This window comes from Gobio gobio (assembly GCF_949357685.1).
Source record: "Gobio gobio genome assembly, chromosome: 13".
In the NCBI taxonomy this organism is placed as follows: Eukaryota; Metazoa; Chordata; class Actinopteri; order Cypriniformes; family Gobionidae; genus Gobio; species Gobio gobio.
Window position 1 is genome coordinate 18,331,451 of NC_137106.1, and position 72,089 is coordinate 18,403,539.

Consider the following 72,089-nt stretch of genomic DNA (forward strand, 5'->3'; position numbering starts at 1 on the left):
TTCGCTTTCCTTCTTTTTGTTGCCTGAAACAAAATAAAAATACACTAGTAACTTAGGGGTTCAAGTCATGTACCAAATGTAAAAACAATTACTCCTCAGTTATAGGCCTGCTTCTTATTCTACATTCATAAGTCCACATCTGTTACATCTGTCCATTTATTTAATACTAACTGCATACTATCCTGACCTTGAAGATCCTAACTGCTGTTTTGACTGTTGGACAGGATCTGGACTCAGAGGCAAGGTGTCCAGACTGTCCTTCCTAGCCTCTGCTTTCTCTTTTCTTTTCTTGTTCTGCTTCCTCCACTTGTTACGCAGCTGACGCTTCCCTCGCTCACTTAGATCACTAATCTTCTTCTTTTTTCCTTGCTCTACATCTCGCCTCCATCTCTGACGCTCACTCTCTACATATTTTTGCCTCCTCTCTGGATCAGCATCCCGACGTGCAAGGCATCGCCGTTGTCTCTCAGCAGCACTTAATGGAGCCATGAAGGAGACAGATCTATCTGCAAATGTAACATTATTCATTAAACACAGGGAGGGAGGGAGGGAGGGAGGGAGGGGGGCATTTATACATAATTTGAAAGCTAAATACATAAGCTTTTCGTTGATGTATGGTTTGTTAGGCTAGGACAATATTTGGCCGAGATACAACTATTTGAAAATCTGGAATCTGCGGTGCAAAAAAATCAAAATATCAAGAAAATCTCCTTTAAATTTGTCTAAATGAAGTCCTTAACAATGCATTTTACTACTAATAATACATTTATGATATATTTATGGTAGAAAATTGACAATATCTTCATGGAACATGATCTTTACTTAATTGCCTAATGACTTTTGGCATAAAAGAAAAATCAATAATTTTGACCCATACATTGTCCTTGACTTGTCCTTGACTATTGTCACAGGACTATTGTCCTGTGCAACTTATGACTGGTTTTGTGGTCAAGGGTCACACATTAGAATTCTTGATTTCACACTCTCACATTCAAACTAGGAGCATAACAACCCCATCACATCCCTTACCACCACGTCACAATAAAACGTGACGGGGTGGTATGTGACGGGGTGGTAAATTTCATCCCAAAATGGCCGCTAATCTCCCATGTGGTCAAATTCCTCAGCCAGCATACATGCATTCAATCTAAATTATAATTTTCTTTGCATTAATTATGTTAAAAAAATTATAAAAACAGTTTTCCCTCTCTGTTTTGCGTAACGGGGTGGTTGATTTAAGCTTGACGGACCCTGCCTAACATGAAAAAGCAAGAAATAAACAATGTAAAAGAATTTCAGTACTTGCCTGCTTTTGTTCTTGGAGGTTATGAGGCTCAAATGATGTCACTTCAGCTTTGTGATGTCATTTAAAGCAACAGTACATTATTTATAGATAAAACAAGTTAGTGTGACGGGGTGGTAAGTCAAACTTAAGGACACACACAAATCATAACATTTACAAAAAAATAAGGTTTATTTTAATAAATATATCTTATGTAAGCAGGAACACACATATTATCCAGAAAATAATTTAAAAAAAAAATATATATATATATATACATCTTATTTGGTGATATTTTAGATGCAAATGTCACCTTGGTCAACACGGACACGTGAAATTTGCTATGTCCTAATGAAAAATTATTAAAAATAGTACATTACTCTTTACAAACAGAATTTGATCATAAACCATGTTAACAAGAACACTTGAATTAATAACTTTGAGCTTTGGAAACACACTTTGGTACATTTTGTGTACCTTATGCATCTCATCAAACACTGCGGACCCAAATGGCACCCGTTTCGTAGAATGACTCCCCCATTGATTACCATAGTAGGAAAAATACATACTGGTAGTCAATGGGGGGGCGAGATCTGATTGGTTAAACATTTTTCCAAATATCTTTTTTTGTGGACAGCAGAACAAAGAAATGTATACAGGTTTGGACTAAATGATGACAGAATTTTCCTTTTTGGATGAACTATCCCTTTAATCAGGTATTGTGTAGTTTTATTTAAAAGGATTTTGTATATTTGAGGTAACCTATTAGTAGCTATAGCAACATCTGTGTTTTTTTTGTCAACAGTGAATACTGTCAATATTTTTTTTATTTCTGTCGTGACAGTTCAGGGGATGGAAAAGAAAATATGATACTGTAGTCTCCATTAATTCATTCAAGATAACCCTAGATGTGTCAATATGTTTAATAAATGTTTTAGGGTATGTTATTTTCGTGTTGAGTGAAAAGGAATCCACCCAACAGGATAAAGGTAAACACGTTCACAAAATGGAAGAGTAGTGTTTTGTCCCGTCAATATTTTAAACAATATTAAACTACCTCACCTATGATATAGCTGAAATTAAATAGCACCATATGACGCGTTTGTTGTATTACCGTCTCGATAAACGCACCTTTCCATGATGAAGAAAAAAGACATTACGCCACTAGCCACACGGTATCGCTGTTGCTCCATTTTTGGACAGTCGATTGAAGGCTTCTGCATGCATGCTTGGGGAAAGTCGGTCAGTAAGGCAGGAGGCGGGGCACCGTTCTGAAAGCTGATTGGTCGCGCCTCCCACACCCACAGTTAGTATTGTAATCTGATTGGTCATCGTTTAAACGAGTGCGCCATTGCATATTTGACAGTGATCTGAGCAATAATTACAGACATCCGGTCTCTGTGGGAACATTAGTATTACTGGAAAGAACGCGATTTATTCCCCGCATGTGGTAAGCAAAAATGAACCAAACATGTTTTGTTTTTTTTGTTGTCATTTCACAATGTCTTTCCAAAACTAATATAAGTTGTTTTTCTACATCAGAACAGCATGTGTTTGGCAAATGAAGAAGGCTTTTCGTCATAAAAGTACATAACGCACAAAAAACAATATTTATACCTTATAAGAGATGGAAATAATAGTAAGGGCATTTATCCAAACATGGCAACAACGTCGTTGTGTCTTTATAATAAACAAATGATTGTTCATTCAGAGGAGTTTATTTTAAATAAAGAGCAACTTTTTACCGACCTAATGGCAACTGACGGAAAACGAAATGACTTGTCAACGTGCTGCTGAGATATTAAAGGTGATGCATGAGACAAAATATCCATTACACAGACCTCACGAATCCAACAGGAAGTGACACATCATGTCAGCAATGTGAGTGGAAAAACTTTTACCACCAAGAGCAGCGAGAAGCAGGAAAAGCCAAAACACTCCTTCCCAAACCACAGAGGAGTTGCTGAATTTTTCTTATGCCTAAAGGTCTTTAGTGTTTAAAAGAAGGAAGAAGAAAAAAAGACAAAACAATGAATCTTCATTGTTTAATAAAAAAAGAGTATTAAATTAAAAGTATTATATGATAATCACAGTGTAGATAATTATCCACATATACATTTTTACATATTTTCCTTTTTCTAATTCTGTGTAGTTTAGCATACATAAATTTCCATTAGATATGTACATATGAATGTATACAAAAAAAAGAAGAAACCGTAAGAAATTTTAAGACAAACATAGTACAAAGACTTTGGCAAAAGAGTGCATAAATCTTTTACGCAATAGTAAACAAAATGTTCCGTTGAAGAGTGCGAAATATGTGCAGCAAAGAAGTAAGGAGTCCAGTGCATAATCACGTTTTTGCCCATGAGAGAATCAGCAGCCTTTCCCTCATGAAATGAGTCCCTGCATAGCATTGGTGAAGGTTTAGAGTTCAGTCTCCATCAAAGTCAGTTTGAGGCTGGCAGCAACATGCCGACCGGTAGTGCTGTGCCAGTGGGCAAGGCCTTGGCTGCGGTGATCTTGTTAAGGTTCCGCACCTCTGTTTGCCAGGATGGGATCTTCTTGGTGGTCATGTGTCGCCGTGCGTGCTTGGTGAGGTGGTCGCTGCGCATAAACCTTCGGTCACACACCGGGCAGACAAACTTCTTTTCACCCGTGTGCGTTCGCCGATGCCGGGAGAGCTCATCAGAGCGAGCAAATTTCTTATCACAGCCTTCCCAGTTGCAGCTGAAAGGTTTCTCTCCTGGAAAACAGAACAAGACATGTTAGATGACCTGCTTGACCTAGACTTTAGAGGTTGAGGCTACATGCTGATCACTATTTACCTGTGTGGGTCCTGAGATGCGCCTTTAGGTGAGAACTTTTAAAATAGGTCTTCTGGCAGCCTGGAAAATTGCAGACGTAGTTGCGCCTGCGGGAAAAGTCGGCCTGCGTGGTGCAGCTCTGCCCCGAGGGCACGTAAACAGGAGCGGGAGCCAGAGGCAGGAGCTTAGTGTTGCCTAGAGTCATAACAGTCTGTTGGCACTGTGGAGCCGAAGACACCGGTGACTGGGGCATCACGAACATCACCGGAGAGCCCATCAGGAGCGGCTGTGGTAAGATAGACTTCACCCCAGGGCTGTGCTTCTGAATAAACGTTGCTGAGAGGACTCCAGGTTGGGCCATTGGGAACATCTGGCATATGATTGGTGGACTAGAGGTTGGGGGCGGTGGCTGAGGAGATGATGTAATGGAGCACTTATCATCCTTAGATGGAAGTCTGCTGCTGTATTGGCATGCCGTCGTGGTGTCAGTCTGGGGTTGGCAGGACAGGGTGGGCGATGATGATGATGATGATGATGATGATGAAGGAACAGTCTTTTGTGGAATGTTCTGATACAGGGAGCTGTCAGCCGTGTGCCGTATTACGCTGGTTGCCATGGCTCTGCAAGGCTGGGGTGTGGTCTTTTCTGTGGGGTCCCCAGAAGAGGGCAACTGAGTGATGGAGGCCATGGTGGGGCATGCAGGTCTCGGGCTGGGGAGGCTGGGACAGGGCCGGGTTAGCGGGGAGGGGGATGCTGGCACTGATGTGGTGTTGGAGGTCTCAGTAAAGCTAGGGCTGTGTGGTGGGGTCATGCACTGCAAGGGGAGAAGAAGACAATAAGAGTTAAGAGGTGCACAGTATATCAGGGCCATATCGGTAATCAGATTTTTTATTTTATCGGTATTGATATTGGATAAATATGAACCGATACTACATATTTAATTGTGCATACTTCTAAGTTAATCTTTACACTACACTAATAATAATTTAAATGAAATAAACTATTGAACATAATCTTGATTTCTCAACTCATAATCTTGGGTGCACCAATATTAAAATGGCCAATAAAGATAACATGAAAATAATTATCGGTGTATGATCAATAAGTGATAAATGGCTGATATTAAAATTGTTGATATAAATGGCTGATATTAAAAATGTATTTAAATAAAAATAAAAGACTAAACAACACTTAACTTAAATGTACATAAATCATCATTAAATAATATACATTTTAAGATTTGTTTATTTTCCTGTGCACTCTTTTCCCTATAATTGAATAATACTGTTAAATGTAAGCTTATCTTAAAATATAACATTTAACATCAATTCAAGTATGAATCGGTTTTAGTGTTTTATATTTAGTTTTCTTAAACTAGTACAGTATCAGTTACCTACCATAACATGAAAATAATTACTGACTTATTATCGTGTCATCCATTATGATATTGGTGCATCCCTAAAAATCAAGCTCTTTTGCAAAGAACTTCATGGGAATTTCCTTATGGATGAATGGCTGCTCTATTCACAATATCGCAGCTGTTCTATTCGTCTCTCAGCATCATTACAGCACAGGTGAGTCATGTAATCACATTAAAGGAGCCTGTGCTGAAGTTCAGTTTGCAGATGTAGCTTATCTGAAGACTGCCACCTGTCCAGGGTGTCATAAAACCCTCCCAAAGTTTTCAGCAAACAAATCAGGTTCTGATAAGGGCTTTGTGCCACGCCGTGCGGCGCCAGAGGTTCCCCGGTGTGAATGTTGACAAATTAAACAGAGCTTGAAGTGTACATATTTAAACTTCTTGCAGATCATTTCAACGAAAAAAAGAGTCGCTTACCAGTGAAGAGAGCGAGACGAAGTCCCTCGGGGTCTCCGGTGGTTCGGGGGGCAGGAGAGAATCGCACGAGTCTGAAGCTGGTGTGAGAGGGCGAGGTTTGAAGGCGTTGGGTTTTGGAGACATCTGACTCCAGAAGCTCATGTAGACCAGAGCTTCAGCAGCCTCAAGATCATTGTATTCTAGAACACTGCATGAGGGGTGCTCACTGTGCTTTTTCCCTTCCAGAAAATCCTCACAGATCTCCATCCGAGCTCCCTGAGAACCACAAGAAAACAACAAAGCTAATGTAACATAATGTGTTAAAGACGAAATAAAACGCACGGGTTGTTTTGACACATACAGCTCAGCTGCTGGGTGGATCTGAATGAGTCTTTCTCTGTCTTTATCTATTCATGGATCCAAAAGCAGTATGACAGTTTAACAGAGGAGCCCTTTTTAACGCAGCCCGTCTGCAGGGACCCTCTATCACTAGGCTGAAGTCACCTCCCACTGCCAAATAAAGCCAAAACAATGACATGCTCACAAGCTGGCCATGTGAAATGGCTGTGAGCAAAACTTGAAACCCCCTGATAGACACGGGAGCAATGCCAGAGGCCAGAAAACTTTGACTGATGGCAAGCCCCTCCCATCCACTGCTCTTCAGAGAAATAACACCATTAGTGAGAAGCATCCATCGGTTTTTTTTTGTGTGCAGTATATGGTCATCTCAACCAGCCTCAATGCTTTACATAATACAATGCAGTGCACTGGTGGGATATTCAGTAGGATCCAAAAGACCAGTTCCCTTTTGCAAAAGAGACTTTTTCCAAAAGTGTGTGTGTGTGTGTGTGTGTGTGTGTGTGTGTGTGTGTGTGTGTGTGTGTGTGTGTGTGTGTGTGTGTGTGTGTGTGTGTGTGTGTTTTTCTATCCTGGTGGGGACTTCAACCTGAATGCACACAGATTCAAGGGGACACTAAATTGAGGTCCCCATGAGGAAACAAGCTTATAAATCATATAGAAAGAGTTTTTATGAAAATGTAAAAATGCAGAAAGTTTTCTGTGACGGGTAGTTTAGGGGTAGGGTTACTGTAAGGGGATAGAATATACAGTTTGTACAATTTTTGTTTTGTTTTAAATAAAGGCAAGAAAATTCAGATACAAAAAAGTGCACACAACGATTACTTGTTTGCCGACAGCTTGAGGGTTAAATGAGGCAGGCAGGAATAACGGTGCCTACTGAAACTAAATGTTTGTATACTACAACATACCCTTATTGTTTATTATAACAGGGACAGTCAACTCTAATGCGTAGGTTGAGACGGCTACATGTTTTCAGAACTTTACAATGTTTCGATACATTTCGTGACGCTAAGCCGAGTACAGTTAAAATGTAACATTAAGTGAGAGTTGACGTCATTCGCCTCAGTTTCATTCCCAGTTGAACACAATCCGCATGACCAGTCAGTGTCAGTAAATCACAACCAAATCTTTAAACAATGTATATTTAATAAATGTAAATGTTATATAATGAAATATTCTAATCTTACCCCACATAATTCTTCCATGTTAGTAAACTGGCGTGTTGACATCTATTCAAACGTATGAAAAAATATTAACGTTAAATGAAAAGTAGAGCAGAACAAAGACATGGAGGTGCTCCGCCCGTTAAGTGACGCTACTCACACCGGAATTCAGTTCGCTTTTACCAGCAGCTGAGTAAAACAAGCCTCCGAAAAAAAGAAAACAAAACTCACTACACTCTGGCGGGTGGCAACACGCCACCAATGAAAAAGAAATGTGTGTGAGACCTTGACCAATGGTGTGAAGGCCGACGCGTGATCAGTGCGTGATAGACGTGCGATTGGAGGAACAGGGGTGCGTGGCTGCCGATGGGCGTGTGGAGGGAGTCAACAGTGTCACTGTAAACTCGCTGAACTGAGAGCACGGAACTGGGCGAAAGGTCGCAGCCTTTAGGAGTCATATAATAGTGAATCATGTTTGTGCATCGAGTCAGCTTAAACAGGTAACGGCTACACACACAGCACGAGGAGCCAAATGATCTTAGCAGGCACTGAGAAGCCAAAAACACGTACAACCAAGATTATAGTAAAGATAACACATTCAGGTTCCATTTGTTATTATTGGTCAACTACATTAGGTGCAAGCTTATTAATCCTAGTTAATGATAATTCCAACATTTACTAATACATTATTAAAATCTAAAGTTGTGTCTGTTGATGATGATGAACAGTTGTATTTTTATTATCTGTTTACAAAGATGAATAAATACTGAAACATATTTACGTATGTATTGCTCATTTTTAGTTAATATTAATGCATTAACAAACGCTGACTAATTGTTATACAACAAACCTTATTGTAACATTAAAAAAAATAGTTTTATTGTAACCATGATTGATGACAAGTGGATTGGTGGTTTAATCATCAAAATAATTCAAATGCTTTCCTTGCACACTGAATACACTTAGTAATAATAATCTATGATAATTAAAAAAAAAAAAATGTTTTCACTGTAATTTTTAATAATAACGTTTCAACCAAAATGTTCCACTGCATTTACTGAACAAATACCAGGAATTTTTGATTTTTGAAATAACTCACTTACTTTTTATACATAGACAAGGGGTTTTCTGTTATGACAGCAAAATAGCTTCCTGCTATTTTAGCTTTTTAATAAGATTGTTTTATTATTATTTCCAATCTCCAGATTGCCTTTTTAAAAAAAATGTTTTAATGAATTAATAGATAATTTCCAAACATGAATGCACATAAATACACATTTTATAGAGAATGTCTTTGCAAAAATATTAATTTAATATTAAAATTTTAAATATTTAACCTAAAATATTTCAACTTAAAATTATGAATACGATTTTATTAATTTCCAGGCCTGGAAATGTACAATTGTTTCCTGTATATATAGGCTACTGTAATAAATTGTGTTCAAGTTACTACACTTAAGGTCCAGGGCAGTTTAAATGTTTACAGTCTTTATAGTTTACTCGATATGAAATGAACCTCCCTCAAACATGAAAGAACAACAATCATGATACTGTGCTAGTACAATAAACAGTCTTACCTCAATCTCTGGTCTGATCTGAACTCATTGCTTTTTGACCTTTAAAAAAGCAATAATTATTGGAGTTGTGAGGTGGATGTAACCGTCTCGTGTTTATGATAATGTGTCTAAAATCCTCTGGTCTTGCCTGAATTCATAAGTGTTTTAGTCACACCCTCTCTGAGAGGATGGGATGACACTAACTCATTTGTCTGCCTTGCGCAGTGACATTTAAGTGAGTCAATGTTAAACGAAGTCGTCCTGGAAAATGTCAGGATGTTCTGATCACAGTTCCTGCAGGTGATGGACGATGCTGTAAAAGTGCTACAGACGAGGCTGTTCTTCGAAAGAAAAATCTGTTCAGGGAATATCTTTTTCAGTTCCTGCTAGAAATACACACTGATACTGAGACTGAGCATGAGTGCTGTCAGGCATCCAAGCATATTATCTCAACCTTAAGCCTTTTATTAGTCATTTTAGTTGTACTTGTATCATTTAAACACTTACATTATGAAGATAATTTCCTTAAAGAGTTAGTTCACCCAAAAAAGAAGAAAATTCTGATGTAATTTACTCACCCTCATGTCGTTCCAAACCCTTCGGACTTTCGTTGATCTTGGAAAAACAAATGAAGATATTTTAATGAAATCTGAAAGATTTCCATTGACAGTCCACAGACTCCACACAACTACCACTTTAACAACTCACAGAGAAGAGATCAGAAAACGAATCCATATAAATCGAGCGGTTTGGTCCAAATTTTCTGAATAGACATGACCGCTATGTATGCATGATAACAGGTTTAAGGCTTTTATTTGCATACGCATTCATCAACGCACACATCAGTTATGGTAAACGGAAGCTCAAGCATGTTCGCTTGACATGCGAGAACCAATGAGGATTGTTCTTGTGTGTTACACAGCATTGTGCTTCCGCAAGAACCAATGCAGTTTGTTCTCGTGTATCAAACAGGTATGTTTACTTGTTCGCTGATCAACGTATGATGTTTTATTAACAAAGTTCGGGAGGAGCATGTTCAGATAATTGACCTAATTAACTCGAGAGGAGCGCATTCAGTTAATCAACTCAATTAACGAGATAAGAAGTATATATACAGCAGACTTACCTCTGTTCATTTATTTTTGACAGTTTACAGCATCCCTCCACCATCCCATCACTTCTCACTTCTAGTTCTAACTGTTCCTATCACAAACCAAAACATTCTCACTCAAGTGCCTTGATCTGCTATATAACACAGTGAATAAATACAGTAGATCCCCTGTGTATAATTTATTTATTTTCTCATTAAAACCAAAGATGTTTATCAGTGATTGTATATCAAGAACAGGGACACATTTGGGTGCATTTCGTTTTGTGATTTCAACAGAGCGAATAGTCTCCGCAAAAGTAATCGATTGAAGCGCTTGTCTGTGCACGAGCCACCGATAGCCTACTGAAAACAGCACCACGAGCACTCGGCGTGATTTCAAAAACGCATTCCAGAGCCAGATCGCCTCTTATTTAACTCTACTAATCAACTAGAGATGCTTAAAGGTGGGGTAGGTAAGAATGATCTAAAACACTTTTGTCCAAATTTGTTTAAACTTTCTTTATATGTCAATACATAATTAAAATTTAAGTACTCTGAAAACGAGAGTATAAAAATCGAGTGACTCTAGACTTTTTAATCTGCAATAAACACCGCTCATTATATTCGTTCGGGCCGAAACAAGTGATTGGCTTGGGCGACTGTCACTCTCTCTTGCTACCATGGCTACCGCCCCTTTTGCTACAGGATCTGCCCACATGCGCGCACCCCAGGGTTGCCGCCGGCTGTTTTTCATGTCCGCGGGTTGAAGCGACCCCAATTATGTGATATTTTGCCCCGGGATTTGTGAATTTTTGCAGGCAGCCCTACCAAAAAGACACATATTTTACCCCCCAAACGCGGAGAATTTTTACCAGAGAAACACGATTGGGCTTGTTTTGGGCTCGTTTTGAGTAGCAATTGGGCGTATTTTGTTGTGAAAACATGGCAACCCTGGCGCAGCCGTTTGATTTGGGTTCATGAGGCTGTATTTCTGCTGGACAGGTAATCTTTAATTTTGATTATACATTTTTTTGGTTTATGTTTTCATGAAGCATGTCTCACTAGCACACGTAGCTGCCTAATATAGCTAACATAACATTACTTAGCATAAAGTTACAATGTTATACACTTAGCGAACCATTAGTAGAGATGATAAATACTCAATATGCCTAGCTCAAGTTGATCGCTGTCGTGTTGAATTTCGCAAAATGTAACTTTAGATAACAAAATGCATGTGTAAAAGCTAGTACACCGCATCCAGGAACTTTTTTTAGAACTAAGTTAGCTTTAGCCACTACCCTCTGTCTAAACTCTTTTACCATGTTCACCGGGAACTTTACCTGCACGTTTATTTCGGCCCTTGGTTTGTTTTTATATACTCTACCAATGTTTATGTTGATGTTTTTATCTTGTATCTGTGTGTGTCGTAGACACTGTGTTGTGTGTGTATTTTAAACTTTACCAGTATCGTTATTCTAGCTTGATAGTGAGTACTAAAATACATCTTATTTGTTTATATTCATAATGATAAAGTTAGATTTTTTATTACATGTGATTCTGACATGATGTCACTACATGCACTTCTTCTCCGCTCGCCTCAGGTAAATAATGCGTCTTTCAGCTGAGCTGATCGTGGTCGGCGTAGCGCGTTCATGTGTTTTGGGGGCGTGGCTTTGGAAAGAGCCCAGAAGGGAGAAGGTGGAGTGAATGGCAATAATGAGCTGTCTTTAAAACAGTCGTGAGTGGTCTACAGACACTCAATTTTTATACTTTCTTTTTCTAAGTACTTACATTTTAATTATGTATTGATATATAAAGAAAGTTTAAACAAATTTGGAAAAAAAGTTTTTTAACCAAATCCTACCTACCCTGCCTTTAATTTGTATTAGATACAACAACTCCAGCTGCAAGAAAAGTTGCTATCGCTATCTGCTGCTACTCCGACAATGTACACAAACAAGCTGCTTCTTCTTCTTCGGCTTTTGCCTTGATACTGTGGGTTACACCATCAACATGCCGGTGGAGACTGCCCACTAGCGGTCTGTATGTGTAATTGCACATTGACGCGGACAACAACGCAGAAGTATAAATGAAAACCAACGCGTAACTTGCGGCGTAGAGTATACGGCGTAGGTCCAACGCCAACGCAGAAGTATAAATCAGCCTTAAAGGTTCCCCTAGGCGTAATTTTTCGATGCGCAGTGTGCTTCATTGATTTCAATGAGAAACTTTCAGCGTCATACACCGACGCGTTGGGAATGTTATCGTCATGATGAAATTATATTGGGTTATGATTTTGCCATTATGACATGTTGGAGTGTGATTCTCAATTTAATCAGCCAGCATCATTTTATTTACATTTAATTTAGTTACACTATTTGATTGTAAAATGTCATTGTGTCATGCTAAAGCATCGTGTATCATTTGAATGAGATATGACTGACTGAGTGCGTGCGTGCGTTCACAGAGTGGCGGGATCATCATTTCAGCGATTAAAACATTAAGATCAACTTCACATAAAGATATCGTATGACTTCAGAGGAATGCAACTTTTATACTGTATATACTTTTACTATACTTTTTATACTTTAATACTTTTATACTGTATACTGTATTTTTATACTGACTACTTTGATTTGACTGTTACTGTTTTATTTTGTTTAGAAGTGGGTATAGGTTTAGGGTAGGAGTTGGGTTAGTTGCTCCAAAATATAAAAGTAGCCTATAAATATTCATAAAATCATGTCTGCTTTTACAAATGCAAAGAATTAAATGCCTCTTGATTTCACGCATTGGGCAAACAACTGAAATCAATGGAGCACCCTGCGCGTCAATATAGCGACGCCTAGGGGTACCTTTAGCGTCTTCATTGTGACGCCAAAGGCACTTGACCATCCACATTTTGATGCTTTGCAAGTGAGAATGGGTTGCACAACCGCGGGGAGTACTCTGTGTTAGGGACAAATTCAGAGTTCGGAGCCCTCCCCCCATTCGGCACGCCAAATACACATAACCTTTACTCTATTTAATTATATGTAGGCTTAAATGTGAACTCGTGAATTACATGTGGGTGAGTTTTTTGTTTTGGTTTTTTTTTTTTCATTTTTGGGTGAACTAACCCTTTAAAATGAGAGATATGAATGGAAAAATATGTCATGATGATTTCTACAGAAAAAAAATTCATGAAGCAATATATTCCAATAGAGCTCTATAGAGTGGTTATGACATCAGAACCCAGAAGACTAATTCGCCGATGGTTCCTTCGAGATATTCCTATGGGGTTTTTCAATTTATGAGTAAAATAAGGTCTGTGGAAAACATAAATTGACGATACTTTGATGTTTTGTTCTACAAAGTAAATTACACACACCCATATCGAAAACGTGAATTTTGCAGCAGTATATATATCTTCTCTTCAGGGTTAGTCTCTGACGCCACGTGGTAAACACTGTGCAGCGCTTCCGGTTTTTACGGCAGAACGCTGGCTCAGTATTGGCCGACTCCTGCTCCAGCTTTGACAAAAAGCATTCTCGTTGCTCCACTGTAGTCACATGGACTATTTTAACGAAGTCTTTACTTCTTACTTTTCTTACTTTTCTTACTTTACTTACTTTACGGTTTTGGAACTACATGAGGGTGAGTAATTAATGGCAGAATTTTTTGTTTTTGGAAGAAAACAACCCTTTAAGGGATGTAGAATATAGTAATGCAGAATAAAGGATTAATATGTGATTATAAGTACTTATAAATAACCAATATCCTAGTAATATGCATGCTAGTAAGCAACTAGTTAATAGTGAAAATTGGGCCTAAACTAGTTACACATTTGATGGGAAAAAAATGTTGTATCATTATTTATTAAGCCTTCTCTATGATTTTAAACTTTTGATTTTTATTTCCAAAAAAAAAACCCCCACTTCATATTTATTTGAGGTTCCTCCGGGTTGGGAATCAATGCTCTAATCAATGAATTTAGTCAAATCACTACATAAGCAATCGGAATAGCAGGAAACATCCTCCTCAACTGGCCATCTAGGACGCGAGGCCACATGTCAGTTTGTCTGCTGGTGGGCACTTAGGAAAGCAGCAGGGTCAGTGGCAGCAGAATGCATCACGTAAGCCCAGACGGTCTGTGCTGTAGTGACCGATTGTGTTCTGCCAACCGTAGTACGTAAGCGGTGTGTGGGAAGTGTAGGAGTTATGTTAGGAGTGGGAGGCATGCTTGTGATATAAGCGAGCCAGACTGAGAGAGAAAGGAAGGGAACTAGAGGAAAGGTTATTCACTTCAACCCATTCCCACCCGTCCCAATCCTCCCAGCACCCGACACCAGTTCTCACATAACGGCTTCAGTCCAGAGAAGAGCGCGGGTCAGTTATTTTTAGAGGTATTAAATATACTACTTTGCTTGAGGTGTTGTTGTATTATGCAGTATAAGCACACAATCTGGTCTCATTTTTGTGCAACTTTCAATATACAGCATGTGTTTAATATATCTTTGACCATCAGCAGCCATTAAAGGGTATTTGGCGCGTGTGTCTGTGTGTGTTTTGGCAGCACTTTGGCAGGCAATTCAGATGCATGTAGAATTCAACAACAGGCTGATCAACAGAAACTCCTCACTTGCTTCACTACAGTGGGTGTGTATCTGGGTGAAAGGGCAACAATTGAGACTGAACGTCAGTTTTGTTTTAGAACAGATCCTGTTCTGTGCTATGTGAGGTGCTGAGTGGCACATTTGTCAAAGTAATCTAGTCTGCCACACGTAGTGGCTTACGTGTATACTTGCAGATGGTTGAGATGATAATACAATTTATGCAAGTTATGCTTTAAGATTAAAGTTACTTGTTTGATAATTGTTGATGTTTGATAACATGGACAACATTACAAATGTAATATGTTTTAAATTATATGTTAATGTTTTCAGTTGTGTAATTAAGAGCTATGTGTCCCATCCAGACGATACCGATCATCTGACGCTTGTGTCGTCACTGTTCTTTCCAGTATTTTCCATTGCTAGATAGATATGTCAGTTTTGAGTAAGTGTTTTTTAAATGATCCTTATCTTCAGAAAGGCCAAATATTTGGTATTATTTGTGAGTTGATTTCTTCATGACGGGGGTGCTTAAGTCTTCAATGCATCACAGACTACTCATTACATGTTTATGATTTGTTTTTTGTGAGATCTAGTCATAAAGATCTGCCCTGAAATTGTGTACAGAAGTTATACAAATCACACTTTATGCTGTCATAAAAAGTCAATAATAATCTATAAAGCCAATGTGAGGACATATGCAACCAAAATAGACGGGCAAAATCAGTGAACTATCTTCTGTAATTTCACATGAAATAGCTTGTGAGACATTTTCAAATGTACCTTTAGTCACACGCTTAGACATATTACAAAGAAACTTGGATATGCCAGAGCATGTCACAAATGTTCCACAGACTTACAGAACTTACCAACATTTGCAAATATGTTTTGCAAACTTTTGAATGGTAGTGTACAGTAAAGCAATAATAATTTATATAAACATCTTTTACACATGTTGTGTGCTAGATATCTACTGTAGTGTTTCGTTATGGGCCTTATATAGTCAGGCCCAGTTGAGACTTGTGCTCCTGGGATCATAGAGCAGGCTGATGGCCAAGACGGCCCAGAGGAGGCCAATTCAGCTGCATGGCCTTTGAACATGACATACCTTAACCCAGCCCCATCCCACTCCAGACCGAGGCGGACGGTCTTGAGACTTTTCCCACTCTAACTGTTGATGCTTCTGATTGCTTTTAGAGGGAAAATCTGCCCATAACTGCTGGTCTAGAATCTGTTTTCTTTGTAATAATAGCATATTGGCGAAACTGAGTTGGCAAACGATCCAGTGCATATCTTTGTTTGCACTCGGCCCAGCTAAGAAATCAAATACATCACCAAGGGGTGTGTACTGCCGACGGGCCTGCCTCAACCGTCATATAGTGAACTATAAATAACCCCACATATATTTACTATGCGTTTTTAAGAATATAGGTCAAGTCAAGCAATGTAGTGTATGTTTTAGCAGTTCTCTCAGACACAAAAGGTTTAGTTCAAGTCTACAGCTATAGGGCTTGAAGGCTGTTGCCCTGTCAATCAATTGTCAGAGCGAGTGAGCGAGAAAAGGGTTTGTCAATGCAGTAAAGTACTGAGGTTATCCATTAAGACTGTGCTGACTCAGAGGGGCAATAGCACAGTCCTCAAGACTTAAGTCACAGCGGCGTATAGGGCCAGGATGGATCTACATTAGCCGCGTTTCCACTGTCTGGCCAAAAGCAAGTGTGCTACTTTGTGCAAGGGCCAGTCGCATTTTCACTGTCACTTCCGGGGCTTGATCGGGCCTCATGGGGGCTTCCTGGGGGTCAACGGCCAGGGGTTTTTGGCTCGCCAAATACTTTGGTCCAAAGGGGGCCAACTGGTCATGAACAAAATGGAAGATTATCTGAATCAGGAAAGAGGCAACAGCGCTGCTCATTTCCCATGTTTTAATATCAGGCTACCAACTAACCTCAACATTTAAGATATTTAAAACAATTTTCAGCTCAAACTCAGACACCAGCGAGTTTTTGAAACAACATCCCATGCGATCCGATAGGGATTCTGATCACTGTTTGTGGCAGAATTACATGCGATGCTAAAGCTACTTATGCTAACCATTGCGATAATAAATACACATATGATTATGGAAAATACCAGAGACCGCTTGAACTTCAATTATACATGATTATAATCGTGTGTTTATTTGGTTTAATGTTTAATCTGTCTCTTCCCTGTGCCTTTGTTGATACCGGACTTACATTTATGCTGAATTTGAGACGGAAAATTAATAGAAATACTCTTGAAGCAGGCGCGACTGAATAAGTATGCATGTTCTCTTTTTATGTAGTTTTTAGTCAGCTAGTTGTGTGACGTGTGTTAAGGGCTGGTTTTAGGGTAGCGCTGGGGGCCACTGGCCCAATTGTGGAAACGGAACTTTATTTTAGCCTCACGGCTCGCACTGGCCTGACAGTGGAAAATAGGCTATTGTTTCTCCATGTTACCTTTGTTTTCTTTGGCCATTTTCAGCCATTAACTCAGAGCAAGGTATTTAGAGCTGAAATCAGGTTTCAAGTAAAGAGTAACCATTGACATGAAGGAGGGAATGAAAAAACCCAGTTATTAGGAAAAGGAACCAGAATCTCTCCACAGATCCTTTGTCACCGCATGGGATTTTTTACAGGCCTTTCAGCATTTTGCCCACTTGAGTTTAAACAAGTACTGTGAATGGGAATGGATTAGGACAAGAATGTTAGCAAACAACATAATGGGGGATTTTTGTGTGCGTGCAGACAGAGGAAGAACAGGCTACTTAATACCCTTCCCGACCTATATTTTAACATTTTAAGTGTCGGACTTCCCACAGGTATAAAACAAACACATTACTTTTTCTCTTTAAAGCTAGTATAGTTTGTCACACATAATATCAACTATTATGACAACAACAAATTTATTCAGCTCTGTCAGCTAAAAAAAAGCACTTACCATTCTTAAATGCATTATTAACTCTTTCCCCGCCAAACACAGAATTTTCCGTTATTTGTGAGAAAACGCTTCCCCGCCAAACACGGAATTTTCCGGGTTTCCACTGTTATACGCTAGGGGGCGCTAGTACGCATCTGAATGAGTACAGAATCTCCTGATCAAAACACAGGCGAAGAAGACGCAAAAAAACAAGTGATCGAATGTAAGCAGATGCATAAAATAATGTGCTCGTCAACAATAGACATAATATACATCAAAACTGCCTAATGTTACTGAATGAAATGTCGACCCAGAACAAGCTATGGGACTGTGCAAGCATAAGAGGTGTTGATGGACTCGATCTACTCCATCTGTGTTTGATCATCGCTCTGAATCTGGTCTGGATGTAGTCTTTGACAATTGATATTCTCAGCTTTTTATTCAAAATGTTGCTTCTTTTTATGAAACATACCCATTTTTAAAGGAACATTCTGACTTTTTGGGAGTTTAGCTTATTTACCGTATCCCCCAGAGTTAAATAAGTCCATACATACCAATCTCATCTCCATGCGTGCCATAACTCTGTCTGACGCACCCACCGCTAGCCTAGCTTAGCACAAAGACTGGAGGTAAATGGCTCCAGCTAGCCTACTGCTCAATCAGTGACAAAATAATGGCAACATTTTCCTATTTACATGTTGTGATGTGTAGTTACATTGTGTACTAAGACCGACGGAAAATGAAAAGTTGCACTTTTCTAGACCGATATGGCTAGGAACTATTCTCTTGCTGCGTAATGATCAAGGTAGTTTGCTGCAATACCATGGGTGCAGCGGCGCAATGATAGGTTACGCAGTGCCTGAAAATAGGCTAACTTCCGTCGACATAACCAACGTGACAACCTACTTGCACAGAGAGTGTGCTGGGGGCTTTTTTCAGGCGCTGCGTAATATGGATGAAAATGTTGGTGTTATTTTGTCACTGATTGAGCAGTAGGGTTGGGCATCGTTTTGATTTGAACGATTGCGATTCTTACTTTCGATTTCGGTTCTTTTTGATTCTCGATTCCGATTCTTTGAGGGATGGAGTCAAAACATGTCACAGGCTCATTTCACAGAGGAAAATTTTATTTTAATTCAATAATGAGTTTTAGTTTTGGGACTTTCTCCGCTGGCATTTTCCCCTGCTTTGCTGCAAAGGTGAATGGAGTTTCACACCGAGTCTCCACCGGTTTAGCAATAGCATTAGCAGCAGTCATATTAGGACTGCTACTAGCGTGGGCAATTCGGCCGTTACTCTGCACACGTTCCTGTGTGTGCACACTCCAAGCCGTCAGTAGCCTCATGCAATGTTGTCATGACAACCGGTACACAACATTCACTTCAGGAGGTTTTATTATTAGTACTATTGTATTATTTCTTATCATATACGTCATATAAAAGACGAGAGTCGCGTTTGTTTCTATTGAGCCTGATTTCTCAAAATGGTGCGTGTGTGTGCTTATCCTGGGTGCCATGACAACAGTGCGAGTTATAGTAGGCATGAGCGCCGGCGCCTGCTGACGGCTCTGAGTGCGCACACACAGGAACGCGCGCGGAGTAATGGCCGAGCTCAGTGTTTTGACTGAATAATACAGTTTCTTTCTCGCAAAACCTTATAGTGTGCCTCTGAACACTTTCCATATACGGCGCGCGTCTCCCTGTATCATTGCGTGATACATTTGTTTATTTTTTGTAATGTTTTAGCCTGGTCGCTATTCATTGCCATAATAGGAAGGAGCGCGTGCAGGACTATTTTTTTTTTTTATTTCAATTTCAATCCGGTTCTCGATGCCCAACCCTATTGAGCAGTAGGCTAGCTGGAGCCATTTACCTCCAGTCTTTGTGCTAAACTAAGCTAGCAGTGGGTGCATCAGACAGGTATTATGCACACACGGAGATGAGAACGGTATGTTTGGATTTATCTAACTCTGGGGGATACGGTGAATAAGCTTAAGTCCCAAAAAGTCGCCATGTAACTTTAAGTGTTGATAAAAAAGGAATACATGAAGCTAGAATAAAACATCTTTTGTTTGTTATTTGTTTTGATATATATTGCATACTATATATAAAATATTAAATATTCTATGGGCCATTACATTTTTGTTAAAATGATCAAAAACCCTGGCGGTGGCTAGCAACTTTTTTTTTTAAACGCTGGCAGGGAAAGAGTTAAGGAATGAAGCTGAATCCATTACGTTAGGTGAAGTTAATATTATAAGGTTAGAGGACAAAATGGGTTCATGGAATACTGTAGAGTGTGGAAGAAAGATGGAGAGGTGAAACACAAAGCCGATTGCTCTCCGCATTGTTGTGACGCTAAATTTCTTCGGGTAAAAACTATCCTGGGGTGCGATTCTTGTACAACGACATAACTCTCTGCTTAATGACCATAGTATGATGCATCGTTGAAGAAATCAACTGGTTGTCACAACAATTTCCCGAAAGCATATTGTCGCAAATTTTTCGTTTGATCAACCACGTTGGTTAATAATTAAACTCAGGTGGTGGAGTAATAATGTTTTAGTAATCCTTTTTGAGATCTTTTCTTATTTCTGAATTTTTGCTTTCCATATTCAATCATAAGCGCCTTCTGACATACTAGATCACATTTACACATCAAAACGGCACTTTTAATCACTTGACAAATTAAAAGATGTAAATAAAAGATACAGATTGCACTGAATGTCAGCTTACTTATTTTGCTCAGGGTAAGGATTTATTAGGTCCAAACAAGAAACTATGCTTCTAACCTGCAGGTTGAGGGTTGTCGTTCCAACCACACAACTTTGTGAAGCTGTTTGCGAAGGTTCATTGGAACTATGGTTTTGGGAAACACAGGCCAAACTTTGCTGATAATGACAGAACTTGAGAGCAACACATGGGCTCTGTATTATCCTGCACTGATTGTCAGCATCAGGAACTGTAAAATGCAGAAAAAATACCATTCATGGAAATAATGTGGATAGAAATACTATAAACTCATGAAGTCTCCCCCCAAAAATGTAAAGATTAAAACAGTATGTTTTGGAAAAAATAAAATAAATAAACAGATATTTTTTATACATATATATATATATATATAGCAACAGATCCTTTAAATCCTGCAAGTTGCGAGGTTGGCCTTCACAGATTTTGCCATGCCAAGGCAACACTTTGAACTCTTTGTCATGTTCCTCAAATAATATTTTTGTATCCCAGAGTGGCAGGGCGCGTTATCCTGCTGATAGATGTCACTGCCATCAGGGAACACCATTGCCATGAAGGGGTGTACATAGTCTCCAACAATGTTTAGGTAGGTGGTACGTGTCAAAGTAACATCCACATGGATGCTAGGCCCCAATGTTTCCTAGCAGAACATTGCCCAAAGCGTCACACTTGTCGCCTTCCCATAGTGCACCCTGTTGCCATCTCTCCCCCAGATAAACGACACACACGCACCAGGCTATCCTGGTGATCTGAAAGAAAACGTGATACATCAGACCAGGCCACCTTCCATTGCTCTGCGGTCCAGTTCTGATGCGCATGTGCCCATTGTAGGTGCTTTCGGTGGTGGACAAGGGTCATCATGGGCACTCTGACCAGTCTGCGGCTAAGCAGCCCCGTACACAGCAAAATGCGATGAACTGTGACCTTTCTATCAAGGGCAGCATTAAGGTTTTCAGCTATTTGAGTTACAGTAGCTCTTCTGTGTGATCGTACCAGATGGGCTAGCCTTCGCTCCCCGTGTGCATTAGTGAGCCTTGAGCACCCATGACCCGGTTGTCCTTTCTTGCACCATTTTTGCTAGGCACTAACCACTGCATAGTGGGAACACCCCACATAACATGCCGTTTTGGAGATGCTCTGACCCAATCTTCTAGCAATCACTATTTGGCCCATGTAACTCAGATCTTTTCACTTGCCCAATTGTGCTTCTTCCAATACATGAAATACTGAGTTCGGAACCGCATACTACTCTTACTATTTCTGCCATAGAAAGATATGCTGAAAATAGTAAGTGCTGTATACTAGTATGCCGCTCCGAATTCAGCAACCGACTGTTCACTTGCTGGCCAATATAACCCACCAATTGATAGGTGCCATTGTAACAATACAATAACATATAATGTTATTCACTTCACCTGTCAATATTGTGGCTGATCAGTGTATTATATGCACTCATGTTTCAGATGTATTGTAGATGTAGAATATTGTTAGTGATATTAAAATATATATATTTTTGTGCATTACAGGTAATCTGGTTCCTCCCCGGAGAAGAGTGAATATGTTCTTCAAGAAGGAACTTAAAGGAGGTAAACTGAGGCTGAGAGGGTATTTGAGGCCACTTCTGATTCAAGACACTCACTCTCTATTTAGCTGGCCACTTCCTGTCCACCAGACAGATGGGCTATTGGAGCACAGCCTGTTTCCATGACAACTGCTTTGGATACAGCTAGCTGAAAACCACAGAATACACAGACCGCCAAATAAAATACACAGTCCCAAGTGGCTTTTATTGGAGCTTAAGATGTGTATTTGATACAAAAAGAAACTAACATGTCTGTCTGACTAACAGTTAAGTAAAGGAAAATAATAGCTTTGCCTATAAGAACACTTAAAATGCACATTAAAACCAAATCAGACATTAATAACAAACTAAAAAAAATTCCCATTTGCATAAATAGATCATTTAGAATGATTTCATTTCTAAATTAAAAAAGATACTTTAGAAAATTGACCTTTTGCTATAGTTATAAAAAAAGTCCCATCCCAGTAATAAATATATACACAATAAATGATACAAAAGAGTGTATCAGTTATTAAGAAAACATTTAGATGCAAAAATGATTTAAAACCTGTACATACAACAAAAGTAACAGCAGTTTATGGGGCATCATATAATGGTTATGGTGTAACCAAATAAACAAAATGCAATACTACTTATTTGATGATTTTTAAAGATATGTGCATCAATGTTTTTTGGGCAAAACTGATATAGGAACTTTATCTGATTGCAAATTTATGTTGTAAATGTGTAGGGTTTCTTGGCATGTTTGTAGAGCATTACAGTTCATTCACCAACAATAAAGAATAATGTTTATGAATCTGTATTGTTGTTTTGTAAAAAAAAATAAAAATAAAAAAAAACAGAATAAGTTTATACTGATTCTCTGTGGATCACATTTTGAAAATACCTCCTGAAGGATTCATCAGAGGGCCTGATGTATGGACCTTATTTGTTCATATAATGCCAGACTTTGGGGAAAGTCTGAGACCATTTGTTGGTTAAAAAAAGGTTGTTGTTGCACTACATTTATAAATCGTAATGCACATGAACAGACAGACACACAGACACACACACAGTGCTTGTGGCACCTCATGGAGTTGCTGAGCAAGGGATGATATACTGTACTCACTAAATACTGCTCAGGGTATTTGTATCAATACAGCGAAGCAAATAGGATTCCCCAAACCCATTTTACTACAGAAGTAACACCCTGTTCATTCGTCCTTTTTAGAGATTAGTGTCTCCAGTGCTATGACGTTAAACAGGAAAGCAAAGAGTAAATCGTTTTTGTGATCTCTTTCAGAGGCACAAAACAAATGAGAAGTAGTAAAAAGCCACAGCTGTTTGCTTATACTGAGGAAAATGAGAAAATATGGCTCAAAACCTTTAAGGTGTTTGGAAGAAACACTTGAAAGAGATACTCTACATCAGGCTATTTCACTCTCAATTCACAAAGTACTTAAGGCTCATATACTTAACCCAAAAACTGTTCATTAGACTATACAAAAAAATGACAGCGAGTTGCTGAGGGATTTCTGGTATCCTTATAGAGTTGGAGGAAGGGTCTGTGGACTTGTGTAAACCAGTCTGTAGGATGACTCAAAAATAACTCTCAAATCTCTGTCAGTGTGAGCTTAATCATTCCTCCCATTTCCTCTATCTGGATCTGGAAGGTGTCCTCGTTGGAGTAGTGTTTGATGATGTTATCATCCATGTTTACCATGATCCTGAAACAAAGTAGAGATGGTGAGATACTATGGTTTAGTTTTACCCTTGACTGACTGTGGTTCAGTGACTAATCAAAGGAAATATGTGAGATACATTCATAAATATAATTAAATTAATACAAATCAATTTTGATTAAATATATGGTCATACTTTAATAATTAATAATAAACAGCCAATATCCTAGTAATATGTATGCTAAAAAGCAACTAGTTAATAGTGAGAATTGGACCCTAAACTAAATTGTTGCCATATATATATATATATATATCATTTATAAATGGATATATTATATATCTGATCAGGCATATATTGTGTTGGTCCCCCTGACCCATCGAGGCATGGACTCCACTAGACCCCTAAAGGTGTGCTGTGGTATCTGGCACCAAGATGTTAGCAGCAGATCTTTTAAGTCCTGTAAGTTGTGAGGTGGGGCCTCCATGAATCGGACTTGTTTGTTCAACACATCCCTCAGATGCTCGATTGGATTGAGATTTGGGGAATTTGGTGGCCAAGTCAACACTTCAAACTTGTTGTGCTCCTCAAACCATTCCTGAACCATTTTAGATTTGTGGCAGGGCGCATTATCCTGCTGAAAGAGCCACAGCCACCAGGGAATACCGTTTCCATTAAAAGGTGTACATGGTCTGCAACAATGCTTAGATAGGTGGTATGTGTCAAAGTAACATCCACATGGATGGACCCAAGGTTTCCCGGCAGAACATTGCCCAAAGCATCACACTGCCTCCGCCGGCTTGCCTTCTTCCCATAGTGCATCCTGGTGCCATGTGTTCCCCAGGTAAGTGATGCACACGCACCCGGCCATCCACGTGATGTAAAAGAAAATGTGATTCATCAGACCAGGCCACCATCTTCCATTGCTCCGTGGTCCAGTTCTGATCCTCACATGCCCACTGTTGGCGCTTTCGGCAGTGGACAGGGGTCAGCTTGGGCACCCTGACTGGTCTGCAATGCACTGTGTATTCTTTCTGACACCTTTCTATCAGAACCAGCATTAACTTCTTTTAGCAATTTGAGCTACAGTAGCGTGTCTGTTTAATTGGACCACACGGGCCAGCCTTCACTCCCCACTTGCATCAATGAGCCTTGGAGTGACCCTGTCGCCGGTTCACCACTGTTCCTTCCTTGGACCACTTTTGACAGATACTGACCACTGCAGACCGGGAACACTCCACAAGAGCTGCAGTTTTGGAGATGCTCTGACCCAGTCGTCTAGCCCAGTGGTTTTCAAACCTGTCATGGAAGCAGCCCAGCCCAGCACATTTAGTGTCTCCCTCATTTATCACACCTGATTCAACACATCAGCTCGTTAGATTGCAAGAACTAAATTAGATGTGATAAATTCAATACAAAATGTGCAGGGCTGGGGTGCCTCCATGACAGGTATGAAAACCACTGGGCTAGCCATCTCAATTTGGCCCTTGTCAGACTCGCTCAAATCCTTACACTTGCCCATTTTTCCTGCTCTTAACACATCAACTTTGGGGACAAAATGTTCACTTGTTGCCTAATATATCCCACCCACTAATAGGTGCCGTGATGAAAAGATAATCAGTGTTATTCACTTCAACTGTCAGTGGTCAGAATGTTATGCCTGATCAGTGTATATATATATATATCACATTAAAATATTATATTAGTAATAAATAATGAATTTAATGCAAATCATGCTCTATACAATGTTATCAATTGACAGCCCTGGTTTAAAGGAATCTGCGTGTCTTACCCTTTCTTGCATTTCTTGAAGACTTTTCCCATCTTCTCAAGAGGAACTTCATATTTCTCTGAAATCTGGTGGAGAGCAAAATCCATTAGCAGGTGCCAGAAGTAGCACTTTATATTACTGTGTCTATCTGACATATAAGTTATTGTTATTTGCAGTACATGGCAATGGATCATTTAAGCAACTCAGCACAATAATTATGAAGTGTTTCTGTATTTCTCTGCAAGTACACTTATATAATGACACTTTTAGAATGGCCAAAAGACTCAAAACAAGCAGGTCACAATAAAAAGTCTTGAAAAGCATGGGCAAATTTCAAAAGATGATATTTTGAAGAATATTAACTAAACAGCTTTGTTTACTATTGCTATTACTTTCATTGCAAATGGGGGGAAAAACACAAAAAATACATTCTCCAAATATCTTTCTTTTGTGTTCCAGGTTTGGAACAATATGAGGGTGAGTAAATGATGACAGAATTTTAATTTTGGGGTGAGCTATCCTTTTAAAGTAGTAATTTTTTAACTCATAAGTAAAGTAATGCAACTCTTTATGCACTTATTAAATTGAACATTTGTAGACTTAAGTACATTTTCAAGCCAACTAGTATCAAAGTGCATCTTATTTCGGGATACGAGTGGTTCAGCTTAATGTTTTCCTAACCCCCCTGACGTTATCCTAACATTCCCTTTCCTCATTCTCATAGCTGGCTGAAGTGTTGCAATGCTTGGAAATCATTCTGTTACGCACACCACACAAAAACACGCACACTTTCTTATGCCTGCCGGAGAACCCTGTATAGCCCATGCCAGCTTTTGTCTTTATTAGCTGTTTAGGTTTTTGAGGCAGTGTGATTCACATCGTGGCCTCCTGTTATGTTTTAATGCAGGCAGCCTGTTGACAGTCAATCTCCTGCTACGTAACTCAATGTCCCTATTAAATCACCCTGCTTCAGACTCTAATTTCAGGGACTTTTCTGCACTGACCACATGCTGTTACTGCACTTCTCTGGCCTTGTTTTTCTTTTCTTTTTTCCTGAATTTCTCTGGGAGGTGCCGTGCTGCAACATTTTTTTGCAACAGCAACATGCTGTTATTGTCTGTTTGTGTGGTGCAATTAAAGGATGCATTACTAAACAAAATGATACTATTACAATGTTTAGAACATGTTTTTCTCTATTCTTTCTGTGAACATGCCCTTAAATAACCCTCCACTAAAGGCAATGGAATATTAAAGATGTATAGTTGCTTGTATTAGTAGTTTTATTTGCTGAGGTATTCTTAGTGTTTTTAGCTCACTTATCAATTTCATCATCATCCGGGGGGAAATTATAAGTATGATTGTTTCAAAACGTGACGGCACATGTCTTCTAACAAGACGCATGATTTGCCTTGACCAGGAATTGATTTAAATAAAGCAGGCATCCTCGATTGTTGACGTGCATAGCTGTCCTTTGGATGAGACGTTAAGCCAAGGTCCTGACTCTTAGTGGTCATTAAAAATCCCAGTATGTCCTTCGGAAAATGAGCAAGGGTGTAACCCTGGCATCCTGGTGGGTGTTCTGGCGCAATATGGCTGCCGTCACATCATCCAGATTCTGCACATTGATGGTGGTTGAGGAGACCCCCCTTCTATATGTAAAGTGCTTTGAGTACCCAGAAAAGTATATAATGTAACTTATTATTATAGTTGGATAGTTTTCAACGTCCTCTATTTTGGATTAATTTTTTTAGACTCGAGCTCATCGCAATTCATCATGGGAATGTGTTAAATTTCCTAACCCATATGAGCAAAAGCTTGCCTTAGCAGACTGCACTGATCATTTTGAATGTGGACATTTGGGGAAAGAGAAGTGAACTCACCGCTTCCACTAGGCCTTTTACTGTAGGAGTTTTCAGCATGAGAGCATCAAACACTTCCTCTGTCTCCTTTCGCACATACAGCAAAACTGCAAAAGCAGAGAAATGTGGTCAGCTATATGGTCAGTCATGCATAAAACTGCAAGCCCAGTATTCTTGAAAGTGAGGTCAGATTCGCAAACCAAAATAAACCAGAAAGTAAAGTCTAAGTCATCTGCCAAGACGTTCATGTGGCAGATGATATGATATGTTTTTCTAACGCATGCTTTTAATGACTTTGTATCTCACATGCTGTTCCCTGTAGTTGGAGTTGCTGATCATGTCTAGTGCAAGTCACACTGACTTGCGCTCCCCTTTCACCTGAAAATCCAGAAGGACTGGGCTGCATCCCAAGCCATTACTGGGAACACTATGCTTAAAGCAAGGGACTTTCAGTTATGTGGACAGTCCGGAGTACACAGATTACAAATATTACATCCTATTCCAAAGGCAATGTGTTGCCTTTGGCAAGAAGTGTTGTTTTTTTTTTTTTTTTTTTTTTTTTTTAAGATACAAACACACACACCCACACAAACCCACACATGGCTGACCATGACTGCTATTTAACAGGAAAACAAGCAGAGGTTGGCCAGAGAGAGACAAGGCATCGTGTTGGGAGGGCTAGCAGCCTCCAGTGACCTGCAACTTTCTGTTGTTTTTTTTGTTTGTTTTTTTACAGAACAGATGTTTGGCTCTACATCTTGTTGAAGTGATCTAAGCAGCAGTGATTGCCTCTGAAATGCTGAGACACACTGCTCTATAATTAGGACCTATCAGGGTAAAAACAATAGCTCTGTTCCAAAACCTATAGTCAGCTGCCTCACTACCTACTACCTACATAGGCAATCCTAACGTCATGGAACCTCATAAGTGACCACCTGGAACACTTGGTAGAGTGACTGTAATAATCCAAATGAAAAACAATATTTTAACATTTATTATCATTATTATATTTTTTACAATTATTCGATAATATTTATTATATTCATTAATTATTATTGAATATTATTATGTGTTATATACTATTTTATGGATACTTTTCAGTTCATCTAAAAATGAAAATTCTGTCATGAATTACTCACCCTCATGTCGTTCCTAACCCGTAAGACTTTTGTTCATCTTCAGAACACAAATTAAGATATTTTTGATGAAATCCAAGAGCTTTCTGGCCCCACATAGACAGCAACGTTATTACCACTTTCAATGTCCAGAAAGGTAGTAAGGACATTGTTAAAATAGTCCATGTGAGTACAGTGGTACAGTGAAGCAATGAGAATACTTTTTGTGTGCAAAAACAAACAAAAATAATGACTTTATTCAACCATTTCCTCTCTTCTGTGTCAGTCTTCTACGCTGTTCACGCCGTAAAAACAGTTCAGCGCTTCCGGTTTTTACGTGAGAATGCCGGCTCATTATTGGTCAGCTCCTGCGTCAGCATCACACACATGCGTCATTGTGCTCACGTGAACAGAAAGCTCTCGGATTTCATCAAAATATCTTCATTTGTGTTCCGAAGATGAACAAAGGTCTTATGGGTTTGAAACGACATGAGGGTGAGTAATTAAGGGCAGAATTTTTGGGGTGAACTAACCCTTTAAATTCAACCGTCCGCCATCTTGATTTGGTTTTTTTTACTGAGCTTGTAACAGTGCATTGTGGGATTGCTTTCTCCTTGAATGATACATGTGATGCTGCCTTTGAATTTGTCTTAAACAAGGCATCTTATGAGGTATCCACCATAGGCAGCGTACTAGGTTTTGGAAGAGAGCAAATGTGTTTTGAATTAGAGTGTTTTTGTGTGCGGTTACTCGCCAGCAACCAAATGGCATTGCACATCAACAGCGCTGATACTGTAGCACCAGCAATACTGAAAAACACAGAAATACCCCAAAATCGGTCTTATCCACAGCAGGGACAAAACAAATGACATACAACCCAGTTCCAGTTAAAACACACCTCTTTTGGGCTCATCCATCCTTGTCAGCTTATTGGGAGGTGATCCAAACTCCTCCTCGGAATAAGGTAATCTCTTCATAGCTGAACTGAAGAACATGATGGAAAGAGGACGTGTGAGGAGAAAAGGAAAGGAGATGCAGCAGATGAGTGTATTACTGAGAAAACCACCATCCCAAAAGAAAAAAGGAGGCGCTAACGAGTACATCATTACCAATGACACACATTTCCTGAAAAAGCTATACAGGGAGCAGCGCTCCAGGGCAAAGCTAAAGGCTATTTGCTATATAATGCACATTTTGAATCCTCCCCCTGTCTTGAACAAAATGAGCACAAAGAAGGTAAAAGACAGAAACTTACCCTTCCTCTGAGTCCTCCGGTGAGAAAGGCTATAATGAGAAAAGACACAACACAGCATTAACAAAAAATATAGACTTTTTAAAAGTTAATTTAACATTTGTTAAAAAATGCCTTAATTATTTCAGAATAAGGAGGTATTGTAGAGTTATGTCCCGTGGTGCATAAAGAGTCTTCCAGTAACATATTGAATGTTAGGTTTTTTTTTTTTTTTTTTAAGTCTGGCCGAAAATAACAGAATATAAATATACACTAACATTCAAAAGTTTGGGGTCAGTAAGATTTTTTTTTTTTAAGAAGGACATTAAATTTATCAAAAGTGACAGCAAATACTGTTACATTGCTACAAATTTCAAATAAATTCATCAAAGAATCCTGAAAAAAAAATGTATCACAGTTTCCTCAAAAGTATTAAGCAGCACTGTTTTCAACATTGATAATAATAAGAAATGTTATTTGAGCACCAAACCAAAATATTATAATGATTTCTGAAAGATCATGTGACACTAAGGACCGGATTAATGATGCTGAAAATGCAGCTTTGCATCAGAGGAATAAATTAAAATTTGTTTCAAAATATTTCAAAATATTACTGTTTTTACTGTATATTTAATCAAATAAATGCAGCCTTGATGAGCATCAGAGACTCTTTAAAAAAAACTTACTGACCCCAAACGTTTAAACAATAAAGGTTTCTATCGTTCTACTGTATATTTACATGAAGCTCACATTGGAACGTCTTTAAAATGTTACATTTTAATTTTACTTAATACATTTTAATGTGGTTGAAAAAATAAACATTCAGCTGAACTTTAGTTTTTAAACTTCTTTGTTTTATTCCACAACAATCTGTTTGAGATGAAACAATAACCCCCTGCGGGACCACCGCAGTCGCGCTACAGAAGAGCACTGGGTTAAACTATTAACTTTTTTTTTTTTTTGCTTTAGGTCCTGCACACTGCAATGTAAACTCGATACAAAAGCTTTCAGACCCTCATAAAGCAGACCATTCAGAACATTTGAATCAACACAGGTGCATTGCATAAGCACATAAAAGCACATTAACATCCTCCCGTGGCTCTAAACTTGCTTCATTCAAAAGTATGGCAACGTTCATATTTCTTTTTCCCTTTTTTTGTGTGTGTGTGATTTTAGTAAAGAGTAAATAGCCAGGTTTATTTTTGGCTCTAGATATACTCATCAATGTCACACAGCTACTGATGATCAAAGGTCATGTTTAAGGACAGTGTCTAACATTTGCTTTCCTACAGAATGAGGAGTCATGTGATTTTAGCCGTATGGGTGAGCAGTTAAAGGTGGAAGGTGAAGTTAAAGGAAGGGTTCTACCAAGAAACTGATTTAAAAATAACTTCCAGGTCTAAGAACCTTAAGTTAAAAGACATGCGAGTCAGTGATGGGGCTAAAGGCACACATTTTCTTTTAAACCACTACATGGTTCAAAATTCTGCTCAGCACTTTTCTTAACAACCACTTTTGATGATGCACGTGGAAATTTGGCCGATCCTTGACGTGATCGCGGACAGCAATGCAAAGTTGATCTAATATTAATGTTTTTTGATAACAAAATGTTAAAAATTAAAGCAACAATTATTCAATAACCGAAGAATGTTAAAGAATGTTATTTGGCCTGAAAGGTGCACCTGCTGTTGGGGCTAAAGGCACAATAATTAACATGATGATAAACAGCCGGCTGACTTTTCCATTTGTTGACATGACATATAAATATCATATATTATGTTAGGTGTCCACCTTAGAGATAATCACCATATTTATAATAAACCATCATATTAATCATATAATATAATAAAATATCATATAAAAGCTATGTTAAGTTATTATAGGATCTTTACTTTTTAAAATATATTTTGTTTCTGTTTGTTTGTACCCTACTATTGATGTATATGGTATTTGGTAACCTGGATGGTACTCTGAATAAAGCTGGCAGGACAAATTAGGCATGTTTTGATTCGTTAAGAAAGCGTGTGTGGGCTGCACATGTGATTCCTTGCCAATAACCCTCTGATAACAGCCAAACCCATGCCATAAATTCCAGATTTCATAACCATGAGAAACAACTATATTCCTTCCAACTGGCTGCATCATTCCGGTCACCGTGACCCAACTACAATCTGGCTTTTCTGTGAAATGTTAGTCTGCTCTCACGCATGCAATAAAGAGCACTGAAATGATATCAATATGCTTTTACACAAAGCCACTTATATGTGGACGATAATGGGGAACTCAAATTATTCTGTTAGGTTGCTTCGTCATATTGGTACTACTGACATTTAGATCATTAATATTTTTGGCAAGAAACCACACATTGGAGATAAAAAAAAAGATCACTGAGGTTTGACTAGGTCAGATAAAAAATAATTGATGAGAAGATAAGAGGTTAATTTTCGAAATATATAATCATAGTAATAATATTTTTTATTAATAAATTACATTGTCATTTAGTAAATTGTAATTAATATATTTATATTGCTTATTTTGTACATTGTACATTTTGTACATGGTGGCACTGGTTCTCTGGGGACAACAACAAAAAAAAGTTGGTGAACCTGATTTCACCAAGTACAACATGTTCCTGGATCAACATCTTTGTTGATCCTGGAACAACATTCCAATCAACCAATCAGATTTGAGGGACAAGTTTACTGTCAAGTTTAGGCTTACAACCAGGGTTTGGTGCTTCTACATCAGTGTCATTCACCTGTCATTTCCCTCTGATTTTAGGGAAACGTTATGGGTAGGGTTAGGACAAAATTTTCAGACAGGAATGTTGTTCCAGGGTCAGCAAAATATGCACCTGCAAATGGCCATTCTTTAAAGGGTTAGTTCACCCAAAAATGAAAATTAATTACTCACCCTCATGTCGTTCCAAACCCATAAGACCTTCGTTCATCTTCGGAACACAAATTAATATATTTTTGATGAATTCCGAGAGCTCTCTGACCCCTCCATAGACAGCAATTTAACACTTTCAAGGCCCAGAAAGGTAAAGACATCATTAAAATAGTCCATATGACTACAGTGGTTCAATTTTAATTTGATGAAGCGTTGAGAATACTTTTTATGTGCAAAAAAACAAACAAAAATAACGACTTTATTCAGCAATCTCTTCTCGTCTGTGTCAGTCGCCTATTGACATAGTAAATACAGTACATTGCTTCAGAGTTACGCAGGAATGCCGGCTCACCATTGGCCGATGCTGTTCAGGTGAGCACCACAACGCATGCATGTGATGCTGACACAGGAGCTGGTCAACGTAAACTCAGTAGATGACTGACACAGACGAGAAGAAATAGTTAAATAAAGTCGTTATTTTTGTTTGTTTTTGCGTGCAAAAAGTATTCTCGTCGCTTCATAAAATTAGGGTTGAACCACTGGAGTCACATGGACTATTTATGTCTTTCCTGCCTTTCTGGGCCTTGAAAGTGTTCATTAAAATGCTGTCCATGGAGGGGTCAGAGAGCTCTCGGATTTCATCAAAAAAATCTTCATTTGTGTTCCAAAGATGAATGAAGGTCTTACGGGCTTGAAACAACATGAGGGTGAGTAATTAAGGACAGAATTTTCATTTTTGGGTGAACTATCCCTTTAAATTCATCTTTTAATGATTGATTGACTGAGTGATCAGTCAACAATCTTTTTGTTCTAAGCCACTGAGTGCATTTTCATAAATTTTTACACTGTGTTTAATAACCCATATTGTATAAGTTCTTCTTTTGGGAAAATGTCATAAACTGTTTAAACAAAAGCCAATTTGCTCTGTGGATTCCCCCGTTCTCGCACCAGCATTCTGGTGTCATTCAGTTTTCCCTGATTGTACCATCGTGGCTAAGCCTAACAGATAAGATTCAGGGGTTGCTAATGGCAGAGTTAATGAGGTCAAAATCATAATCTAAACTATATGGTTGTGCTGCTCACATGCTGCAAAATGTACATTATCATACATTCTCCTATCTTCGAATCTTATCACCAGTGTCATAACACACACTGCATAATCTGCATGTCAGGTGTACACCTGTAGAGCACAGTGCATTTGAGTTCCATAAGTCTGACAAGACCTAAATGTTGAAAAGCTGCGAATATCATAATTTTGACCTTTTTTTTTGGTCGATACACCTGAAATGCACTTATTGACCCCCAAAGAGGTCATCTGAAACTGTAACTTATCTGATATTTTTAAATATGAAACGTGTGCATTAAAAAGTTGTTAAGGATTGGTACTCACATGGCGCTGGAAGGTGGCGAAATGGATGTCGGGGATAAAAAGAACAGGCTGCGTCTCGAACTCTGTCATTGTCTTGAAGACAGTGATGTCGCTGCGCTTGTGCATGAGGGGCACCTTGACATCTGGCCCAACTGAGAAAAATGGGCCACGGATAGAGTGAAAAACAAGTCTCTCAGGAGCTCTAGTCTTATGTTTCAACTCGGGTCAGTTAAAATCTATGCATCAAAGTAAAAACCTGAAGCTGTGCTTACAGTTTCCCAAGGCCGGGTTGGCGTCAGGGCACTTGCCCTTCCTACGGGACTGTTTCCTCTCCTCATCACGGATCTTGCGTTCTGCACCCTTATCGCAGAAGACCTTAATCTGGCAGTATGCACGGTGGATAGGCTTATTACTGCGGTTGTTGTAGCTGTAGGTGTCGATCTGTAGGTTGAGCGGTAGGCCCTTCACTCCCTTCTGAGAGGAGAAGTCTGTGCTCAGGCAATTCACTGAAATGAAGATCTAAGGAGGGAAGAGAGGGAACAATTAATGTTACAATGTTTGTTACGTCATTTGTTACAAATTGCTGTGGTACATACAATTATATCACTGAATAAGAGACCTACATTTCCAAATGTCTTTAAAGATATTTTTTATTTCCTTGCAAGAAAAATCATGCAGTCATTCAGAGAGTGCCTGCAGAGTGTGACTATTATTCCTCTTTTATAGCTTCATCTCTCAGAATAGTATCTCTCTAGGCCAATGGTGCATTCTTAGACTTGTTCATCATATTCTATCCTTGAGCGGAGGCCCTCCTGTCACGTACCAACACCCTTATACTCTTATGCAATGAATGTTTAAAATATATAAGAAATTCCATTACAAACCATGCAAACATAATACAATGTTCCATAAGCATATAAATACAAAAATAATTCATTTTTACATTTTCAGAAATAAACAATAAAACCATGAGAAAACCTCAAAGTGCCCTGAATGCTTTTGCTTGACCTTTTTATAGTCGGTGGATAGCATCGTTTGTTTTGAACTTATAATTTCTGTTTTCTGCAAATGCACGGAGTAAATCTGTTATGACAGATGAAAGACTGTCATGCCATTATCTGTATTATATGTCGCCCCCTTTTGGTAACAAAATAGAATCACAGCACAAAGTTTTTAAGACTGGGTTAAATTCGAGAATTCTGGAAGTGCTCCTCCATCGTGGTCTATTGAAACAAATATTTGTTTATTGTATGATTAATTAAATATAAGTTTAATTCTACAACTGTGGCATTTCAAACGTTGATTATTACAATTTCATCTATATTAAAGGGTTAGTTCACCCAAAAATGAAAATTATGTCATTAATTACTTACCCTCATGTCGTTCGACACCCGTAAGACCTCCGTTCATCTTCGGAACCGAAATGAAGATATTTTAGTTGAAATCTGATCACTCTGAAAGGCCTCCATTGGCACAATGCACTTAACACTCTCAAGACCCTTAAAAGGTACTAAAGACGTCGTTACAAAGTCCATCTCACTACAGTGGTTCTAAAATAACTTTATGAATCGGCGATAATAATTTTTGTGGGCAAAAAAACCCTAAATAACGACTTACATAGTGATGACGATTTCAAAACAAGGCATCATGAAGCTTCGAAGCGTTATGAATCAGCGAGTCGAATCAGTGGTTGAATCGCCAAATTTCAGCAGTTTGGCGGTTTGACACGCGATCCGAATCATGATTCGGCTCCCTGATTCATAACGCTTCGAAGCTTCATGATGCCTTGTTTTGAAATCGTCATCACTATGTAAGTCGTTATTTAGGGTTTTTTTGCACACAAAAACGTCTCGGTTACGTATGTAACCCTCGTTCCCTGAGGAGGGAACGGAGACGTACGTTAGTGACTAACGAATGGGGGGTTTCGCTTAGAAGCCAATCATCTTCATCGTATTCAACAGCGCCCAATGGCAGTGCCAATGCCATGGGCATGCGGAATTTGCATGCGTAACTCCGCCCCACCTCGTGGGTATATAAGGAAGTACGCTGCGAACATCGCATTATGTTACTGCTGCAGGAGCCAAGACTGAACTCCTCGCGTTCCAGGCAGCACAGCTGACGTGGCTAAGGAAACGTACGTCTCCGTTCCCTCCTCAGGGAACGAGGGTTACATACGTAACCGAGACGTTCCCTTTCGTTCAGTCACTACGACGTACGTTAGTGACTAACGAATGGGGGATCCTATTCAACAACGCCACTCAGCTGTCATCCAGTGCCCTGCGTAAGTGTGAGATCCCGCCACTTAAGGCCCTAGGACTCCCACTTATCACAGGATTACCAAGGTACACTGGGAAGCATATCCCAGTGAGGGAATGCCAAGATGCCTACCGTAGGGAGGACTTAGAGAATACACATATGACCCGCTGAGGGTTGCATATGGAAGATCTCTAGGGTACCAGCCGAAGGTGGATTTTTAACCCTAGGGGTGGCAGGGACTTGCCAAGGGAAAGACACCTGCTCACTGAGGAGGCTTACGGTGGGAATACTCGTGTGGGGGTCGCCGGAGGGGAACCATGCACACGGAGCACCTGGCCGGACATGAGGGTCTGGGCTCGAAAGGGCAGACTGAACTGATGTCGGCGTCGACAGTGCTGGAGGAGCTCAGGGCTCTCGGGGAGCTCACCTGAGGAAAATATCGCACGTATCCAGTCATGGGAGTGGAATGGCGAGCAAGCGAAGACACCTGAGCCTGGCCCATTACCGGCCACCCGTAGGGGCGAGTACATAGTCGGACACTGGCTCCACTCGGAGATTGTAGAATCTGGCGAATGTGTTGGGTGTCGCCCAGCCTGCAGCTCTGCAGATGTCTGTTAGCGAGGCGCCATGCGCTAGAGCCCAAGAGGAGGCCACACTCCGGGTGGAGTGTGCCCTCACACCAAGGGGACATGGTCGGCCTTGCTGCTGGTATGCCAAAACAATGGTGTCCACTATCCAGTGAGACAGCCTCTGCTTTGAGAGAGCGCTTCCCTTCCGCTCTCCACCATAACAGACAAAGAGCTGGTCTGAGGTCCTGAAACACTGCGTCATGTCTACGTAGGCGCGGAGAGCGCGTACTGGACAGAGCAATGCCAAGGCTGGGTCTGCCTCCTCCAAAGGCAGCGCTTGCAGGTTCACCACCTGATCTCGGAACGGAGTGGTAGGAACCTTGGGCACATATCCGGGCCGGGGTCTCAGGATCACGTGAGAGTTAGCCGGCCCGAACTCAAGGCACGCTTCGTCAACCGAAAATGCTTGCAGGTCCCCGACCCTCTTAAGCGAGGCCAATGCGGTCAGCAGAGCCGTCTTCATAGACAAGAACTTAATCTCGGCCGACCGCAAAGGCTCAAAGGGAGGCCTCTGCAGAGCACTTAAGACTACTGAGAGGTCCCAAGAGGGAACGAGAGGAGAGCGAGGAGGATTCAGTCTCCTCGCCCCCCTCAGGAACCTGATGATCAGGTCGTGCTGACTTACCTTTTTGTCTCCCAGGAGATCGTGGTAGGCAGATATTGCGGCCACGTACACTTTCAGGGTGGAGGGAGACAGCCTTCGCTCCACCCCCTCCTGGAGAAACGATAGCATGGACCCGATCGGGCATTTCCAGGGGTCTTCTTGGCGGGAAGAGCACCATGTGACGAAGAGGTTCCACTTCAACGCGTAGAGACGTCGTGTAGACTCAGCTCTAGCGGAAGTGATGGTAGCGACCACCGCAGGTGGAAGGCTACTCAAACCTGCCGTGTCCCGTCCAGAAGCCACACGTGGAGCTTCCAGAACGCTGGACGCGGGTGCCAAAAGGTGCCCCGTCTCTGAGTCAGGAGGTCTGGTCTCAGAGGGATAGGCCAGGGAGGGGCTGTCGCAAGGAGTAAGAGTTCTGGGAACCAGGTCTGGCCGTGCCAAAGCGGGGCGACCAAGACGACCTGCTCCTTGTCCTCCCTGATCTTGCACAGTACCCGTGCAAGAAGGCTCACTGGGGGAAACGCATACTTGCGTAGCCCGGACGGCCAGCTGTGCGCCAGTGCATCCGTGCCGAGGGTGCCCTCGGTCAGGGAATAAAACAGGGAGCAATGGGAAGAGTCCTGGGAGGCAAACAGATCTACCTGTGCGTCGCCGAACCGTTCCCATATCAGCTGGATCGTCTGGGGGTGGAGTCTCCACTATCCGGGGAGAGGCTGAAACCGTGACAGCTCGTCGGCTGCACAGTTCAGGTCTCCAGGGATGTGGACAGCACGAAGGGACCTCAGGCGCTTCTGACTCCACAAAACGAGATGGCGGGCGAAGTGAGACATACGGTGGGAGCGTAGACTGCCCTGGTGGTTGATGTACGCTACTACGGCCGTGTTGTCTGTCCTGACTAGCACATGTTGACCCTTCAGCAACGCTCGGAAGCGGTGCAGGGCGAACCGTACAGCCAGTAACTCGAGGCAATTGACATGCAGAAGGCGCTGGGGTCCTGTCCAGGAGCCCGCGGCTGCTTGTCCATTGCACATGGCACCCCAGCCCGTGGATGATGCATCTGTTGTCACAACAACATGCCGGGAAGCTCGTTCTAAGGACACTCCGGTCCGTAGAAACTTGAGGTTCGACCACGGGGTGAGTGTCTGTAAGCAGGCCCGGGTCACTGGGACCCGGAGCGTGCCAGACCGCCATGCCCATCTCGGGACTCGATCGCGTAGCCAGTGCTGAAGCGGTCTCATATGAAGCAATCCGAGCGGCGTTACCGCGGCTGCAGATGCCATATGCCCCAGGAGCCTCTGAAAGTGTTTCAGTGGAACCGCACTCTTGCCCTCGAGTTGTCGAAGGGAAGTCAGCAGAGACTGCGCGCGCTCGCTCGAAAGCTGCGCGCACATGGCGACCGAGTCGATATCCATACCGAGAAAAGAGATCCTCTGCGCGGGGCAAAGTTTGCTCTTCTCCCAGTTGACCCGAAGGCCCAGACGGGCTAGGTGATGGAGCACCAGATCTCTGTGTCCGCAAACCTGCTCTCGAGAGGGACCCAGTATGAGCCAGTCGTCGAGGTAGTTCAGGATGCGGACCCCGTGCTGCCGAAGGGGCGCAAGGGCTGCCTCGGCAATCTTCGTAAAGACGCGAGGGGACAGAGATAGCCCGAATGGTAGAACTGCGTACTGATATGCCCGCCCCTCGAAAGCAAACCGTAGGAACGGTCTGTGTCGAGGCAAAATGGAGACATGGAAGTAGGCGTCCTTCAGGTCGATCGCTGCAAACCAATCGTGTGGACGAACGCATTCGAAAAGGCGTTTCGCTGTCAACATCTTGAACGGAAACCGGTGAAGGTAACGGTTCAAGACGCGCAGGTCCAGGATTGGCCGTAGCCCACCGGTCTTTTTTGGGTACAATGAAGTACGGGCTGTAAAACCCGCAATTCATCTCGGCTGGAGGGACAGGTTCGATCGCACCCTTCGCCAGTAGGGTGGCAATCTCCGCTCGCATGACGGGGGCGTTGGCCCCGATCATGGTGGAACGGACTCCCCGGAAGCAGGGAGGAACCTGCGCGAACTGAATCGCGTAGCCGCGCCTGACGGTCCGCTCGACCCAGCGGGACAGCCCTGGAAGCTGAAGCCAGACATCCAGAAACTGCACCAGCGGGGTCATACGGTGTACAGACGTACCCGGTGTGGGCTTGCAGCGATGCAGCGTCACCGGCCCGGACATGGGAGGCTGTGGGGCGTCCCGGTGCGGGGGCACGGTTGACAGCTGCGTCCTGACAGAGGAGACCAGGGAAGGACCAGCGTTCCACTGGGGTCTGCTCTGCCAGGAGGCTGGCGACAGAGTGGGATGCGAGTGGCGGGACCCGTGGGTGGCGCGCACCGTCATCACCGGACTCTGTGGGCTCAGGGATGGGAGTGTTAATTCTTTCTTTGACCAACATAGGGTGCTGCTGACCCGGGGGCCAGCAGCTGAACAAAGGATTCTCCCCCGGCCCTCCACCGGGGGAAGGAGTGGTCCTGCTACCATCTCCTCAAAAGAATTTCCCATCCCTGAGCCGTCCGTCTCAGGAGCGCCGCTTGGCCTGGCGTTTAGCGGGGCGCGGGGCGGCCTGAGGGGACTTGGACGCCTTCCTACGGCTTCCTCCGCGACCCGGCCCGGGTGAAGGCTGCTGCTTGGACCGGGTGGGAGGGGCGGGAGCCTTAGGAGGGCGTCCTCGGCGTGGAGCAGACTGAGTTGACTGTGCCGGCGGCGGGGTGGAGGCAGCAGCTGGCCGCCGGGGCAGTACGTGCTTGATAGCCTCAGTCTGCTTCTGGGCGATTGAGAACTGTTGGGCAAAGTCCTCAACCGCCCCGCCGAAGAGGCCGGCCTGGGATATGGGGGCATCGAGGAACCGGGTTCGCTCGGTGTCCCGCATATCGGCCAGGTTCAGCCACAGGTGACGCTCCTGGACCACATTTGTGGACATCACTTGACCCAGGGAGCGTGCGGTCACCTTCGTCGCCCGGAGAGCGAGGTCGGTGGCGGCACGCAGCTCATTTAAGAGCCCCGGATCAACTCCACCCTCGTGCATGTCCTTGAGGATCCTGGCCTGGTAGACCTGGAGGATCGCCATGGCATGCAGCGAAGCGGCAGCCTGCCCCGCGGCTCTGTGCGATTTCGACACCAAGGTTGATGTGAATCGACAGGCTTTGGAGGGGTGCTTAGGATCACCACGCCAGGTTGAAGCGCTCTGAGGACACAGTTGCATCGCAACAGAACGTTCAACTGGAGGGACCCCAGTGTACCCTTTAGCTGCCGCCCCATCGAGGACGGAGAAGGCGGAGGAAGTCAGTGAACGGTCACGGGAAGACAACGGGGACTTCCAGGACCGCGTGAGTTCCTCATGCAGCTCGGGAAAGAAAGGTATTGAGGGCAAGGACTGACGGGTGTCAGCGCGAGCCCCCAAAAACCAATCATCGAGCCTTGAGCGTTCGGGACAGGGTGGAGGGTTCCACTCGATCCCTAAACTCGCGGCTGCCCGAGACAACATGGCTGTCAGCTCTGGATCTGACTCGGGCAATGCTGGCACGCCCGAGGGCGGCAGCACAGCCGAGTCATCATCTCCAGAGGACTCGAGCCCACCTTGTGATGCGGTGATCGACATCGCATCCTCCTCCGGAGCGCCAAATGAGATGCGCGGAGGGGCCGGAGCCGGCCCCGCGATCTGCATCTGAACGCTCGCGGGTTGCAATGTGCAAGACGGGGGTGTGGCCCGAGGCATGAGCGTCGGGGCTTTGTTCCACACCGTAACCGTCAAGTCACCCTGACCACCAGCCGAAGTACTGGGCCTCTGGGACTCAGTAGATCGGGGTGTGGTAGAGGGGACTCTCACTTCAGTACGAAGGTCATGGAGTCTTGACCGCAACATTGCGATGGTCATGTTCCCGCAGTGAGAACATGACTCATCCGCAAACGCTGTCTGAGCATGCTGAAAGCCCAAACATACCAGACAGTGTTCGTGCCCATCAGAGGAGGAAAGCAACCGACCACACCCAGAAGTACACGGACGAGACATCCTGAAAAGGACCTCCAAAGCAGAAACATAATGCGATGTTCGCAGCGTACTTCCTTATATACCCACGAGGTGGGGCGGAGTTACGCATGCAAATTCCGCATGCCCATGGCATTGGCACTGCCATTGGGCGCTGTTGAACACGATGAAGATGATTGGCTTCTAAGCGAAACCCCCCATTCGTTAGTCACTAACGTACGTCGTAGTGACTGAACGAAAGGGAACTATTATCGCCGATTCATAAAGTTATTTTAGAACCACTGTAGTGAGATGGACTTTGTAACGACGTCTTTAGTACCTTTTAAGGGTCTTGAGAGTGTAAAGTGCCATTGTACCAATGGAAGCCTTTCAGAGCCATCAGATTTCAACTAAAATATCTTAATTTCTGTTCTGAAGATGAACGGAGGTCTTACGGGTGTCGAACGACATGAGGGTAAGTAATTAATGACAGAATTTTCGTTTTTGGGTGAACTAACCCTTTAATGTTTTGTTTTGTAAATACAGTGGAATATGAATTTCATTCCATTTTTCTCAGTATCCTGCTTTTTAAAGGGATAGCTCCTCCAAAAATGAAAATTCTGTCATCATTTACTCACCCTCAAGTTGTTCCAAACCTGGATAAGTGTCTTTGTTCTGCTGAACACAAAAGAAGATATTTTGAAGAATGTTTGTAACCAAGCAGAGAAAGCAACCATTGACTTCCATAGTAGGGAAAAACATACTATGGTAGTCAATGGTTGCTCTCTCTGCTTGGTTACAAACATTCTTCAAAATATCTTCTTTTGTGTTCAGCAGAACAAAGAAACTTATCCAGGTTTGGAACAACTTGAGGGTGAGTAAATGATGACAGAATTTTCTTTTTTTTTTGCGTGAACTATCACTTTAATTCAAAATCAGACACAAAACTGGAATTTCAAAATGAATTCTCAAATCAAATATGAATGACGCACAATCCCAAGGTTTAGAATCTAGAAACAAATGCAAAATTCTTGAACGTCTGCTCACCAAGGCTGCAATTTAATTTATCAAGAATACAGTAAAAACAACAATATTGTGAATTATTATTACAATGTAATGTATTAATAATGTAAATTACAAATTTTTTATTAAAATGTAGTTTATTCCTGTGGTTGGCGAAGCTGAATTATCTGAAGCCATTACTCTAGTCTAATATGCTGGTTTGCTGTTCAAGAAACATTTCTTCTTATTATTATCATCAGAGTTGTAAACAGTTGTGCTGTCAAGTATTTTTTGTTGGAAACGGTGATACACTTTTTTTTTCTTCTTCAGGATTCCTTGATGAATAGAAAGTTCCAAAGAACAGCATTTACTTGAAATTGACTTTTTTTGTGACAATGTAAACACCTTTACTGTAACTTTGATCAACTTAATGCATCTTTGCTGAATAAAAGTATTCATTTCGTAAAAGGATTATATAAAAAAACACTGACCCCCAAACTTTTGTGTATATGTAGGCTATAACTCATCTCATATAACTCATAGATCATTATCTGTATTTCTACTACCACTGTCACCCGAACAATATGTACTTAACTTTATCCGACGACAATACAGCAGCTTACGTAATAATGGGTTATTAACAAAAGGCCTGAGACAAAATGAGAATTAGAGTTACAAACAAGTGGACAATCAACTAATCATCAAATATTTGCACAAGCGTTCACTCAATGACTGTAAATTCTCAAATTGTCCGCTAGGGCGCGCCACAAGACCATTCCAGCCATCCTTTTCCAAACCTATTAGGGGTTTGCCCTGTTCACTTTCTGTTTTTCACCCAGACACACAGAATCAAAACCACGCCCGCGAACAACACTGCCAACAGTCGGCACACTGTAGACTGAGCACACGGATGAGTATCCTACAGCGCAGGCCTATCTTATGATCTGCATCCTGGTTTTAGGACAACACTGCTCACTGGAAAATACTCAATTTCATTCTTTAAACTATGAATTGTTTACTTAAATGGGATTAAAATGACTATTACAATTACATCGATAGTCCTACACAAATGTACGTGACTATTCTTTTAACAGCCTGATAAGATCCTTCAACTTAGTTAGAACGCAACAGAAAAATCAAAACTAATCAGGCAGAGGTAGAAGATTTGAACCAAAAATCTGTTCGTCTCTTGGTGACAGGTTTAACCCGACCAGTCTCGACACACTCGTCGAACAGGATTCCATCAGCCTACCTGTCACACTGCTCCCCTATTACTGTTTCCTCATTCTTAACGCCATTGTTGGGCGTCCCCTCATTAACACATCACTTTAGAACAAAATAGGGCTGTCAGGCCTAATGATCTGAGAACAAACCCTAAAACGTCAGATTGCTAGTCTCAGTGAACAACACATATCTTCATCAGTCCAGCATCTAAATCTGAAGACAATTTATCTAAAAGCATTGGTCAATGTTGGAAAACACCAACAACCAGCTCAAGTAACCAAGCTTGACAAAAATAACCATCTTCACACTTTCCGATAATGACACCTTATATTTCTATGGTCAAAGCACACTTTGTGTGTGTTTCCTGAATAAACCTTTTGTTTGTGTACAAATGTTGAGCATCATATGTTGAGTGTAAATCTCCATGTCAGTCATGTTTTTTTCTAAAAGGTCATGTCTATTTTTAGATTCTTTATAACAATACATACCAAGAATTCTAACAGAGGAAACGTTGCTATTATTCACCTTTAACCTTTTGGTAAATCTAAAGCCTTTCAACAGAAAGTCATTTTTCGCTAATCTCATAGTAATTTAAAGAGTAACAAGAGGTGAATCAAATGAAAAGAGCAATAATGATGTTTATTTATTAAATCTGTCCTCTAAACTGAATGAAAATAGTGCCCAAAAATGTCTTTACCTTTGCTTCCTCACTGATGTCCCATGTGAATGAAATGGCGTTATATGAAATCTCCTCAATATTACTGATGGTGTTGAAACTTTCTTTGTAGTCCGCTTTGGGAGACAAAAGAGGGTTGATTAATGAGTATTCACATTTTGTATTTTGTGGTAAATGGGGATAACATTTTTTTTGGTTGTGTCATATTTTTATATCTCAGTTGCTGAATCAGGTCAAACTGATTATAGTAGACTATAATTAAATGTTTATGACAGTTAAAGATAATTCATTCAACATATGCAAGAAAAACTTTTGTAATACAACATTATAACAAATTTGGTATTTATATATCAGAAGGTATTTTTCCCTTAGAAGTCAGCGTTCATTGAAAGCAATGCTGTGTACCCTTTCAAGCTTTACAATGCTCATCTTCCATTTGTTGTGTCATTGATGGCTCTCCCCTTGACCTATTGTCTTGTCCCCACCTGCAGGCCCCCTTCCCTGCTTCCAGTTTGTCTGTATGTGTGTTTGCTACCTGTACTCTTTATTCCACCCTGAACAACTCTGGACCCAGAAAAGCAAAGAGAACTGAAAGTGGGCTTAAGATCAGTGAGATCAGAGGTGTACAAATATCCCATGACAAAGACTCCTCACCAATATCAATGCATCTCTGTTTGGCCGTGTGCTGTCTCGAGTGCCAGTATTTCCAGTGCTTGAGTTGGTCATCTCTGGTTTTCTCCTCTCCAAACACTACCATCACAACACTCTGAAAAACAGCATGGTGTTATTATTGCTTTCCGTTAGTACACACCCTCAAACACTACTAGTTTCATTGGAAAATATCTGGACACTTACAATAATCTACGCACAATAATGTATGAATGTCATTAGATAAGAAAATATCAAGTGGCATCTGCAAACAAATTATACTAGTCTTTTTGTAGAAAAGAGCAATTTTTGAAATTACTTTTAACTAACTAGTATCAAAGAGAACGTGTCCAAATACATTTTGTCTTCATTTTGAACATGTCTATTGTTTCATCATTTAAAAGGCTAAAGTTATTAATCATACAAAATTATTTTTTGAAAATGTAGAAAGTTTTCTGTGAGGGTTATGGGATAGACTACAGTTTGTACAATATAAAAATCATTGTGTGTGTGTGTGTGTGTGTGTGTGTGTGTGTGTCCAAATAAAGCTTGGGGCAACTATAAAAATAATAATAATAATAATAATTTAAATAAAGAATACAGATTTAAATAAAAATAATAATAAATAAAATAATAAAATAAAATAATACAAATTCTTGCTCATCTTACCCTGACTTTACAGATGGGGCCATGCATCATTTTGCCATTGTCGGTTTCCCTGAGGGTGATGGGATAGAACTGGCCCTTGTTGAGGTATGTCATTGTGCCATCACCAGACTTCTGTCTGAGAGACTTGGAGGCTTCTAATGTGTATTCAAAATTATTACTGTTGACCAAACACAAGAAAACACCACATAATACATATTTGCACCATCAGACCAAATACACCCATGACAATTTCCCTGTTTGCTGAAGGCTGTTTTGTTATAGGCTGACATTCATTTACCCATGGGCCATGTGCACCTGTCAGGACCCTATTCTGTTTGCACACACTCAGAATCTGCTATCTCCCGGGAGACTCTTAAAGGGAATGGGGTTTCTCTGGGGTTTTAGCTTTGGCAGCAAGCGTTCGCTTACCTTGACAATGTGTCAAAGGTGCCGTAGTCCTCCTGCGTGATGGAACTCATGCGTAACGGGAGATCCCCTGGGAATGAGAACACCTGTAGCGCACAAAAGAGGGGCGAGAGGGCCTGGCATTAGCGCAAACAACCACCACACTGCTACGCATTCAGTCAGTGAGAGAAAGCTAAATAGCTAAACCAAAGATAAAACAAACGGCTCTCCCAGCTCCCTGTGTGTGCAAGGTTTTTGTGGAACGATCATTTCTAAGGAAATCCTCCCTCCAGGTTTAAAAAAAAAAGAGAGAAGGTAGAGAGAGGGAGCGGGAATGAGAGCGGGCAAGAGAGAGTGAGAGAGAGAGAGAGAAAGGGCCCTGGCTATTATGTGAGAGGAAAATACAGCACTTTATTGTGTAAGAGAGACAATGGCATAATGACATGCTAGCTGCTATTTTGGCATGTTCAAATAAAAATAGGGAGGGGGCTCAATACAATGTCTTTAGAGTCGCCAGGTAAATGAAGTATTGTTTGAGGGTGGGAGACAAGAGATATGTGTGTGTGTGTGTGTGTGTGAACTCACATCTGAGTTCTCTGGGAAGGTTGAGTCTGGGGTGCGTGGCTGTGTGTTCGGGCTAAACTGGTTGTGGGGGGGATGACGGTCAAATACCCCCGTGTGACTGTCTGGTTCTGAGCAGTGGGGGTTGGGGACTGTGACTGAGAAACCGTGTGATGAACCTTCGGTCTTCACCGAGTAGTTTGGCACAGCCGCAATGGAGACCGTCACCGTAGTATCAGGCGTGGAGAAAAGGCCTCTCTTGTCCTGGGTGAGCTGGTTCCCTGGAAGAACGATATTTAGGGGTACTCCTTTCAGAACCTGGATTCTGTTCTCCGATGGCATTGACATCTCTTGGAGAGGGGTCAGCATGTTCCTGTTGAGAATGTAAATGTACATAACAAAATATTATACAATATAAATGTTTGGGGAAAAAAAAGATTGACAAACACATGTCTAGGTATAAAGTTTAAAAATGACTCTCGTTTGTTTGTTTGCTTTTTGAAGAAATGTGATGTGAATATTTGCTTGGCTTTTTTTTTTTTTTTTTGAAGAAATGTGAATATTTACTTGGCTTTAAACAAGATTAAAATACAGACTATAGATAATAATATATCTATGCGAGCACATAGACGTCACTATTAAATCAACACAGATTGATCTACATATTTTGGAATATTGCAGTAATTACTATTATATTGTTATTATAAATGACTTATCCTTGGACATTATTATTTTTATTTCCAATAATCTTTAATCAAAATAACTTCCCCTCCCTGTCGCAGCAACATCTCTTCTCTTCTCTTCTCTGATAACATGTTTACTGGCGCGAGGGACAACCTTTCACTCATATTAGATCACAGCAATATGTAACCATACCACAGCTATCTAACAATCTGTTCTCATCTCAATGGACAAAATCAAGTCCCCCCTTACATTTTGTCTTGTTCGAGAAGCCGTTTCACTCGGCTTTACATCACTATAGGGAAGAAATGCATGCTTACACGACAGCACAGCAACATTAAACTCTATGCGCATGATATTTGAAGCATTTAATATAAGAGCTCTCATGCTTGGAACAGTTTAGCTTATTCACGTTTTTGCTACCTAAATGTCACTGACGCAGACCAGACAAATCAATCATATAAATGGTTGTCGACTATTTTCTTAATCAATTATTATTGACTGTCATTGCATTCCTAATAGAGAATAATAAAAAGAACAGTCTTATCTTCGCAGTATGGGAAAATAACATTCATTATTGCATCTTTGATGAGAGCTTCACCTTTTGTTGGGATCCACATCAGAGCCAAGGACGTCAGTTTTTGGCTGGGACATTGTTCTCTTTTCCCGTGGCACCTGGGGAAAGTAAACAAACTCTATGTAAGTCTGACCACATCCAATAGCATCAGCTTTACCCATTATATCTGTCAGGGAACATATTTAACAGACTAGGTGGAATTTTGTGAAGTAGAAGGATGTCGGATAGGATATCATTCAATTCATTCTTAGTTATGTAGAACTCAAATAATAATCACACTCATATAAGCATTAAATAAGGTTTGGTTTATGTTGTTGTCTGAAGTTACTCCATCCATCCTTCCTTCTGTCAAATAATCATTCTATGATGTTTCCATTTGTCTGTATTAAGATATTATTCAAAACAATTTTTTAAATAATTAATAAGGTTACACTTTACTTTAAGGTGCCCTTGTTACAGTTTAATTATATATTAGAAGTACTGAGTAATGTTAATTAGTATGTGCTTAATAATTGGGGTTAGGGTTTGTTTTTTTACTTTTAGTTGCTTGTCATTATGATAATTGACTGTTATTACTATGGTAAGTACATGTAAGATGTGTAACAGGGACATCTTAAAATAAAGTGTAGCTAACTTTATTTTACAGTGTCCTTGTTACACGTTACATGTACTTACTATAGTAATAACAGTCAATTATCATCAACAAAATCCTAATCCTACCCTATCCCTATAGTAAGCACATGTAGTTAAGTAATATTACTCAAAAATTGTACTTAAAGCTGCTGTCCGTAACTTTTTTTGTGTTCAAGATTTACAAAAATGATATAATGAGAATGTACAACATGAATCCATAAAGTGTAAAATAAAATAAAACCAAAATAAAGTGTAAAATAAAGTGTTACCAATAATAATTTATTAATTAAAATTAATGGAATATATAATCATTCTTTGTATTTTTGTTGGCTTATTTAACCTGCTATTGTGTTCAGCGTATGATTGAAATCTATTTTGTTAATATTGAATGCTTACATTTTCCTAGTGGTACTTTGGGTTTTAGAAAAGTGCATTACAGATTAATTGTAGCCTATTATTATTACTATGACTGGTGTTTATATTTTCTTCTTCTTACCTTGTAGTAGTCATATAGCAAACCCAAAGCGGCGGCACTGTCCTCATCTCCATTAATGCTCATCATGGCCTTGGTGGCGGCGGTGAGAGGATTCTCCAGGAATGACTTCCAGGCCTCATCCTCACTTGTGAATGGCCGCCGCTGATTGTATGCCGGATCATTCGGCAGCACGAGCACCTGCCGCTTACTGTGAGAAACAGTTCAGAAAGAGCCATCAGTACTAGACTAACAGCTAAATGAATCTTCAGGCAGAGGAACAATCAAAACAGTCAAAAGGAACAAAATGATGGATGTTGAGCTTAAACAATCTGAAGATGTTTTGGGATTATTGCTGGTGTCAAAGTTGACAGAAGGGCAGGTTCTTGTGAAAGGCCTTCTTTATCTCAGGATCTGTGACAAAACTGGACCAAACAACAAATCTCTGCACAGACCGCAGCTTCCCGTTTGACAACATGTTTCACTGGCTCTTCCAGTAAGACAGCAAGTAAAGTGTCAGAAGGAGATCTAGTGACTTTTCACTGACTGTGACAAAGTTCATTAAGAAAACCGGTTATGGCCTCTGCGCTTTTTCGTCATCACTATGTCATTCTCATGTACCACCATCTATTCTAGACAAAGGTGGCTTACAGGGATTGAATATTTATTCAATCTAAAAAACTGTTTAGGCCTATACAACTGTTAGTTCAGGTCTTTGAATCTGTTTGTTGAGACGTCTTTCCAGCCATGCGATATTCTACTAGTATCACAGGTATTTCACCATTTGTTCCACTCCGCTTGAGCATTTCTCCTAGCGAGTGTCATGGCGGATTAGCAAACCCACCATCATTTTACAAATACTACTGTTGTTGTATCAATATGATGTGTAATTAATTTTGGGTACATCAAGCTGGCAATCTTTGCTCTATTAATCTAGTAAGCCTGCTTGTTCCAGATCAAATCAATTTTGCTTAGGGCACAGTTAAGGTTCATAACTGAATATTTTACTTTTGTCTGAACTAATTGCCTGTGTTTATTTCCTATTGTAGCTATATAAAACTTCTTATACTTTTATAATGGTTATTATCATTCATTTAAATATTGATCAATAAATAATATTTAATTGTATATAAATAATAGGCTGTAGCTATTTAAAGGTCCCATTCCGCATGATCCCATTGTTCAAACTTTAGTTAGTGTGTAATGTTGCTGTTAGAGCATAAATAATACCTGTAAAATTATAAAGCTCAAAGTTCAATGCCAAGCGAGATATTTTATTTAACAGAAGTTCCCTTTCAAAGCCTACAGCGAACGGCTGGCTTGGACTACATCCTGGTACTTCCTTCTTTAATTACGTCAGTAGAGCAGTAGAACAGACTAACCTCCGCCCACAAAGAAACGCGAAAAAGGGGGCGCGGTCTTGTTGCTGTCCCACGTGGAGAAGCGGACGTGTCGCGTGGAGAAAAGGAACTGTTGCGTTGAGTGTGTTTATCGCCATGTCGTCGAGACGCTGTTATTTTCATCCAGGAGTCAAATCACCTTTGTTTGGCTTTCCCAGGGACGCTGTAGAGATTATTGAACGCATACATCTCTCCGTTAAGAGGCGTGACCTTTCCAACGTGCGCTAAGCTGCTGTCGAATCATAACACAGGAACTGCTGGCACGTGCGCTAAGCTGCGGTCGAATTACAACACGGTAAGCGCTTGCACAATCAGAACTCGTTACGTATTTCTGAAGGAGGGACTTCATAGAAAGAGGAAATCACCAGCCGTTTTTAGGACAGCGGAAACAGCGGTACACAGATAAGTACATTGTGTGAAAAATACTGTGTTTTTTTACACGCGAAACATGAACACATGTTATATTGCACACTGTAAACACAATCAAAGCTTCAAAAAAACACGAAGAACGGGACCTTTAAGGGTCCATTAGTGATTGTGATTTCGACTTCAGTGAAAGAAGAATCTTAATGAGTCAGTAGCAAAGACTTTTATATTGAATTTTTTTTACCTTATAACAGGACTGTCAAAAGGAGACAAATACATTGCTTTCCTCAGCGGACATTCAAACTGATTTTGTTGTTTTTGAATATAATATTGACCTGAAGACTATCAGATGCAGGTAATAAACTTCCTTAGTCGATATCTCTCTCATAATACATAATAGGCCACAATAAGTTTAAATAAAAACCTGTAGCCAAAGAACTCAAAAATCACTAAGCAACAATAAGGAGGCTTAATGGATAATTTAATCATTTAACAAAATTAAATAAATAATAATAATTAAAAAAAAAAAAAAAGCAAGAGATGGGTTGCTTTTGACCTTAAATTAGATACACTTAAAATGCCACATAACCCATACATTTACTTATCTAATCTGTCACATATTAACGACAACGTCAAATCAGCTGTTTTTGCAGAACGTCACGAAGTAGCAGTTAAAGTCGCGCATGTGCAATAGAACACCAGAACGCCGTACCGTCTTATATATACCCCCATAACGGAGGTTTTGGACTGTTGAATCTGTGGCGGAAGGTAGTAGTTCCGCATTAAAGAGGGTTTTTTTAAAGACACACCGTTGTTCTCTCTCTCTCTCTCTCTCTCTCTCTCTCTCTCTCTCTCTCTCTCTCTCTCTCTCTCTCTCTCTCTCTCTCTCTCTCTCTCTCTCTCTCTCTCTCTCTCTGCCAAACCACCCACACACACTCCCCCCCTCCCCCCCTCTTCCTTTTTACAGACTTGTGCTGTCAAACTGTTGTATATAGACACTCATTATATAGGCATAGTCATATCGCACAATGTGATATTGCTCACATTTATAACCAACAAATATCTGACAATAAAATAAAGGCAAAAGTACCTACAGTTTATTTCTCAACTTGGGTGGGTGAGAAGGGCAAGGTTAAGGTGGGGAACTCTGCCATCACATAAATGTGACTTTTTAAAATTAAATCTACTGTATTTAAGCACATCCATTTTTTCAAGATGATCAAGTTTTAGAGATTAAACTTAGAACACGCCTTTTCAATTTGATTCAGGAATGGTTTCAACTTGATGATTGTTAGTGTCTCTTGGTTTACTTGTCACACAACACTGGTAGCCTTTAATAATGGAATGAATCCATAGTCTATAGAGTTGCTATGACAAAACTTTGAATCCAGATTGGTTAACTCAAACGCATACCTGTCAAGTTTTGGATTTGAAAATAAGGGACATTTTTCGGCGCCCACCGCAAGCAGTCCCACCACCCCAACCAAGCTCCAGTATCCCTTACATTTTAAGACAGGTGTTATAGCCCAAATGAAAACACAAAAGGTTATATATGATGAGCATTTATTTAAAGGCTTATTTGCATATTTTCTGTTCATTAAACATTGCTTGTTACATTTTATTTTCATTCCACACATTCTTTTCATTTCATATTGCTTTTCTTTTACAGTTTTTCTTTTCATTTCACATAACTTTTCTTTACTCTTTTAGTGAGTTATTGTACAAATTTGTTGCAGACTTTGCATTCTTTAAGACTGTTTTGGAAGGAGTGTATTTGTGGGCTGGGCCAGAGTGGTTCATTTTACATGAGAGTAGAGTGCAAACAGTTCTGTTGTCTAATGTCATCCTATTCTCTGTAACAATCTTTCGTACCATAAATACCCTTTCTGAACTTGCATTGCTATGGGCAGGGCTCGACATGAACGCTTGTTGAGTGAAAAATAATTTTACTTGCCCAACGGACAAGTATCCTGAGTAAAATGTCAAAACAAAAAATAACTAGGGAATCACCAAAGTGCAATAATGATTCTGCATTCAGTTAGTGTAAGTGGCGATCGGTAGTGGATAATATAAAACGAACTGACAAGGTTGTGCTGTTGAGGCTCGCGCAGCCTCTCGACGAGAAAATCGAAAACAAATAAGCGCCACTCATACAAAGAAACTCAGTTAACATACACGGTTAAAATGGTGAAGTTATTATATTTATAACATATGATACAGTTAAGCAACATCACACTAACAAGAGTGTTGTTTTCCTGAATACCATCACTACTGGAAATCACACTGATTTCATATGCCAGTTCCATAAACAATTAATTAACATTAAGTCACTTACATGTTATAATTAAATCCGCTGTCCCATTGATCACGGTATTTACACGAGGGTTTTTTTTGTTGGCAGGAGTGCCTTAATCCGTCTCTATCGTTACGTCCATCATCCGTGTCTGTTTTGTTTTTTTTCCCACGTTGTCACTCGTCATCTGACCTCACACACTAACCTCGCGACAACTGCTACTGCAGATGGGAGTTATCGCGAGGCTAGTTACAGAGCTCAGATTGGAAATGTTTTTGTTTTTTTACTCCGGTATTATTGTTTTTTAATAACGCAGGTTAAAATACGGGAGATTTACAGGAAAATACTAATACGGGAGGACGGCGGGAAAGAAGGGTAAAATACGGGACTTTCCCGGCCAAAACGGGATACTTGACAGGTATGCAAACGGATTATGGGTAATATGATAACTAATTGTACCATTCTTTCTCCTTGTTTGATTTTAGCATTGCAACCCGATAGATCCGTTATCCTGGGACAATAAAACCTTGTGAACACGCAATCCCACTTCTAAAACAAAAGAGGCGACCAAGCACAAAATTACTAATGATGCGTTTGTGGGCACATCCGCCAAACTCCAAACACTGACTAAGGAAAGTTTTCCCGGATTCACAGATACAAGGTCTCACATTTCTTACGCTATGGTGATGGTCGTCAACAAAGTTCTGTTTGCATGTGCAAAGGCTCGCCAATGGGCAAATATTTTGGGTATATACATGGTGTTTGATGTTCTTTAGAACAGTTGAACCAATTCTAAGAATTAAAAAAACCCTTTTCCTTAAAGGTCGCAGGAGTACAATGTACAACAGGCTTAAACACTGCTCCTGAGAAGAAATTGCCAACGCCTAGTTTCAATCAACAAAATTTGACAAAAATGTAACTTGAGCAATCATAAAATACAGTAATACAATCCATAAAACTATTATTAAAATATTCATAGACTTACTGCAAATACAACAAGTTGTATTATCTAAAAATCTAACAATTTTAGCCATTATGTGTCATCAATTATTACCTTTCCAAAAACACAGATGTTGGTTCCAGCTGTATCTACATAAGCAAGCAGTCTTATAATAAATGCTAACAAACATGCCAAGCCTCCACAAGTTTCCCATTTAGACTCAATGTAATTTCCCTCCAAACAAGAAAAATGAACGCATAAAAAAATCAAATAACACGCAAATCTGACAAACGGAGTTCTGTGCTCGTAACTCCCGCGGCAGGTGCAGATACACCTGTGACCGGAGCAGGTCTGAACATGACAGGTGAACTGAAGAGCCCAAACAGCACAACTGTGTAGCGGAATCAGCTCTCGGCTGTCAGACAGAGTCCTCGTGGTAAGCCACATATTTTCCAGAATTACTGAGATAAGTCAGAGTAGAGAAGCTGATCTGTGTCAATTCCAGCAAATGAACCATGCAGTATTAAGCAGTAAACAGTGCGTGATATTTCAATCATGGGATCCTTTTCTGTTGATCATCCCTCGGTAGACTATGGACCTACAGTGGTGAACTTACTTGTCATGATCCTGTGACATCTCTTATGGTCGAACTGGACTTTCTAGTTGGTACTGTAAATCCGATCCTTCTTCTTGTGTGGAACAACGTTTTCAGAATGGGATGAGGGCTGCGTTAGAATTGCGTGTATGAGAACGGGTTTTGTTGGCTTTTCTCGCTTTTTTGGATATACTGAGAAATCGGGGCCGGTTTTACCTGTGACAGGGCACTGGATTGGATTACACCTGAGAGGAGGAGCTTAATATTCAACAATGCTCATTGCTTATGGTCCTGCATGTTTAACTTAAAACAAAATCTAATGCAATTAACAATGTATATATATATATATATTATACAGCTCTGGAAAAAATTAAGAGATCACTTAACATTGAGAAATATATACATATTTTTTTTATTTTAGCACTTTACCACTGACTGACTTTTAAATAGTGCATTTAGCTGTAATTTTACATACAATATTTACATTTTGCAAACAATTTAACATACTTATTTACATGTAATACAATTGTAGATTCATTTTATAAATGTACAAGTGGGGGAACTATTTTAAACCATCATTTAAGACTTCTGTATGACAACATTTGCAATAAAAAAATGAAAATTTCAGTGTCACAGAAATCATGGAAATATTTAACCTGCTGTTTTGTCACTGCATGCTGAAGAGAGTCTGAGTTGAAAATCTTACAAATTAGCAGTTGTTGATGAAGTATGAGGTTTCTGAAGGAAAGTAAAAATAGTCTTGATTAAAAAAAAGTGTCTACATTTTATTCAAATGTATTTAGAATTTTAGTTAAATTCTATGTAGGCCTAAACTGTTGAAAGTGAGAGTAAGTGTTATTTTGCTGTAAAATTAGTTTTCATGTTGTAAATCTTATGCAGCAGGTCAGCAGAATTTCTATTCACATGCATTCGCGTGTCTTTAGTTGCCTGTGATTTGTGTGCATAACAATATTAGGTGTTGCCATTACAACATTAAGTCCCCTGTGTTCATTTAGCATATTAGGATCTGCCCAATTCAAACTGCTGTGAACACCCACACCAACCCAAAACTGAAGATTAGTGCTCTGAAAAAAAAGCATTCAATACACATTAAATCGGGTCGATTGCTTTATATAATACTAACTACATAATTATATAGAATAATAATGTTCCACGCAAACTATGTAAATGTTCAATCAAAAAATCATATTGATTTGAACCCTTAACGTTGTATAGAAATACATGTTAAGCAAAATGTGAACAGTAATCTTCTGAATAATCTTTTTGTTTGTTTATGAACTAAACACTGATTTGTATTTATTTGCATGTAATTTGACTTTAATAGGCTACAAAAGCAGAAGGGAGATGTATAAATTGCTTGTGTTTGCTAAATTCCAAGACATTTGCAATTTGTTTCACATGCAAATCATCCAACTACATGAAACTCATTTCCCCCTCAGTTTCTGTGACATCTTTGACTCTAAAGGATCATTAACATCCCCATGTCAGTGTTGAGAGTCGTTCTCGCTACTGGCTAGGTGAGTTTAGACAGTTAAGTGGAGATCATTCTTAAAAAGATACAAGGATAAGAAAATAAACAACACGTCTCCTTAGTGAGAGAAGGCTTTAGAGATGCTATCATTCAGTTTTTAGCTAATACCGCCCCCCCCCTCTCTCTCTCTTCCATACACACACCCACCAACACACTTCTGCTCAGAGTCCTGCTGTAATGTTTATTTACCCTAATGCTAGACTCCTGCTTGAACACACTGTTTACATTTGCTGTCATGGTCTTGAATGTGTGCTGACAGCAGGAACTTATTACAGACTGTATATGCAAGTTGAATGGTTGTTCAAATGGTCGCTGACAATTGTCAAAACCTAATTTTGTCAGATTTATTCGCAATTGCGAGAGAAAAAAAAAAAGTCAGAATTGTGAGATAAATAATCGCAATTAACTTTTTTATTTTTTATTCAGTGGGGAAACAAGCTTCCATACATAAGCGTTACAATGATCCCGCTCTGATTAGTGAAATATTGATTTAAACTATTTAAGCATGATACGATGTGAAAAAGAAAAATAGCCAGTACCGCATTGATATCTCTTTCAGGCTTGAACGGACAAAAACAATGTCAAAATGGCCATTTTTGGTGAGTATCTTCATAACCAAACTCTTAAATGATTAAAAAGGACTTAAAGGTAGAGTAGGCAATGTTTTTTATAAACACTTTTGTTATACTGGTTGAAACTTTCACATCCAGATAGCAATCAAACAATAGAATATTAAAACATATATTCTGTGGAAGTCTCAGGACCAAAACATTTTCATCCAATCATACCTCTGCGCACCCTGCTCGCGCAGACATCACACATCTTCAGCGTGTTTCATGAAGCTATGCAGAGTTGTAGACAGTGGTTGTGTTTGAAATTACCCCCTACACCCTTAAAGGGGCTATATGCGTTTTTCTGAAATTTAAACTCGCGACTGACACCTGTGGCCAAAAAACAGAACTGCTCTCATTTTCTGCTCGCTCTCGCAGCGGTGGTGACGTCACATCCGCAGACAGCGCGGGAAAAGACGACCCGCCAGAAAATAGGAAAAATAGGATACAGGCTTATAGGTGCACCCACTGTGAGCGGACAAGGTGTCAGTATGCTCATCAGGAGATGTTTGAGTCATAAATGGTCAAATAAAAAGGCTATTGTTACGTTTATTTTGGGGAAAAAGTTGCATATATCCCCTTTAAACAGGACATTATTTGAGGGTCATTCATTTGTAGTGGTGTCCGAAACCAGTGGACGTTATCGAGTGCACTTATTTAATCCCATTATGCAACCAATAACAAGAGTACAACCGATATACATTCCACTGCTAGAGAATACCCATAATGCACTGTGAGGGTTATGTCTAATGAATTCCCGCGTCTGACCCAAGCGGCAACCTCCCGCAGTTTCTCTTGAAGCCAATACGGAAGTACAAGAAGCGATCCGTCATGAAGAGGCAATCGAAACATAAAAAGTGCCTGAAGTACTAAAGCCCCGTTTCCACCGAAATTACCTGGAACAATTTGTACGAAGATGGCAACGGCCAGCTCGCCCATACTTTGCGCTTCAAAACTGCTCATCAGAATCTTATGGGTGACGTCACGGACACTACGTCCATATTTTTTTACAGTCTATGGTCTGACCAGAAGATGGCGCCCGCAGCTGAATCATCCATCCATTTTCCAAACTGCTGGTTAGGGACTGCAGGTGAAAAATAGCCTTTTGGCTAACTCTGGCATATTGACAGAAATGTTAATTAATATGCACTGTCCCTGTAAATAAATAAATAAATAAATGTGGGTACAGCGTAATATACAGGTATCAATTATTTTTTAATTGATTATTACATTGTTTAATTAAGGTTTATACATAGTTTCCATGACAGAGTTCAAAATAAATATTTTCTTTACTACTGGAGCTACCAGCTTGCTTAGTTTCAAATGATTTTTAAACAGCAAGGACAAACTATACAAAAGCGGCTGCCCTTCCGGCGCACAATCATTTTCCTTCACTCCTTCAAGTGGACTCTATTAGTGGACTAATGTAGGGAATAGAGAATGAGGGTATGGGGGGCGATTTCAAACACAACCAGTCACTGAGCGGCGAACGCCACAAACAAACAGCTATTACATTTCCTCCTGAACCAAAACAACAAGCTTATGCTGTTTTCACACCATGTTGTTATAACCGTAATTAAGAGATGGCAACCCGTGATGTTCTCGGAGCTGTTCACATCCTCGGACTCGGAATTATGCGTTTTTATGTCAACACTATCAACGCCAAAATGAATCTGCAGCAGTCAGGTACATTTACATTTATGCATTTAGCAGACGCTTTTATCCAAAGCGACTTACAACTGAGGAGTACAAGAAGCGATCCGTCATGAAGAGGCAATCGAAACATAAAAAGTGCCTGAAGTACTAAAGCCCCGTTTCCACCGAAATTACCCGGAACAATTTGAACCAGGAACTTTTTTTACAGGAACTTTTTTTTCCCCAGACCTGCTACTGTCTGCGTTTCAACTGCAGTCTAAAGTACCGTGAAGATTAGGCAAATTAGTCCAGAGACTGCGCGCTAGTGATGCGCGGGTCGTCTCATAACCCGCGGGCCCCGCGGGTAACCTGCGGGTCGGGTTGGGGCGGGTTAAGAAATCTTCACGGGTTTTAAAATTGATACACTGGTGCGGTGCGGGCTGGGGCGGGCCAAATAATTTCATGAAAGCAGGACCCGCGGGTTGGAAAAAAAGCCGACCCGCGCATCACTACTGCGCGCGGCTGCTCCTCCCAATCAGCGACGGACAATAATCATTTTCGTGCGATACTGTCTGCAACAATAACAAGTATGGAGGAGATTCAAGCAGCGCTGCTTTTGCTGGTTATGTATTGGTTTACTAAATATGTAATTAACAAAATGGCGGAAAAGTGACGAGGACTGATTCTAAAGCGTATTCTGAAAGCTCGTAAAGCTAGATTTAAAATAAGACAATGTATGTTATTATCAGCTATTACGGACATTGACCGTGAGATTGCTGAGACAACGCATGCCATCGGGCAGAAAGAGCAAGGCTGATATTTACTGAACGCAGAACGAACCTCGCAAGACTTTTAAAAATGCCGGTTGAAATAAAATGCTGCGTGAGCTCAACCGATCAGCATGTTCAGCGCCCAAGTCCCACCCCCGAAAGTTCCGGAACTTTTATAAAAGTACTACCTTGCGAGCAGGGCCGTTTGGAGGGGGAAATATTTACCCGGAACTTCATTTAGACCCTGGTTCCTGCGGTCGAAACACACCGAGTAGCACCCCAAAGTCCCTAGTTCCTGGGGAAAATTCCTGCGGTGGAAACGCGGCTTAAGTTTTGGACATTACCCAGAGGAACACAAACTATAGGGCAGGGAAGGAGTAGAGGAAAAAAGAAGGAAAAGTATTTTTTATTAATTTTTTCTCAAGATGAGGAAAGAGGTTAAGTGCTCACGGAAGAGGTGAGTTTTCAGCTGTCTTTTGAATGTTGTCAGTGATTCTGCAATTCGGATGGAGGTGGGAAGATCGTTCCATCAGCAGGGAATGGTGAATGTAAATGTTCTGGAGAAGGATTTTCTGCCTCTCTGTGATGGTACCACAAGCCGTTGCTCCTTAGCTGAGCAAAGGCTTCTGGTGGGGGTGTAGACTCGTAGGAGTGAGTCAAAGTATGCAGGAGCTGAGCTCGTGGTGGATCTATAAGCGAGCGTTAGCGCCTTGAACTTGATGCGAGCAGCGAGTGGTAGCCAGTGCAGAGAGATGAAGAGAGGTGTGACGTGGGCCCTTTTGGTACAAGTCAGAGATCTACAGTAAGTTGTTTACGTTCATTATTATTGTAATGTTATGTGCTTGGAGACATGAGGAAATTTAACGCAATCTCTTGTGGCGCTTTGCAGACTCTGCTTTGGCTGTGTGTGTTCATGTGTTTTGGAGGAAGTGTGGCTCTGAGAGAACGCTCTGAAGGGAGGGTGGGATCTTATGCTTTTTTTAAAAAGCTTGCGTGCTATTACTAGCCTCTCCAAAATTGCCTACCCTACTTTTAAAGTGACAGCAGCCTAATATGTTCTGTCTGTATAAAGTCTGTATTAATGTTAATTAAAGAAAAAAACTCACTGCTCTTGACTTTAAAGTGACAGCAGCCTAATATGTTCTGTCTGTATAAAGTCTGTATTAATGTTAATTAAAGAAAAAAACTCACTGCTCTTGACTTTAAAGTGACAGCAGCCTAATATGTTCTGTCCGTAAAAAGTCTGTATTAATGTTAATTAAAGAAAAAAACTCACTGCTCTTGACTGAATAACCTTTGTAGCTTTAAAAAGGATTCATCTTCAATTTAAAGTTTATGCTTATACAATTTTTAGTTTATGTGATGATTGTTTTAAGTACACTTACATTATAAGTTGTTATATTTTTAAAAGCCTATTAAATGTTAAAATATTATGACTTTCAATCATATGCTAGTGTTGAATGGCTATAATTAATAGATAAAATTCAAGAGAGAAATAATTTAATAGAGACAGTAGCAGTATTGGTATGTGACTGGCCTATATATATATATATATATATATATATATATATATATATATATATATATATATATATATATATATATATATATATATATATATATATATATATATATATATATATATAAGATGCTATTAAACAAATACCATATTTATGTTGGTTCATTGATTAGAGAGTCATTGTGAAATTATTACAATATAAACATATTAAGATGAATTACTATTTGCTTTAGGGTTGTAATGGTGTGTGCACACAGAATATAAAGTCTCTATAATTTTGCATATACTTTATACATTTTGTATTTGTATTTTATAAATAAAAAAATAGAGATTAGGCTCATTGCTGTACTTGGCAGTTCTTTTATTAGAAGCAATGTTTAGGATCCTAAAAGTTGGAACTCAAGAATGAGACATGATTGTACACATGAAACTAACTTAATAAAGATTTATTTGCTTGCTCATAGCAAAACAACCGAACCAACACCCATTGAAGAACACCCTACAAAACTATGCATTCAAAGAAAATCCTTAAAAGCCTGGAGCAAAATTACAGTCTATTACCATGCAGGTAAATCTTTTTTTTAAAAATACAATTATTTTTTTATTTTTGTTATTTCTTTATATGTGATAGTGTCACATATTCCTTGTTTAAACGTGTCGTCTGTGAACTAGATGATTACTGTATATGGAAGAAGCTATATTATATTGAAAGGATCAACAAGGAAGTACAGCAGCCTGTATAGCCATCGCTGGGATAATTAGACCTACTTGAATAAGAGTTCATTTGCATGGATGACAAACAGATTATGTAAACTTCAGCACAAGCTTATGCATCCCTCTAGATTTTGGTCACAGTAAAGTTCAGGCAGAATGTTAGCGTTGAGGAAAAATTAGAAAAATAATATCAAAATATATATTAAAACATTAACATAAATAAATATAATACCTTATATATACACTTTGAGCACTGTTAACACTGAAATTACATTAACATATTTCTTAGAAAGAAGTTAATGTATTTGCTTGAGTCTATATACAGTTCCCCCAGCATGTGGTGCGTGATTCCTTTCTGTTTGTGTTCTCTCTCTCCTCACTCCTTCTCTTGACAGTTATTTGCCAGTTTCAGTCATAAGTCTCAATGGAGTGCACCAGGATGTGAGGGTAATAAGATGCAAATGCAGACCACCTTTTAGACTTGCCAGGACTCATCCTGACTGCATGTATCTAGAGTCTAGTGTTTCTCATCCAGGTACCGATAAAGTAGTGCTGATATTCATTACGTCCAAGCCACATCCTATTTGCTCACAGTAACGGCTGCTCTCCTCTTCATTGCCATTTGACCAGTTACTGCCTCGAGACAAAAGTGGCATGTTAAGTAAATAAAGCAGAAATGCTGAAGGATCTCCATGATGTGCTGAATTTGACATGCCCAAACGACTAACTGCTTTTTGCGTTTTCCCAATAAACAGACCAGCGGTGAAGGTTGCTGGGATAAGCTCTGGTGTTTTGGAGAAACTATTAGGAAGATGTTATCAAGCTGTCTTGTGTGCTTACAGTGCAAACAAAGCGAGAGGGTGAGGGTAGCGTGGGCCCGTATGCTGAACCCACCTCTATCCCTGTCCTTTCATGTCTGATATATCCCTGAGGTCAGCAGAAAGGTCGAGTTTAGGGACATCAGCGGACTGGCTGCTTTATTTCGCAGATTGAAAAAATGCTCTGAGAACATATCGCTAACCTCACTTCATTTGACATCACCTGTTTACTTTAGCTGGATTACTGACAAATAAGAGTTATCACAATAAAGAAAAGGACAAAATCTTTTAAAAACATAATCTAATGTGCCAATTCTTAGAAATGTACTCTCTGGTTTTTGAAAAAGTTCTCATTTAATCATTTAATGACTCTAAAAATGTCCTCCTTTTTAATATAGGTAAATGTATAGATCAGGCATAACATTATGACCGGTGAAGTATATAAGACTGATTATCTCCATCACGGCTCCTGTTAGTGGGTGGGATATATTAGGCAACAAGTGAACATTTTGTCCTCAAAGTTGATGTGTTAGAAGCAGGAAAAATTGGTAAGCGTAAGGATTTGAGCGAGTTTGACAAGGGACAAATTGTGATGGCTGGGTCAGGGCATCTCCAAAACTGCAGCTCTTGTGGGGTGTTCTCTTGTGGGGTCTGCAAGGGTCAGTATCTATCAAAAGTGGTCCAAGGAAGGAACAGTGGTGAACCGGCGACAGGGTCATAAATATTGATGGATATTACTATGTTTTGGAGGTTGTACCACATGACATGACATTTTACAACATGAACTAACCTTGTCATAAAACCGTCATGATATGATATAATTTCCTGTTTTGTTTTGTTTTGTTTTTTTCTGCTGGTTTGTTGTAGCATTTTTTGGTCCCATCGAATGACTTTTGCAGACATTTCTGATGTCAAGACAGTAGTATTACCCTGACATTTCTTAATTTATGCCCCCAGAATATATCAAAATGAATTTTAATTCAGAAATTAAAACATTGTCGTCATGGACATTTTGTATTTTGAGCACTTCCTTGGCCCCTTTCATTTGTAAGTTGCTTAGGGTAAAAACATATGCAAAATGAATAAATGTATATGTAATGTATTTTTGAATGATTTAATTCAGATCACATCACTGACCAGTTGTTACAGCTGGACTTTTTACCTGCTCAAAACTTTTTTTCCTGAAGTATTTAGAAATCCTAATAATGACCAATAAAATTTCCATGGCAACTTCCGTTTCATGTCACAACAGGCTGACAGTAAACGTTGACTCATGTTATATCCAAGGTTTTGCCCATTAAGGTTGGGTGAAAGAGCTAATTTGAACAACAATAGATGGTGGGATGTGTTCCGTTGTGAAGAGACGTCTGATTGGCTTGAGCTTTCAACAGTCAAGACTGAAAAACTGACCCTTTTCCCACAACAGTTTCACTCACTTATCATTTTCGTTCCTTATGTTTACTTTAGCAGTTGAAATGTGCAGGTTGAAACATGCTTGAAGCACAGAGCAATGCTTCAGCACGCCCATCCGAAAAAAATGACATCAGGTGCATTAAATGAGCAGATCCTCACAGCCTCACAAAATAATTCTCATACGAAATCTGCAAATTGCATGACACTGTCCTTGGAGAAAATAAATGAAATACAGTACTGTTTAAAGCAGTTTTTTTCTTACCAAGGTTGCTGAATGACAAAACGAATTACTAAAGAAAACAGCCAGACTTGTGGGTTGTGGGTATATATGTACACTTTGTTGTATATGCACATATATTTTCAATATTGTATAGATCATATCTTTTCTTAGAAGACGCAATAGAGTTCTCAGTTGAAATATAAAAAAATTGGATAAATAAAACTTGACAACTGAGACAATTGTTTTCATGCAGTAAGAATTAAAATACATTGAATTGATGAATTTTATGAGGAAAGTTTGAGTTCATGTTGAAAACTTTTGAATGCATGTCATGAGTGATCATAATAAATATGCTGGGACACACTCAGGTTTGTTGTTTACTGGTTACTTTAACAGGAACTGAACCGGTATGTTGATGAACAAAACTTTCTGCATTCCATTTGGCTCCAGAAGTCAGACAAAGCCTCTGAAAAATCACTTTTAAGATTTTGAATAGTTGTATGCCATGCACCAGTGACATTGAGAGTAGCTTAATTTTCATTTAGATCCACGATGATGAAAAAAAAGTACACTTAAGCAAGTTATTAAAAAGAGTACAAAAATATATTTAAAGAAAAAGAATGAACTGAATGTAATGTTTTAGGACACTTATTTACATGTTAATTGCAATATACATTAAAAATGTATTATAGTTTACATTTATGTTACGTACTGATCTTTAGAGTGTTTTTTTATTTTTTAAACTTATCTTTATCCCCCAGATTCACAGACAAGGCTTAAATCTAGTCCCAGACTAAGATGCTAAAACGGTTTAAAAACTGACAAATATCTGTCAGTGCCATTGTTTTGTCTCAAGATGCACACCAGTAATGTTTCTTCTAAGGCACGTTTTTAAAAGCTACTTAAATGTCCCAATTGAACTAAAGTCTAATCCTGGCTTAATCTAAGCCCTGTCTGTGAATCCAGGCAATTATGTGATGATAATATTACCTCTGTCGAATATTTTGAAAAGCATTTATATAAGCTAAAATATACTTAATGTTGTTTCTAGAAACTTGAATGTCTTTATATATAGTGTACTTTCGGTTTCCGGCAGTTGCTAATGGCAGCAAGAAATCAAATATGTGGAGAGGACATTGTGATGGAAAAATCTGAAAAACCTCTGTGTTTGTAGTCAACATTTCAAACTGGATATATAGACATATATGATAGTTTTCAGTGATAAACCCTTATAATAACTGTTCTGTTAATAACCCTCTGTCGATTTGACTGTCCGTTGCCACAAAACTGCAGAACAATACAAAAGTGCGGAAATATAATCTGTAGTTTTCATGAAAGCCCTGGACAAAGCCACTTGAAGGCAAGTCTGGAAGGTTAGCAAAAAAAAAAAAAAAAGTGTAACGGCTGCTACATTCCGGTATGCAGGAAAGGAGACAAGTTAATTTTCTTCGCTTTTTTTTTTTTTTTTTGAATGGACGGATTTCAAAGGAGGAGAGGCTTCATGCTGAATAAATAAATGGTTATCTTTTAATGAATCAACAGCCCATCGGCTAATCTTCAAATGTTTGCTAAAAATATTCATTTTGGATTGATTTATTTTTAGAGTTTACACAGAAAAAAGGCTGTTTTATAAAAGAAACAATGGACAGTTGCACAACAGGTATAATTCATTTTTCCGGCACTTCTCGCTCATATATGGTATCTACAAACAGTGATTGACTGTCACACAACTCTGAACGAAATTCAATAATGTCAAAACTGTAATGTGATGTGTTATCAAGGCACGTGATCCAAGTTAGCCATTCTGCTTTCTCCAATGGTAGAGCCACAGACCCTTGTGTCACGGTGTGACTTTTCCTGGGGCGGAACCATAGTGGCAGAGATTTCCATCAGAGATCAAAGACTACTTCCGGGTTCCCGTCCCCGCGCCAAAAATCATAGAGAATCGGCGGCAGGTGCTCCAATAAACAGCGAGATCTCCGGATTGGCCGCTGTGAGAGAGCACAGCGGTCAGGACGCAAGCCAGACACTGGAAGAGAGAACAAGACGAGCACACGGGTTGATCAATGTGTGAGTACCCTGAGAAACGTATACAGTAACAACTTCATCGGAAGTTTATCATCTGTGAGCCTTGTGACGTTGAAACTAGGAAAACGAGTGAGCGTGGGAGAGCCAGAGACGGCGGACAGTGAAAGCCGCCGGGGTGGTGTAGCAGCAACGTCCTTTTCGTTGGTTCTTCGCTATACCAGCGCTTCAGCGATCTCCCCCCCCCGAGATAAACGACGCGGGAAAAGTGGTCTCTGGACCTTAAGTACACCTGGTTAGTGTGTAGAGTGCCGTGGGTGAGTCAGCATCTTGACTTTGAGAGTGTACACTTGGAATCTGCTGTGTTGTGCTGTGTGTGTGCGTGTCGTCCCAGAGACCATTATCCAGGCTGACCCACTCTCTGGGGAAGGTACGATCCCGAAGCTGGCGGAGTAACTAGCCCTAACCATTCACGCTGTGAACCTCACCCTACTCTCTGTCTCTACTGGGGTAGCACGACCGGAGCCAAGTAAGCACTCTCTTGAATAGCCATTGATACGTGCTTTTGTCGGAGGAAATTGTGTGTGCGTGTGCAGGGCCCGAGGAAAGGAGAGGGGAACGCTACATACTCCCGGAGCAAAGTCATACTTACCTGCACTTACCTATGTGAAACCACCTGGAGAAGCGTCCGATCCAGCACCACCGTCGTGGTCAAGCCCCCTTGAGCCACCGCTATCACGGAGCCTGGAGCAAGGAGAGAGCAACGGATGAATCGTGTCTACGGAGTCTGTGAGTGATATCCATTGAGCAAAGTCATACTTACCTGCACTTACCTGTGTGAAGCCATCTAGAGAAGCGCCCGATCCAGCACCACCGCCGTGGTCAAGCCCCCTGAGCCACCGCTATCACAGAGCCTGGAACAAGGAGAGAGAAACTGATGAACCGTGTCTACAGAGTCTGTGAGTGATATCCTTTGAGCGAAGTTATACTTACCTGTATGCCAAACAAAAGTCCCAGTATTGACCCAGATCCAGTGGAGGTACCGACTTCTATGACACCGGCCCCTTGATCCATTCTGAAAGGAAGCCGTCGGAGCACGCCCGAGAGAGAGAGGTACCCCTGTCGCCCCGTTCCCCTGTACTTACCCGTTCTACCCCTGTGTTCAGGAGAAGGAGCAAGCCGTGGCGTAAATCCCCCGAAAGGTCCGCCCTGGGAAAAAGAAAGAAAGAGACAAGTGAGCACATAGCAGGACATGGAAGCCAAACATTGAGAAAAAGGACGAAACGACTTATCTGAGGTTTCGACTGCGGAAAGAGCCGGCGAGCTCTGAGGCGGTGTCCTCACTCTCCAGTCCTCTTGGATTTTAGCCCCCTCACTTCCCCTTCCCCCCCAATTTTAAGTAAATTAATAAAGACTTGTAATTTTAAACTTTACTCCAGTGTCCTCGTGTGTCTGGTCGTCTGGGGTATCACTGGGAACCTCCCCGAGGTGAAAAATAAGGGAGGAGCGGGACTCACGCGGTCCGCTCCGACCTGTGACACTTGTGTCTCCCAATCTCTGCCCTGGAGCTGTCAAAAGTCTGCCGGATGATTGTTGACAAATAAATGTGAATTTCTCGGTCCAGGTAACACAAAACAAACGAGTAAACATTATTCATTTACATACACTACTACCGACATTGTACTAATTGTATAATAGTATTGCAAAGCTACACCTCTTTTTCACAAGGGACTATTTATCCCCTCCTTCAACCCCAATCGACACATGTAGCAAACTATAGAGGAGCAGATGTTTGCAGAACTGATACAGTGTAGCTTATTTTTGAAATATCAGAATTCAGCTGTTATATTGACATGAATCTTTTTTTTTTTTTTTAAAAGGTGCACTTTGCTTAGACTCTAGAATTGTGATGGAAACCGCTGCAATTTCCCAGAATGTTGCATGGATGAATGAGCACCTCTCACCTTTGTTTTCAGGTCATAAGACAGGGAAGCATTACACACACACACACACACACACACACCCCTATGGATAGTCACAGTACAGTAGCATGCATGCACACACAAAACTGCACTCGGTCCATGGCGAAACACACATAAATATGCTCCATCCAAGCAATAACAGATGACATGAGTGCAAAAGGAGAAGAGCAAATTTCATGAGCCGTGCTATGAAATGATCTCAAGTCATCAAGAGGTCAAGTAGCATTTCTCTTTCCTTCTTTACGGCACGCCACTGCATTTGACACCGCAAAGATTATCATAAGATGACACCTGATGCTCAAAGATACAGGGGCAGGAGCTTGATACGAGAAGAAACTTTAAACGAGCAAGTTAACACATGCGTATGTCACACCCAGAGCTTTCCTCTCGAAACAAACGATTGAACCTTCATTCGAGTGAAACGCTGCTATGAATGTGGCCGTTATAAAGGGCGGTTTACATTGTGAAGAACTGAGATTAGGACCTGTAGAACAACCTCAAACTACAGAGGTTAAACGTGCTTCTCCGCCATACCCGGTTAGGCTTCTTTTACAGCTCTGTCAAGTTTTCAGCTATACTGAGATTTCAGATTTCTAAGTCGATTGTATTAGAAAGTGCTTCAACATTCTGTCCGACATTTTCTCTTCTGGTTATTTAAAGTATTTGGTTCTGTAGACAATACAAAATAAATACAGTGGCATTAATGCCTTTCTATCCCAGAATACTGTGAGCAAGAGAGCAAAATGAGTTAAATACACAGACAGTTGTGAAAGAAAATGGAAAGAAAAACAAACATATAGGCCTACCCAGACAGTCAGACACACAGTTTGAGTTTGTGTGATGGAGGTAACATTCACTCTTTGCACCAGTCAAGCACCGGGGCAGGTAGGAACAGGCAGGTTTCACTTGAGTCCAAGCCAAAGCTATTACACTGAAATTATTACAGTCACCTCAGTCATAGAACCATGAACAGCCCTGCACACACATCTATATCCCGTTACAACGCTCTGCCGCCCATGTTAGTGTCACATGTCTGTCAATGAGGTACTAAAAGAAAACATGATCTTATACGAAGCTTTGCAGAAAGCTGCTAACCGCTCGTTTATCATCATAATAAAAAGGCAGTGGTCGTAAAAAAATATTTTAAAAACATTCGCCTTTTGCCCTAACTAAAAATGAGAACAAAAAGCTAAAAAAAAAAAAAAAGACATTAAATGACGATTATTATTATTATTATTATTATTAGTAGTAGTAGTAGTAGTAGTAGTAGTAATAGTAAATCAAATATTTTAATACAATGATTTATGCACTGTACTTTGCAACATCTAAATGGAAAGAGTAAAAATGTAAAAAAAAAAAACAAAGGCACTAAAATATAAAATATGTATAAAAAATATGGCACTAAAAGTGGTTCTTCGTCGTAATCATAAAATAGCAAATTAATCACTAAATTGCACCATATCTTAACATGTTCTGTATATGGTAGCGGTACTATATAGCACCTTATTCAGTGGTGCTATATAGCACCTTAGCTGAAGAACCGATGAAGAACCACTGAAGCACCAAAATTGGTGCTATACAGCACATAAAAGGTTCCCCTACACTGCTGGGTTAAAAATAACCCAAGTTGGGTTGAAAATGGACTAACCCAGCAATTGGGTTGTTTAAACCCAGTGTATGATTATGAGCCAAGAACCAATTTTAGTGCCATTTAGAACTTTTTTTTTAGAGTATAGCTTCCCTTCCTGTCTCCTGAGAGACTCCATCTGATCGAGTTTTCAAGGCAGCACAAATGTATCCTTCGCTGCATTTGACATCCCACAATCCTATGCGTTCAATTCTGTGACAGTTGAGCTGGAAAAAAAGATGGCATCCGAATGTTGTGTTTGCTGGTCAGTTTGTGTGTAAATATATGTTTTTTACCAACATTTTCCACTTCTGATGTCATTTCCAGCGAGAAATTACTAATGTAGTAATTCAATATTTGTTTAGTTCTCTCCAAAGCGTTCTCTATTTTGCTGTACATCTTTAAACGGTTACACTGCCTAAGAAGTCTGTCCGAAATTTGTTTTCTGAGGTGCCTTCATGCACACACGCTGCCTTACAAGCCATTGTCTGATAATGCAGCGAGGCAATGAGTCAGCTGCCTAGGTTTTTCAGACGCAGCCAGGGACTAGCAAGTTAACTAAAACGACGACAGGTGAACTAAATGACTAATCAGACACACTCGGGAAAAAACTGGGTCACGGGGAAAAACACAATGCAACATAACTCAATATTAAACCAAGTGTTATTTATTTTGCTTGTCAAACAAACGATTCCAGAAAAATATGTTTTTAATTAATAATAATATAGAAATTAGAAGTTTAAAATCATCATGATCATAGTTAATGCGATGCTGGACATGTGTGAACTTGACATTTTTTTATATCCAGCAATTCTAACTTTTTTCTTCAGAATTGTGAGATAATATGTAATGGTTTTAACTGTAGGGATCATACATTATGCCCTCTATTAACTGCATATGTGAATATCATGTATGTCTACTGTTTACATCAAATTCATGCTTTAATGTAGGGTGATCATTTCTCTTGTATCCTGAAAAGTGGCTCATTTTTTATGAAACACCGCATGTTCCTGCTCCCTTGGAAACCATTTTCCACCATCAATCAAATTTAGAATTGATCTGATCATAGTAGCTTCTGCCACGTTATTGTTAATCCAAAAACAACACCACATTTGCTTTCAAAATATTCTTTTATGAACCATAGGTGGTGGATTGTGTGGGTTGGAAGTGTCAGTTGCAGATTGGAACTATGATGTCTTGGCTTATTTGATGTCCCACAAAAATGACAACAAACTACTTCTGGGAAATCTGTTTCCGTAACACTCCCATATAGTTTTTTTTTCTTCAAACAATGGTTCTTGGTCATTATATGAATTCTAGTTTACATTGTACAAAAAAAAAACATTTTAAATACTTCATTGTTCAGTTGTTTATGACAGTTTACTTAGAAAGATGTATGACCGTTTTACGCAGAAATCTGTATTTCTGTGTCAGACTGATCTTCTGGGAAAAAAACGAATTTACACTTTTCTTGAAATTACCAATAAGAGGCTAAGAAATGCTTTGTGAGTCACCATAAATTTGAATTATAAACCACCTCATCATCTCATTTTGCCTGTGTTTTATTGAAATTACACACTTTCAGTCATTATCCAGGGGTTTGGCACAACTAATAATCCTCGCAAGTGTGTCATCAATCAAAACATGAGAAACTAGACTCTGAGTCAAAGTTACTGGCAATTCCAGTTGGATACTGAACTGAACCTGTATTTGTTCTTAGAGCGTTTTAAACCCAAACACAGATCATCATTTGCTCAAGAACAGCTGCCCGAGCAGAAGATTAGCTGATGAGTGAGTGAAGGAGAAATTGTGTTGTGACTGTGGAATCGACGAAGAGGATTTCACAGTGTCAGATAAACTCAGGGCAAGACGACTCCCTGTGAAAAACATTTGAGTTTCAGTTGAACATGAGCCAAATCTTGTAGACAAAGGGGGAAAGGCAGCGTTTGGGGTATTACTACAAGGCAAGAGTAATCTTATGATTAAAACATCCACTCACAGACACAATCATTCAGAGCAAATTCTGTAAAACCATATTTATTTGACAAGGCAAATGTGTATTCTGTTACGTTAAAAGCGAGTTGGCCATTTAAATTTGACTTAAACTCTCTACATATTATTAAAATCACCTGTGTGAAAGTCTTTAGATTGGCAGAGTGATTTGGTGGAAATCTCTTGACATTACGACAGCAAAAACGTGTTTGTAAGGTTTTAGCGCTCTGGAATTTTATGGGAGGTTTTTAAGGGACATTGAAAAAAATCAGTGCTATCTGATGTAAGTTCTTTTGCATTGTAATCTTTAAAATTGTCACACTTTTAGACTAAACACTGAATTGTCTTATGATGACATATTTACAGTATATACTTACAAAACATATTTTTTATGTTTTATGATCAAAAACGTATTAAAAGAATCAAACGAGTACATGAAAAATATACTACTTGATATACTACAAAAATGACCTTGTGTGTGTTTCTATTCCGGTGGGGACTTCAACCTGAGTGCACACTGATACATGGGGACTAAATTGACGTACAGAATGAGTTTATTTGAAAATGTAAAAATGCAAAAAGTTTTCTGTGATGGGTAGCTTTATGGGTAGGGTGTGTGTAAGGGGGTAGAATATACAGTTTGTACAGTAAAAAAAATATGTCTTTGGAGAGTCCCAACAAAGATGGCAAACCAGACGTGTGTGTTTGATGTCCACTTATAAAGGATCTTTTTTAAGAGAAAGGTTGTATGCAGTGTCTTGTCATTCCTG

The 72,089-nt window shown here is 40.1% G+C and overlaps 2 protein-coding genes across 7 annotated transcripts; both read right to left on the bottom strand.

The window, feature by feature from the left end:
• Positions 1 to 2,772: 2,772 nt before the first annotated feature.
• Positions 2,773 to 9,190, bottom strand: klf11b (Kruppel like factor 11b). Of its 3 annotated transcripts, none has more exons than XM_079832444.1 (4): positions 7,453 to 7,691; positions 5,927 to 6,181; positions 4,111 to 4,903; positions 2,773 to 4,028 (listed from the first exon to the last, which is right to left on the bottom strand). In XM_079832444.1, the coding sequence occupies exons 1-4, from the start codon at positions 7,492 to 7,494 to the stop codon at positions 3,733 to 3,735; spliced, it is 1,386 nt and encodes a 461-aa protein (XP_079688570.1). In that variant the 5' UTR covers positions 7,495 to 7,691; the 3' UTR covers positions 2,773 to 3,732. The 3 variants fall into 3 exon arrangements, with proteins under 3 accessions (XP_079688570.1, XP_079688571.1, XP_079688572.1); XM_079832445.1 differs by lacking the exon at positions 7,453 to 7,691 and adding an exon at positions 9,006 to 9,190 and having other exon boundaries at positions 2,987 to 4,028; XM_079832446.1 differs by lacking the exon at positions 7,453 to 7,691 and adding an exon at positions 6,267 to 6,470 and having other exon boundaries at positions 2,993 to 4,028.
• Positions 9,191 to 22,112: 12,922 nt separating this feature from the next.
• Positions 22,113 to 54,630, bottom strand: grhl1 (grainyhead-like transcription factor 1). 4 transcript variants are annotated; one of them, XM_079832501.1, is made up of 15 exons: positions 54,463 to 54,630; positions 48,872 to 49,058; positions 47,767 to 47,840; positions 46,713 to 46,857; positions 45,948 to 46,030; positions 45,540 to 45,696; positions 44,877 to 44,988; positions 44,244 to 44,338; positions 34,101 to 34,347; positions 33,850 to 33,980; positions 29,592 to 29,620; positions 29,235 to 29,320; positions 27,243 to 27,328; positions 25,384 to 25,448; positions 22,113 to 23,638 (listed from the first exon to the last, which is right to left on the bottom strand). In XM_079832501.1, the coding sequence occupies exons 1-15, from the start codon at positions 54,480 to 54,482 to the stop codon at positions 23,524 to 23,526; spliced, it is 1,632 nt and encodes a 543-aa protein (XP_079688627.1). In that variant the 5' UTR covers positions 54,483 to 54,630; the 3' UTR covers positions 22,113 to 23,523. The 4 variants fall into 4 exon arrangements, with proteins under 4 accessions (XP_079688627.1, XP_079688624.1, XP_079688626.1 ...); XM_079832498.1 differs by having other exon boundaries at positions 46,509 to 46,857; XM_079832500.1 differs by having other exon boundaries at positions 46,677 to 46,857; positions 54,463 to 54,561.
• Between the last annotated feature and the right edge of the window lie 17,459 nt (positions 54,631 to 72,089).

Bases quoted from the DNA above. Each gene is read 5' to 3' on its own strand.
- klf11b (XM_079832444.1), bottom strand. From the start codon at position 7,494: ATGTCAACACGCCAGTTTACTAACATGGAAGAATTATGTGGG. The intron at 6,182-7,452 runs GTAAGATTAGAA...TGTGGTTCTCAG, and splicing joins ACATGGAAGAATTATGTGGG to GGAGCTCGGATGGAGATCTG. The intron at 4,029-4,110 runs GTAAATAGTGAT...TCTGTTTTCCAG, and splicing joins GCATCTCAGGACCCACACAG to GAGAGAAACCTTTCAGCTGC.
- grhl1 (XM_079832498.1), bottom strand. From the start codon at position 54,482: ATGTCACAGGATCATGACAA. The intron at 49,059-54,462 runs GTAAGTTCACCA...TGTTTCTCACAG, and splicing joins ATGTCACAGGATCATGACAA to TAAGCGGCAGGTGCTCGTGC. The intron at 29,321-29,591 runs GTAAGTTTCTGT...CATGTTCTTCAG, and splicing joins CCGGAGGACTCAGAGGAAGG to TTCAGCTATGAAGAGATTAC.